Source organism: Cannabis sativa, chromosome 7 (assembly GCF_029168945.1).
Source record: "Cannabis sativa cultivar Pink pepper isolate KNU-18-1 chromosome 7, ASM2916894v1, whole genome shotgun sequence".
NCBI lineage: Eukaryota > Viridiplantae > Streptophyta > Magnoliopsida > Rosales > Cannabaceae > Cannabis > Cannabis sativa.
This window is the reverse complement of record NC_083607.1, coordinates 59,769,834-59,841,922: the sequence shown is the minus strand read 5'-3', so window position 1 is coordinate 59,841,922 and position 72,089 is coordinate 59,769,834. Positions and strand designations below refer to the sequence as shown.

At 34.0% G+C, this 72,089-nt stretch overlaps 5 protein-coding genes, 1 long non-coding RNA gene and 1 other non-coding gene across 10 annotated transcripts; 3 read left to right on the top strand and 4 right to left on the bottom strand.

Moving 5' to 3' along the window:
* Positions 1–1,846: 1,846 nt before the first annotated feature.
* On the top strand, positions 1,847–4,735 carry LOC133039788 (uncharacterized). The gene is made up of 7 exons (XM_061118741.1): positions 1,847–2,110; positions 2,357–2,400; positions 2,802–2,811; positions 2,934–3,092; positions 3,278–3,445; positions 3,788–4,105; positions 4,202–4,735. The coding sequence occupies exons 1-7, from the start codon at positions 1,847–1,849 to the stop codon at positions 4,685–4,687; spliced, it is 1,449 nt and encodes a 482-aa protein (XP_060974724.1). The 3' UTR covers positions 4,688–4,735.
* A 1,130-nt stretch (positions 4,736–5,865) lies between these two features.
* Positions 5,866–6,494, top strand: LOC133039924 (uncharacterized). Its single transcript, XR_009688878.1, has 2 exons — positions 5,866–5,915; positions 5,995–6,494. It is a non-coding gene; the product is annotated as an uncharacterized LOC133039924 (long non-coding RNA).
* A 219-nt stretch (positions 6,495–6,713) lies between these two features.
* Positions 6,714–7,427, bottom strand: LOC133039923 (uncharacterized). The gene is made up of 2 exons (XM_061119051.1): positions 7,274–7,427; positions 6,714–7,178 (listed from the first exon to the last, which is right to left on the bottom strand). The coding sequence occupies exons 1-2, from the start codon at positions 7,406–7,408 to the stop codon at positions 6,750–6,752; spliced, it is 564 nt and encodes a 187-aa protein (XP_060975034.1). The 5' UTR covers positions 7,409–7,427; the 3' UTR covers positions 6,714–6,749.
* Positions 7,428–39,073: 31,646 nt separating this feature from the next.
* Positions 39,074–41,977, top strand: LOC115698248 (nuclear intron maturase 1, mitochondrial). The gene has a single exon (XM_030625448.2). It carries the CDS (start codon positions 39,279–39,281, stop codon positions 41,367–41,369), a length of 2,091 nt encoding a protein of 696 aa, XP_030481308.2. The 5' UTR covers positions 39,074–39,278; the 3' UTR covers positions 41,370–41,977.
* A 605-nt stretch (positions 41,978–42,582) lies between these two features.
* LOC115697082 (alkaline ceramidase TOD1) lies at positions 42,583–46,970 on the bottom strand. Its single transcript, XM_030623992.2, has 4 exons — positions 46,642–46,970; positions 46,364–46,564; positions 45,533–46,087; positions 42,583–43,165 (listed from the first exon to the last, which is right to left on the bottom strand). Exons 1-4 carry the CDS (start codon positions 46,898–46,900, stop codon positions 42,774–42,776), a joined length of 1,407 nt encoding a protein of 468 aa, XP_030479852.2. The 5' UTR covers positions 46,901–46,970; the 3' UTR covers positions 42,583–42,773.
* Positions 46,971–56,088: 9,118 nt separating this feature from the next.
* Positions 56,089–62,346, bottom strand: LOC115697857 (uncharacterized). Of its 4 annotated transcripts, none has more exons than XM_061119049.1 (4): positions 61,792–62,346; positions 60,867–61,013; positions 60,171–60,224; positions 56,089–56,508 (listed from the first exon to the last, which is right to left on the bottom strand). In XM_061119049.1, exons 1-4 carry the CDS (start codon positions 62,140–62,142, stop codon positions 56,296–56,298), a joined length of 765 nt encoding a protein of 254 aa, XP_060975032.1. In that variant the 5' UTR covers positions 62,143–62,346; the 3' UTR covers positions 56,089–56,295. The 4 variants fall into 4 exon arrangements, with proteins under 4 accessions (XP_060975032.1, XP_030480876.2, XP_030480872.2 ...); XM_030625016.2 differs by having other exon boundaries at positions 60,171–60,208; positions 61,792–62,341; XM_030625012.2 differs by having other exon boundaries at positions 60,171–60,251; positions 61,792–62,337.
* Positions 62,347–68,057: 5,711 nt separating this feature from the next.
* Positions 68,058–68,164, bottom strand: LOC133029388 (small nucleolar RNA R71). Its single transcript, XR_009683512.1, has one exon. It is a non-coding gene; the product is annotated as a small nucleolar RNA R71 (small nucleolar RNA).
* Between the last annotated feature and the right edge of the window lie 3,925 nt (positions 68,165–72,089).

Sequence of the window (72,089 nt, the reverse complement as noted above, 5' to 3'; positions counted from 1 at the left end):
GACTTTATAAATATATGAGTTGTTTAAATATGAAAAATATATATATTGTAAAAATAAGTATATTTTTGTAATATATAATACGGTGTAATTTAAAACACGATTATTAAATTTAAAATTGCAAATCATGATGCACTGTGCAGTTTGGCAAAAATATAAACTACAACTGCACCGTAAAGAATTTTAATCTGTAATTTTTATATGGTGTGATGTGATGCTGACAATTTATGTGGTGTGGCCTGTGGGCAAATTGATCATGAACACGTACGAGAATGCAATAATAATATATAAAAGAAATTACATTGTATACTCACTTTATCTTATATGTTTTAATTTTTACTTTTATTTCAATATTTTTTAAGATATACCCACTTTTATAAAAGATGTCTCCATTATACTCTTTAAGTTAATGTAAATTATGTGCTAGACTTAAGTACATGGTGATAATATATTGGACAACTCACTCACAAAAGTAATTATATTTTAATAAAATATAATATAAAAATATTTTTAATTAATAAATAAAAAAAAATTCTTCAACTTGTTCCTAATAGATGTGCACCAAATTTTATATATATCTATTCTATATAATTATTAGATGTTGCCACGTAAAGGGTCAGCAGTACTTAAACCTAAATATAATTATTCCACCTAAAGTGTTGCAATTAATAATAAATTTGTTCATATTGTTTATTTTTTTATTAAAAATTATTTTCAAATTTTGATATTTAGAATTAGTTAAATTTTAAATATTATTTTAAATTAAATTTGAATGTTTTGATAGTTTAACCAAATGAGCATTTTCATTAATTTCGAAGATAAATTTAGGACGAATAATAATTTTTTTTAATTACTATTACAAAGTATAATAGTAATTTTTGTTTTTATTTAAATTACTATTATGCTTTCAAATTTCAATGATTATCACTACATTGAATATTATTAATTTTAAAATTATGATATTAAAAAAAAATAAAAATTAAAATAAAATTAACATGACTTGTCACGTAACATCTATCTAGTATATATAAATTAATGCGATAACGATGATCTGTCTTATACTATATACTATTGTAGGAATATTTAGGATTTAATGTAATAATAATAGGTGCATCTAAATATTATATATTGTGGCATAATGATATTATTTTAGACACAATGATGATTTTTAATAAAGATAATTAATTATGATTGGTTAGAAAAAAAAAAAAAACTCACATTGTAATTTGTATAATGAGTGCATGTACGATTACTCTATTGCTACTATATATTATTATCTAATTTAGTAATTAATAATAAATGTACTGTTATAATTATTAAAAACTTTTTTATTTTTATATTTTAAAATAGTATTTTTTATATTTTTACACAAATTTACTTAATAACTTACATAACAATTAACGAAATAATCTAAATCACAATCAAAATTCACTTAACAATCTACATAAAAATTAGAAATTTTTACATGAAAAATCCTTTTTACTCACTTTATTACATAATTACCCTCACACGCCTATTACTACATTTATACTTACAAACTTATTTTTATTACACATTTACCACTTACTCATCATACCATGCATACACGTGTTCTATCCCCATGCATCATCAATCAAATCATACTCTCTTCCCTCTCTTTTTTCATTTTGTTTTCATTTCATTTTCTATTCTTCATTTCTGTTCTCTAAGTTCATTTTGAATTCAAGTAACCTCCATTAACCACCCATAATTTATCATGTTTTTCCCTCTTATTTTTGGTTCATCCACGAATTTTCAACTTCCTCTTAGCCCACGATTTAGCAACTGTTTTTCCCTCTCTGTTTCATTTTTTTTCAATCTTATTTATACCATGGCAATCACTCGGTCATCTTCATCCCCTTCTCCAGTTCTCAAAAAGAAATCAAAAATGGGCAAGAAATCTTTGGCCAACAAATCCAAGGGTAAACGCCCAATCATTGATGATTTTGATTCTGATTTTGAAGCTCCCATGCCGAAGCGTGTGAAACCCACTTCTTCGAAGAAATCGAAGCTGAACTTGGAGGAGTCCTCGCTTCCAGAAATTTCTGGGAAAAAATTTCAAAAATCTATTACACATTCTGAAGATCGGACTGAGGTTGGTTTTTAGTTTTATTTTCGTTTCCCCCTTTTCTTCCATTTCTGCTTTACCCAGATTTTTGGCGTTTTCATGTTCATTTTGCTTTGTGTGATTTTAGGGTTTCATTTGCGCATTTTGTTTCATGTTTTTAAATTTTTTAGTTATTTATTGTTGCTTTTGATCTTTTCATTTGATTCTGGTCTGGGTGTTGTTCTTTAATTTTGTTTTGTTTTCTTTATTTTTAGTGTTTTTTTGTGCTTACAGGTTATGTGTTTTGTTTTCGTTTTTGGTGTTTTCAATCATTCTTCGTTAGTTTCTTTTCAGTTTTTTAATAGTTTGTTACTGGTATGTTTTGATGTGTTTTCGATTTTCATTAGGTTTAGTTGTTTGCTGTTATATTTTAGATTTCAAAACGATTTTCAAATCTTTGCTCTATATTTTTCTATAGTTGTATATGTTTTTTAGTTTGTTTGTTGTTTTAATATAGTTTTGTTGTTCTTTTTATACTGCATTTTTCGATTTCTTTTAGGGTTAGTTGTTTACTGTTTTTTTTATGTTTCCAAACGATTTAAGGTCTTTGCTGTTATTTTCTGTGTAGTTGTTTGCCATTGATAGTTTGTTTTTAGTTTGTTTGTAGTTGTATTACAGTTTTCATACTGTTTAACTCAGGATTTATAATTTATATTGGCCCTTTTTTGTTATGTTGCAGGTTTGGGACTGTAAATTTAGTCCTTCTGATTTTTACAGATCTAAGTGTGTGTGCACCAGTGTGTATTCTGTGATAAATAATATTAAAAACACTTTATCTGTTAATTTGCTTTCTTTGTTTCGTCAAACTCAGTTTGGGCATTTTCTGGATATGCCTGAGTTTGTTTTTCACCCACAAGTCGTTCATAGTTTACTACTAAGGGAAGTTTTACAGCCTAATCCTAAGGAGTTTTGGGCTAAGGTTGCTGGCCGTTGCATACGGTTTAGTGCCGAAGAATTTTACCTTATTTCGGTTTAGATTGTTTCGGTGATTGCAACAAGTTGTTGTTTTCACAGAAACAAATCAATTGGTAGAAACATGTTTCCGTGGTGTAAAAACTATTGACAACAAACCCATCGAGGATGCTTTTTTGGGTAGCTCGGTGGGGTTTGGATGAGTCTATTGGTTTGAAAATGGCTGTTTTGTATTTCATTCAGTGTTTTCTTCTTAGCAATACTCCTGACAAAGAAGTGTCTAGGTTTGTTCTAGATGTAGTTGATAGCGGTCGGTGGGATGAGTATTGTTGGGGTAGGGAATCATTTGAATTGACAATTGACTCATTCAAAGGTCGGATTGAGCATGGGATCATTATGAAAAATAGAAAGGCAGAGAAGGGAGGCCAATATGATGGCTGGTATAGGGCATTGGGATGTCCTTGGGTTTTTACTGTTTGGTTTTATGAATGCTGTCCTGCAATGGTGAACTCTTTACGTAAGAGAGTTTCATCTTCTATTCCCGGGATTCCGAACCGGAGCAACACCATCGTCACCAAAAATCCAACCCTTTGAGACTTGATGGGCAAGATTTTTGATTTACCTTTGGAGAAGGTACTTTACAGTTTCTTTACCGTTTTTTTCCTGTTTCTTTTAAGTTTAATATATGTTGTTGTTTTTTGGTTTTTCCAATTGTTTTAATTTTTTCATATTATGTTTAATTATGCTGTTCAGTTGAAGATAAAAAACATGCGTCCTACTGATGAAGAGAGGCAGCTTCAACTTGACGGTCTATTTCTCGATGAATCTATTGATGAACGTGGTGTAGCGAAGCAATCCTTCGAGGGTGGCTCATCTTCAAAGAAGTCTGATTCAGCAGATATTGATTGGATGAAATCTAAGCTGGAGATGCTCAGTTCGAATCAATCATCATTGGCCGAGGACTTCATTTCGTTGAGGTGTTTTGTTGATTTTAATTTCAAATCCGTAATGACTGTAATTAAGGATATCCAAGAGAAGGTTAATGCCATTCATCGTCGTCCTTCTGACGAGGTATTTATTCTTATTTTATTGTTTAGGTTTTTTTATTTTTTTTTGTATAGTTTCTTTACTGTTTTATTTAAGTTTCATTTATGTTGGCTGATACAGGGAAAGTCATCGGATGAATTAGTAACTCAAGATTCTGATGATGATCCTGATGATGATGATGATGATGATGATGCCGAGGATGATGACAAGCAATTTCCTGATCCAGAAAATATTGATTCCGACTCCGACGATGGTGGTGAGTTGGTTAAAGTTGGTGGGGATGCTGATGATGCTGACAAGGCTGTTACTGCTGTCCCTTCTGCTGATGTGAATCCTTCTGAGGATGTTGGAGGGAGTGATAAAAATGTTAAGGATGTTGAGAAGCCGAAGGGCGATGAGTCTCGATTGAAGGGGGACGATTTCTTTGATGGATTGAGCCAGCTTGTAATAGATGATGATCAAGTTGTGTTGGCTGGCTTGGAGGCTGTTGCTAAAATCAATGTAAGTTTACTTTTAATTGTTTTCAAAAAAACTAGGTTTCTTTTTGGTTGCTCATTAGTTTCTAGTATGTTTTGCAACTGTTTTAATGCATTCTTTATTTTTTAGGTCCCCGCACCCAATCCAGATGTTGTTGGTGAAAAGTCAGATGCCCTTCATGCGATGAAGAACCGAGGATACCGTCTCTCGATACACCTCTGTTGGATAAGAGGAAGCGTGCTCCGGCCTTGAAATCTCCATTTGTTGATTTCGGGTCCTGGCGATGTCGGGAGCACTCCAATGGAGCTTATGTCCTCAGGTTCTCAGTCTGCTGGGGATGATAGGGATTTCAAAATGGTGACTTATGTGAAGGGCCTTTATGCTCTTAATGATGCTTTTGCTGATCCCGTATCTACCGAGATTGAGGCAAAATTTGACTCTTGGATTGGTGAAGGATTGCTTAAACATCCCAGGTGACTGTTTTTTATTAAATCTGTTTTTGTATTATTTTTTTTTCCAGTTTATTCTTTTGTTTTAATGCCGTTTTTTTTGTCGTTTTTTTTGTTGTTGTAGGCATTATAATTGTTATGAAGACGGCGCAAAGAAATTTACCCCGGGTTTTAGGCTAGGTGTTGATTATGTTGAGGATAAAACTTGGTTTTACCATTTGGCCACATGCGACATGTTTATGAACGACTCGGTAAAGTTTCCAATTTATATTGTACTTATGGTAGTTTATTTTTAGTTTCTTTATAAATGTTTTTTAGTTTTGATACTACATTTCAGTTTTTTTACAGTTGTTAAACCTTTTCATTTGTGTTTCTGTGTTGTTTTTTTTTCTCAGCATATGAACACCATATTCTATTACCTTCGGAAAAAAGGTAAGTATTCTTCCGCTGTGACGTTGAATTTCGCAACCACTGATTGTCTTTTTGATGATTCCATCCAAGCATTGTACCACAAATTTAACAAGGCCAAGTCAATGAAGACTAAGATGTCACACATTCACGCTGCCCACCCAATTGCGCATTACATCCGAGGTATGCGCATTCCCTGTTCCAAGCCTTGGTATGAAGCCGATCACGTGCTTTTCATCATCAATTTAAGAAGGGAAAGTCATTGGGTTTTTGGGCGTCTTGACGTGCACGAAAGGACGTTATTTCTGTACAATTCTTTGAGAACCGCGAAGATGAATGCCGCAGCTAGGAATGCGATGAAGGCTTATTCCGTGTTGTTGCCTTTGTTTTTCGATTTACTTGGGTTCTGGAAGAATAGAGCACAAGTTCTGCCTCGGTTTCGACCTACTGGCTCCATTCAGAATCGTGGAGCTTAGTGGTCTTGCGTCTCAGCAGAAGAAGTGAGTGTTTCTTTTAAGTTTCTTTTATGTTGTTTTTTAGTTTCTAATCTGTTTATTTTTTCTCTATGTTTTTTAACAGTGATTGTGGAGCATATGTTGCTGCCTTTGCTGAATTCTTTATACACGGAAAGGATGTCCCTGCAGACTTTGACATCGAAGTTTATCGAACCCGACTTGCTTCACTTTTCTACTCGTACGGACAAAGGAAAATTGACGAAAGTATTGACAGCGATGATGAGAAGCAATCCAAGTCTTCTAAGGCATCTAAATTGAAGAAATAGGAACTTTTAATTTGGTGGCTCTATTATGTTATTTGTTGAATCTATTTACTTGACAAGTTTTAGTGTTGTTGTGTGTTTAAAACTATGTAGCTGGTTTAAAACTTTTAGGATATTTGACATTCACTCCTTATAATATCTTTATTGTATAGGTTTGTATTTCCCAAAGTTGTGTGTTTTTTTAATTGTTCAAGTTCTTATATACGGTCGCACAACTATGGAGAAACTATTAACCAACTAAATACAAACTATGTTTTCATTTTTCCTAAATAGTGCTATGAATGTATATTTATTCTTCGTATTCCGTTAACTATTTTCCCTTATTCAAGTTATGTTTTATCAATTATTGACTGACTGCCTTTAAAACTGTAAAGAATAAGTCATTCCGGTACTTAATATTTTACAAAGGGTCGCAACTGTAACAAAACGATTTTGAAACTATTAAAAAACTGTTTCAAATTTCATAAAAATGAAATCCCATGTATTTAGAGCATCACAGATCAACTTCGTTTGAATTTGCACACAAAATTAAACAATTCAAATATTTCATATGTATCTATTTTATTGCTTGATTGTTGCATGTCTTTCGATTGTGTCCGTGTTGTCCACATTTGCCGCACCTGTTATGTTTTTTTGTATCCCATTCAGATAAAAACCTTCGTTTCCTTGGTCTTCCGGATCTTATTTTTTGGTTTGGTGGCAGAACAATGATATCTTTTATGTTTTGTGGCACATCCCAAGTTGTGTGATTATGTACCGGATATGTTGAGCCGCTGTATGTTTCAAGCCATGTTCGCGTGGTGTAATAACCCGAACAGTAGTTGTAAACATTCAAGTTCATCTCTTTTATAACAGCAAGCGCATGAGCACACGGTAACTCATCAAGTTGGAATCTGTTGCAACTGCATGTTTTCTCCTTGAGGTTGATGACCCATGATCTGGTTAGTTCAATGACTTCGAACATGGTCTCGTTTATTGGTTTTACCTGCGGATTAAGTGTAAAACTGTTAATATGTATGACAACGAAAAACAAACTATAAAGAAACTAAAATGCAACTAAAATATTTAACATGTCATTACATTTTCTGTCAATGATTCCACAAAGTTGTCGACTAATTTCTTTTCTGCTGTAGGTGTTAAAAATGTTGTTGTTTTCTGTGCTTTTTTCCTGTTTGTGTATGTCCATTGTTGAATCAATGCTCTCAATGACTCCATCAGTGTTGTGATTGGTAGCTCTCTAGGCGCCAAGTTTGCCGCATTTAGAGATTCGGCAATGTTTGAAGTCATAGTTGAATACTGTTGTTTTTGCGGTGGTATCTTGACCATTTGTGGTATCCAACTTGTTGTAAATATGGTCTTACACGGATGTCCAAGCCGTCCAACTCGCTCATATGGTATTCAAATTTCCTCTCTGTGTATGCTGCGGCTGCCGAAGAATGGTTTATCCAGCTTGCTTGCATTCTTCTTGAAGGTTGCTTTTAGGTTGCTTAACAGGTGGTATACACAATAGCAATGTGTGATTTCTGGAAATACTTGACAAGCTGCCTTACTTATGCTCTCATGTCTATCTGAGATCAAGCACTGTTCCTCTCTAATCCCATATGTTTCTCTCACTTTTGTGAAAAACCATTGCCATGAGTTGTTGTTTTCTGAATCCACAACAGAAAAAGCTAGTGGAAAAATGTGCCCATTTGCATCCTGTGTACAAGCAGAGAGCAGTGTACCTCCATATGTTGATTTAAGGAAAGTTCCGTCAACAACTATTATAGGTTTGCATTTCTTCCATCCTTTTATTGATGCATCCAGTGCGACAAACAAGTACTTGAAGCTGTTGTCATCCTCTGTTTCCATGTGCACTATTGTTCCGGGATTAGTTTTTGCAACATGTGCAAAAAACCGGCAGCAACTTTGTATGATTCGTTGGCTTTTCCTCGTAATTCTTCTTGCGCGTGCTCTGTGCTTCTCCATGCTTTCATGTAGTTCATTCGACCCCATACTTGTGTTTCATTTCTCCTCGGATGTCTTGTGGCGTTTGAGTTGTTTTTATGTTGGTGAACCGTGGCTTGATGTAGTTTCCAATCAATTTCGTTGTAGCTTGTCTCTTGTCGGCAAATCTGATGTTTAGATCACAAGTGTGTATCACCTTTCTGTCGTACTTTCGAATGATGAATGACTTTGTTGGCCCGTTTCTGGATGCTGTTAGTGCCCACTTGCATTTTGGATCCAAACAACAAATCTTGTATGTTCTTGCACATGATTTTTTAACTCTGAATTGGAAGTTGTTCCTAATTGCATAGAAACCAAGCACGCTCTGCAGTGTTTCTTTGTCTTTGTATATTTGTGCTTCTTCTATTTACGGATGATGCGGATCCGTGATTAGTAGTTCGTCATAATCTGTGATTTCTGGTTCCTTTTTTCTGTTGTTTTCCAGTTGCTCAACCATTTCCTCTGCCACAAGTTTTGCAGAGTCCATGAAGTCAAAACTTTCTTCCCCAAATTCCGTACTCTTGCTTCAATTATATGTTGTTGATTTGTTGAGTCTTCTGTTGTTGCTGCATTGTATTCGATTGGTTGGAAGGCGCTTCTATGTGTAATTAATGAATTGTCATTTCCAAAGAATGTTGCATCGATGGTTGTTGTTGGGTTGTTGATGACATTCACACACATTGGGTATGTTGTGAAGTCGGGGTCTTTCAGTTTGAGTTGTATGTAGAAATGCAGGCTTTGATCATCCTTTATCCTCAATGGTTGGTATCCTTCCTTCACTTGATATTTCAGTTGCAAAACAGTGTTTTCTTGGTTGCATTCCAGGGCATCTTTGAGTTTCTGTTGCAAATCTTCATAGTTACAATTGGCAGAAATGTAGTGTCCACTGGCTTCATAATTTTCATAATTCATTCGATCATCAAATTTTCCATTGTAGAAGACTAGGAATGGAATGTCTTTCCTTTCCTGTGTTTTTGCAATGGTTATTAGTCCGAGGCAACGAATTTTAAAACTGGTTTTATTATGTTATGAAATAGAGTACAAACTTACTACTATCTCTGTTCCTTTGTTCAAGCATTGTATTTCCTGTCCAGATTCCTGATTTTGCCATTTTTTTGGTAGTTAATAAACTACAAAGAAACGAGAATAAAACTATTAAGAAACTTCATTTAAATTTTGGGAAACTAACCATTTCTCAAACTGTTCTGTACTCTATCTTTTCCACAATAAATTCCTGCAAAAAACGTAATGAAACTATTATTAAATGATTATGCAACTGTAAACCAACTGAAAAACCACAATTATATCCCCAAAATTACATAGTTATTACGCATTGTCATTTTTCATCATGTTTATTCGAATCAGATCGATTTACAACTATTATAAAACTAATTTGCTACCATTAACATATATCTTACCTTGTATATATGCTAGCTCTTGGTACTTGTCATATAACACTTCTTCATGATTTCGAAACCATTTTCAAACGATAATGCAACTGTAAGCCAACGCAAAAAAAAAAAAAAAAGTTATTAGTATCCCTTGTTTCCTTAATCATAATCAGTTCTTGTTTATTGGTTTTTACCATATGTATTGCCTGTTGCACACCATTGAATCAACCAGAATGCAACTAAAAATGATGTGTATCATTGTTGAAAAAAAAATTCAGTTCATACCTTTTTTTTGGATTTGAGGGGGAGCTCCAGATCTGTTCAATACATATTTACATTGCTTCAATCTGAATTTTCGACGATCGTTTGAGTGATATTGCACTATAAAAACCGAAATCAAATGTTGAAATTCAGTTTCTCCACGGTTGTCCTGCTCTTTTTTTTAAAAAAATTTCTGTTTAGATCGTTGGATTTGTTCGTTTCCTATTGAAATTCGACGGGATTTACAGTTGTTTTACGTTCGATCTGGTTTCATTCTGGTTGCGTGGCCGACTGCATCGATGGAGCTTCATTCATCCTCTCCGTTTGTGACGTGCGGCTGAAGGTAAGGGCAAGTGGTATTTTTGTAATATTTTCATTTTGGGCTGTACAAATGTTCATTGGGCCGGCCCACAGTATTGTTGTAATATTTTTCCATTTTTAGAATATTCCTGTTTTTTTCCCTAAAAATTACTAGACCAACTTAAATCGTAAATTAAAAAAATTTTAAACATAATATATAAAATAATATCCCTAATTATTATAATTACTTATTACTTCTTACGGTTGATGTTGGTGACCTACTCAAATTAAAGAGCTATAGCTACTCACCAATATTTATAAACATCTATATATTGGGTCATTGATTTTCCCTTATCCTTAAAATTAAAAACAAAAAATATTGGTCTAAATATTATCATTATAATAAAAGATTTTAATAGATATTTTTTAATTATATTAATATTGTTATTATTATAATTGTAATCCAAATATACCATAGCTTGAATTTAGCAGTATTTAAATATTATGCTAAATATTATAATATATATATATTTTTTTTGAAATGGATATTATAATATATTAATTATGCAAAATTTAGCATTTTTTTAAGATAATTTGTTGGAAATGGTCTAATCTATATATTAGTTTTAACCATATATTCATTATAGTTACTAATTGTACTATAAATCTACAAAACGATCAATGTTAACCTGAAAATAGTTACAACTTAATTAATGTTAAATTTCTAATTTCATATAATTAAGAAGAGGACTAAATTTCCAATTAAGTGCTAAAATAGTAGTGTATTGTATTTTAGTCATTTTTAAAAATTAGCTCTTATAGAGCTTGTTTGGAACGTCGTATTAGGTCGTATTGTATTGTATTGTATTATATTGCATTGGATTATATATCATATTTTTATATAATACTATGTTAAACTTTAATTTATACTAAAATATTATATATTTATGTGTCCATAAAAGTTAATGTCACATATAGTTTTACATAAAAATATTATATAAAATACAATTTAATATAATACAATACAATACAATACGACCTAATACAGCGTTCCAAACGAGCCAATAGTGTACTAAATCTTGTGCTAAAATGCCAAAAAAAAATATTCTAAATTTAATACAAAATATAACATTATGTAAAATTTAGCACATAGTAGATACAACTTTTTTTATTGCACCTTTGTGATTTATAATTAATAATAAGCACTAATATATATTTTTAATTATAATATTGACATTAATTAACTAATTTTTAAATATTTAATTTATTAATGATTATTAAAAAGATTTTATTTTATTTTTTGTCATAATTTGTATTTTAAAATGTTATTGTACATGAGCACGATAAATAAGAGCTACTAGGTTATTATTAGTAAATAGGTGATACGAGTACTAAGAAAATAAATATTATTGTAAATATAGTATTTGTTTACTTTTATTGTTAAATTTAGCATAACATTTAAATTTTATATTAGAGATGGTCTAATAGTTGTAACTCAAATAAGTTATATAATATATAATTATACAAATAATAATATGTATTTATTAAAAATGATGTGACTCATGCATATGTAAATTTCGAGAGTATTATTGTTAAGTATCAATGGTGTTTCTACTTTTTACAGGTGGTATTTTGTAAATAGTTAGCAATATTTTATAATAATTATTAAATTAAATTATATGAGACTAAGTATTTTTCAAACTCAAAATCACTAAAATAAAATATACATGTATAAAGGATATATGTGTAATTTATGATCTTATTAAGACATTAAATTCTCATAAAAAAGAAATAAAAATAAAGAATATTGTTATGTGGTATTAAAGTATCTAATATTACTATGAAGCGACATTTTATATATAATTGATTAGCAGTTCTCTTTAATTTTTATTAAAATAAAATATATAAAACTCGATATTAAATTATATTAATAATCTGATATTATACATGGTAAAAGTCCTACCCTTTAGTACAATTTCTCTAAAATAAATAATTACTAATTTTTGAACATTGGGGTTGAAGTTTTAATAAATGTGGAAATAATATATTGGTACATTACATGTGCAAGTGTTATTGAGAGAGAGATGTTATTGAATTAATATTTATTAATTATTTCCTTAAAACTAAGTCTCACGTGACCTGGTTTGACATTTAAAAGAAATTCTCATATATCTATTTCTATATAAAGTGTGCCTATATAACTGAAATTCTTGGTTTATGAGAAATTTATGGGTAACTTTTTATTTTTATTTGATAAAATAATAAAATATTATTTATATATAATAAAATAATAATAAAACAATCCTATTAATATTTGAATTGACATTTAGCATATTTTAACTCTATATATAATCACAACTATAACTCTAGAAATTAAAAATATATATATATATATAAAATAATCGTCCATTTTATTTATATTATTTAAAATACTTCATTGTGGTTCAAGATCACAATGAACAGAAAAAGTAGCAAAAACACAAATGTAGTTCAAAATCATAGTAAACTAAGAAATAATGAGAAGAGATTATTAATCATTAAATATTCTCAGTAAACACACTCAAAGAATCGCATTGAGAGAGGAAAAAAAAAATACCAATTGTGATATATATAAATAAATAAAAGCGAAGAATATTATATAATTATTTATATTCTATATAAAGTGTGCCTATATAATAGGAGAAATTCATGGGTGACTTTTTATTTATATTAAAAATAAAATGATTTATTAATAAAAATAAAATAGTTTATTAATTTTGAAAATACAATTTTAAAAATTAAAAAGTAAAAACCAAACCAAACAGATTTTTTAAAATTACCAACCAATCAAAAAATTTCGTGTGGACTCATCTTTTAATAGCTCTACAGGTAGAAAAATATTTTTAGATTGACTCCATTCTATTTATTAATGAATTATTTTCAAGATGACACATTAACTTAAAAATGACACAATAATGACCTACTACAAAGTATACACTTATATTCATTCTATTTATTGAGAATCAAAACTTCAATCTTCTTCACTAGATTAGCCAGAGACACATAATATTTAGACATAAACACATGACACAATATTATAACTCAAACTCAGAAACACTTAGTCGAAACTTGAATGAATAATGCCACTCTTTTAAGTTTTAAGACTGTATATGACTAGGCAATTATGGTTATTGTATTATTATTCCTGCTACATAGTTGATCATTTTTAAATTTTTGATGTGAAATTTCGTATTGTGAGCTTTTTAGAGTTTCTTATAGACTTCAATGAGTAATAGATTTATATAATTATACCTGGAATAAATTTTCATAATGTTGTTTGGTGGATTCCTATTTTGTTATTAGGTAACATAATATTATTATTCGTTAGGTCTGTCACAATTATTATTAAGTGAGAATGAATCAATTTAAAAATCTTTTACTATATTGAAATGTGAGATTGATTTTAATATGAGCTTAGTTATATTTAATTTTATTTTGTATATCTATTGTTTTATTTGAAAACAGGTGAATAAATGACTACACTATATACAACAATTAAGGACATCACTCCAACTACAGAAAGTTGGAAGAATAAAATGAGAGTGTTAAAAAAATTTGAAAAGCGGACAAATAAGAGTTCACCACTCAAATATCAAAAGCTTAATGTTAGCAGACAAAAAAGTATACAATCAGTTAATTTACTGTTGAAATTGTCAATACTCTATTAATAAATGCTATATTTTTTGAATTTTGCCTGTACTCGCGTTGCAACAAATTATTATTTCATAAATATGTTTTTTTCTTAAAAATGAACACAGGGTAATGATGTTGAACCTAATAACTAATAATATTTTTTTTAATTTTTAATTGTATCACTTTTTAATAACGTAGAAAAAAACTAGCATAAAATTTAGTATACGTGCCTCGCACGTAACTTTTTACAAGTATATATATATATATAATATCACATAAACATAATTTAGTAGTAATTCTTGAAAAAATTGTTTTAACTTCGAAAACTGCTCCACCAATGTAAATAAATAAATAATATATAATGCATTTAACTTTTCAACTATATTATTATTGATTTAATAATAGAGTAATTTGAGACGTATATATTTAAATTTAACTACAGATAAATATAAGTTTAATATTTGACCGTAATAATGTATAAGTTATATTTCTAATATTTCTGTAGGTACTTGACCGTGTCAAATCATCATTATTCACGTGATATTTTCTTATTGATATATTTAAATAAATTTTTAAATAAAAAATAAAAATTTAGTGACTAGACTAATAAGGGAATGTCACGTGAGTACGTGACCATTTATTTAACACTTAATGACTAGTATATATATATATATAACTGATTTAGACACACATGCATCTACTATACTAATAAAGAAGAATTACACCTCGAATTAATTGCTTTATTTTAAACTAATTAATAATAATAATAAAGTTACCTAAGTAGGACCCACAAATGGCTGACTAAAGAGAACTTTATTGTCTCGATTTAACATAAGATAAATACTAAAAGACACTAATAGTACCTAGTATCCTCTTATGTATTAATATCGCTATTTGTACAATTAAATATTAAGTCTCATATAGTTTAATATAATAACTTTTAGAGAGTATCGTTAATCAATTGACATGTCTAGAAGGTACTAGATACCACTAGTATCAAGTACTACTAGTGCCTCATAACAATACTCTTAACAAAAACATAGCATGTGAAAATATGATGGTTGGTGTGTAGTAGATAGTCTAGGGAGAGGTGCTAATTTAATTAAGGTAATTTGTGGTCAAATTCTTGAACATTTAAGTTTAGCACTATTAAATCAACTTTTAAGTTGGAAAAATTATGACTAAAGTTTTTAACTTATACAATTATTTTGTCAGTATTTCTTCCGTTAATTTTAGCTATTAAATACTAAATAAATCTATCACTTTGTACCTGTAGCATGATTTTATTAGTCCACATAATATTAATATTAAAAAAATATTTAAAAATTTTCAAAATAAAATAATAAAAAATTAAAAAATATTTTTTTTTTATCATTTTTCTTCCTCTTTTGTTTCTTTCTTTCCTTTTTATTTTCTTTTTTTTTTCTTTATGCTTATTCTTCTTCTTGCTGCCCATTCGAGGTCTCGTCGGGATTTAGGTTTGTACATGATGGGCATTCTCATTAAAAAATGTTATGGTCTGGTCTTCCATTCGACTTTTCTTTGAGGCATGCTACTTTGGTCAAAAGGAGTCTTATCTGAATTCTTGAGCTCATTAATGTATCTCTTTTGAGCGTCATTGCTAGTCCCTGCAAAGTATGGTCCTCCTGATATGATCAACACGTCCTCTCCCTCCATAAGCAAAGGAAGGTCCAGGTTATGTCCTGATTGTCCCCATTGTGGTTGTTCTGGAGGGTTAGGAGCATTGTTTCCTAGTGCTATGTGTGGTTACACATTGCATGTGGGACTACAGGTTGTTGTGCATTGCCCCCTTGTGGGTTGTATTGCTTATTCTTTGCATAGTGGGCAAGAGGTCCATTACATATGAGAGTCTCTATTTCATCTCTTAGATTCCTACACTCATTAGTGGTATGCACAATGTCCTTATGGCATTGGCAATACTTCGTTGGATCCCTCTTCGCACGACTTTCCTTCAAAGGTTCAAGCATCTGAAAGGCCACCCAATGTTTGTTTGTCACATATATGGTTTCTTGTGTCTCCACCAATTCAGAATATATTGTGAACATGGGCTAGTAACCTTTGCTCTTTTTGGTAATGTTTTGATCTTCCCCATTGTCGCTCTTTCTCTTGTTATTGTGCCTAAATTTATTGGCGGTCGTAAGGTTGTTAGTTGTTTGCCTTTAGATTTGTGAAAGTCGTTGTGGTAGTGACTAGAACAAGTTGTGTTGGGGGAAGATGTAGGTAATTGGCTATTTTGGCCTCCTCAATGTTTACATACTTTTGGGCCCTCTTCATGAATTCGTCGATGGTGAGGGAACCTCTTCCTTGGAGGTTATCCCATAATAAAGACCCATGAGTTATGCTGCTCCCAATGCCGTGAGTCTCCCACTATCATCAACGTTCTTGACCTTCGTCAATTCGATATGGAACCTATTAATATAGGCCTTTAGAATCTCACTGGGATGCTGTTTTACATTAGCAAAGGAAAAGCATTTGGATTTTCGAGACTTGGCGACACAAAATTCTTTTTTGAAATCACTTGACAGTTTGTCCCAAGAGGTGATTGAATACTTCTTGAATTTATTGAATCATGTTTTTTTGCTCCTGTCAAGGTCACCGGGAATGACATGCACTTTAGACCCCCACTTACTTGGCTTGTCATCATTAATGTGTTGAAATTACTAATGTGGACTCCCAAACTCAGTACTTCTGTCTTATTTTGTCATGGTTGGCATCTTGAACCCTTGAGGGTATGGCATGCCAAGATGTGTGGAGCAAAAGGCTCAGGTTCCTCATTAGATTTGTATCCCCTAAACTTCCTGTGTGTTCAACAACTGCTGAATTTGTTGTTCTGGCATTGTGATTCATGGGTCGTTTATCACGGGAGCAGGAATGTTGGGACCGGCTGGTGGAGGAGCGTTTGTATTATAACAGGGTACATATACTCCTTGTTGTGGAGGAATGTCATATTGCACCTGATAAGGAGGCTCCCTTTGTGCATGCCCCTTGTTTAAGTGGTCTCTCAAATCAGGTTATTGCCTTTGGTTCAGATGGTCCTGGAGATCCGGTTCCTTGCGTCACGTGGGGGTGTCGAAGATGTTCCTCATAGTATGGAGGAGGAGCATTAATTGTCTTGAACACTCACAGTCTGACTCCTTAAGTCAGAGCGGTAACTATCCCCCATGAAACTAATCGTCCTTTATTATTGAGGCCTCCGAGGTGTAAGCTCTTGCTAGGCGTACAATTATGTTGTGGTAGTTTGAGATCTTGACAAGTAACTATTGTCTCGTTGTGGATGAGGTTGTGCATGTTGTGGTCTAGTCTCCCTGGGTGCCTGTCCCGGACAGGCATAGTTATCACGAGAGACGGTGCACCGTCTTTCCCATCCATGTCCCCTAGGTTGAGGTCCTTGTTGAGCATGGTTGTCTCGGGGGTCCACTCGCCTATCTCGAGGGATTCGAGGCAAGTCTTGACTTGGAAGGCGATTGGGAGGTGTCTTCTTTTGTCGTGACCTCCCTTTCTGGGCTGGTTAATGTGGTGGTGTTGCATTAGTACGAGGAGGCTCAGGATGCCTTATTAGTGATGGGGGGAACCTAATTGGCGAAGGTGGGTTCTGGACATGATTTCTTCGCCCCCCCCCCCCCCTTCATCAACACCAATATCCCTAGGAGCAAGAGATGGTTAAGATGATTAGACTGCATTATTGTGTGTTGTGCCCCTCTCCTCATGGGAGCCTCTCCGTGGGGGATGTGTAGTATTGTCTTGAGGGGCAGTATGTCCTTGTGCGTCCCTCTTAGTTTGTTGTTATGTAGGAGGTGTTGGATATTATTTTACCAGGATCTTAGATCTACTCACAAGTATGTTGATTAACACCCTAAATATAAACCTTCTAAAACGATGAAATAAACACATATAAAGTTTAGGAAACCTTACATTGGGTGCAGCGGAATTAAATGACTCCTTCCGTTCAGATCTCTAACCCTTGTATCCTTTCTGTCGCAGAGTATTATCAAGATCTGAACCAGGATCTCTTTCTCTGAATCTTTGATGCTGAAACTCCTTTGCTGATGATCTTTCTTCACGATCTTCCTCACTATGATTGAGGTATTGCTTGTTGTGTGTGGGCACTACTCTAATCACTAAGGGGTTTCGAAATTATCAAGGAAGAAGAGAGAGAGAGGGTGGCGGCCAAGGTAGAGAGAGAAAGGCTCAGGTTTTCTGAATCAGAAGTGTAATTTTCCTAAAGCCTTCACTTCCTATTTATAGCATTCCACTAGGGTTAGGTTTGAATTATTTGGCATTAAAATAATGAAAATATCAGTTTAAATTACATACAAAAGTGGTCGGCCATGGCTTATTGGGTTTGGGCCTTGGTTTTTGCAATTTTGCAGTTTTAACACTTTTGTATCTAATTTTCTCAAAAATGCCAATTTTCTAATTCAACCATTTAAATGTCAATTCTAATTATTTAATAACTATAAATAATTATTAAATAATATTGTCATTTATCATATTTATTAATTGAACCATACAAAGTATCATAATTAACAAATATGCCCCTAACAACTCTTTCTTTACAATTTCGCCCTCACTTAGTGAAAATTTCACAAACAGACATAGTCTAATCTGAGAATTATAATTGATTAATCAAAACCAATTACATGAGTCTTACAAACAATATTATCTCAACTAGTGCGGGGACCATGGGTCTATATAACTGAGCTTCCAATAAGTAGATCAAGAATTTAGCACTAAAATTCACTAACTTATTAATTCTTCGTTGAATCCACGCATAGAACATAGAATTGCACTCTCAGTATATAGAATGCTCTATATGTTCCACCATATAGACGCATCATTAGTTATCCATTGTTATAATCCTAATGTGATCAATGATCCTCTATATGAATGATCTACACTGTAAAGGGATTAGATTACCGTAACACCCTACTATGTATTTTATCCTTAAAACACTTGACCCCATATAAATGATATTTCAGCTTATGTAAAATGATTACTCCACCATTTATGTTCGTTTGGTCAAGCTCGAAGGAGATCATTCTTTGCTTACTATTCGCCAGATAGAAGCTATAGATTCCATGTTTATGTTAGCGCTCTCACTCAATTGCACTACCGTGTTCCCAAAATGTACGTATCACCCTGACCTAAAAGTAGGCTTAACTAATAAATCAAAGAACACGAATAGCCTTTCAAGATTGAGCCTAATCATAACAGGATTAAGAACATTTGATCTAGGATCAACTTGGCGATATTAACTTGAATAGATTTTACGGTAAGTTTAATTAAATCTAAGTCAAAGTTCAATATCGGTCCCTTCCGATGCATACTCCATGCATCCAACCTGAGCTTTACTTTAACCAATGTTCTGGAAAGAACATAGCATTTCTCCAAATGCAAGTAAACTCTTGTTGTAGATTATCATATCAGTAAAACCCTGTGTCTGATAAATCTAGGAAACTTTATTCACATAGTCATGTTTACTTTCTAATGTGACGACAACACAATAAACAGGATCAAGTATGTGAAAAAGGTTTAAGATGAATTTATAAATCAAATAGACAAGCAATTGATAAAGTGAACCAAAACATACACAAATGAATGAAAAATACTTCTGTTTCTTTATTGATGTTGAATAAAATAGATTACATTGAAATGGAGTTTTATTTAGGGCATAAAACCCGACAGGAGGGGGTGTATTGTTCCTCCTATCCTCACAACCCAGGGTTGTTACCCGTTGTCGTTGTTGTAATGGAGGACACTCACTCCTCTTGCCATGGGTGTCGTTCTCATAAGAAGGTCATTGTGATATGGAATTACGATTAGTATCTCGGCGCCGGGTTGTTTGTGACCTAGACATCTCTTGGCCTTCGATAGGGTAGGACGTAGAATGACTCCCACAGGGTCGCCCCTTCTTATCGTATTAGAACGTTCGTGGGTTCCTCGTCATTGTGGCCTTGTGGCCTCTTGAGCACCATACCTCTCTTGCCACTCTCTATTGAGTCTAAGAGTTCCATCTAGGCATTAGAGTAATACCTCATCTTCCATGAACACCTCATAGACATTGGTAGTTTGTCGTACACCATGGGATGGTGATGACGAACTTCTAGTATCTCGGACTTGACTTTCGTCATCAGGCATGGGTTGTTTTCTTGGGCGTTGAGAGGTCCCTTTACTAGTGGGTTTAGTGGGTTGATACTCTTCATAGTTTTCCGTTGTATTTTTTTCTTTCATGGGGTCACCATGGTCTTCTTCCTCATAGTTTGTCCGTCTCGTACTCACCATGATGGTAAGTTGTAATCAGCACTTGTGTTCACTGCTCTTAATGAAAGTACCAAACTATTGATGAGATTTTTCGTCAATAGATCTAAGAAGATTGTAAATGAGCAAGATGAATGTAAGCAATAGTTAATCAAAGTAACCCAATTTGTAAAAGTAAATTCGATAAAGATGAACACGAGAATTTTATAGTGGTGCACCCCCTTTCGGCGGTAATAGACTAATCCACTTGGAGTGTTATTTATCTCAATACTTGAGGAGAGTTCTCGAGAGTTATGTTCTCCAAGAGTTCAATTATTAAGTGAGTTTTTAGAATGAGAGCTCGTGAGTATCAAATTCAAGGTCCCTGTACAAGTGACTTCACTCTCTTTATATAGGTTTTCATCTAGGATTTAAAATCTCTTAACCATAAGAGCACCTTCCTGTAACTATAATCAGGTTAAATTTAAAATACAAAATTACATTTCAAAATAAATATCTAAAAAATGATAAAAGATGGATATGTCTTCCAAGTCATGTTGATGAGTTGTGAGAGGCACGTATACCGCTAAGGTAAGACCCCTCTCTTGGACCGAGGTGATGGGAGCGTGAGGCTCCTCTATTGGGCCGAGGTGATGGGAGCATGAGGACCCCCTCCTTATAGTCCAATGTGAGGAGGTACTAAGAACACATGAGGTGGTACTAAGATGTCTCCTTGAGATGCCATGAGGAGGTGAGACCCCATTGAGAGGACTCCATTAGGATGCCCCGGTGAGATACTATAGTCTTTTTCATATTAAAAAAATTTAATACTATTAATTTTTTTTTTAGGAATATTAATAATTTCACAAATGTATTAGGTTAGTGATATGATATTTCTTCAAATGTTAACATTCTGGTATTTTTGAAAGCTATTTATTGTTTCAATATGATATAATGGGAGCACCATATATAGAGAAATGCTAAAGGGCACTAGTGGTGCCTGACACCCTCTTATGTGTCAATATCGCTATTGGTCCAACTTAGTATCGAGTCTCATATAATTTAATATAATAGCTTTTAAGGAGTATCGCTAACTAATCGCAACGCGACATGTTGCAAAGGTACTAGGCACCATTGGTGCCTAATAGCAATACTCCCGTATATAATATGCCATTAATTGGGCTATTCACTGCATAATTAATGTGACCATAAATTATTTCAACATATTTTCCTCACAAGAAAAAAGAAATTATATATACAAGGTATATAAATAAAAATAATTTAGTGTGATATACAATAAGCATTTATTTTTCTCATCCTCTCCATCTTAACTCATCTATTTCCACTTAAAAAAACCCCTCATCTACTTTCTATCTTTTAATATTTTTTAAAAATTTATTATAAATTTAAAGTGAAATCATGTAAATTTTACATTTAATTACCATAAATTATTTTGTCTTCTAGCTAGCTAGAGTCCGTACATTGTTTCTTATATGAAGTTTCTACTAAAATATATTGTTATTAGACTTAGCAGTGATAGATCTAAAATTCAAAGTGAGGAGAATAAACTTATTAAAAAAGAAAAAAAAAAGTATTATTGGTAGATTTAAACATTGACCTCTATTATATATACAATCAAGCTTACACAAAAACTGATATTATGTCTATAAATATTACTTACACAAAAATTAATATTAAGTATCTATAAATATTATCTTCTATTACAAATTACTATATATTGTACTAACTAAAATGCATGTATAACATATATACGGCCTCTTACTTAACATCATACTAATGTAACACATTGTTGATAATTAATATTTTCTTATATTATTTATCAATATATATATTAAAATTCAAAATTAAATTATACCTATAACGACATATATATACCACGTTTGGTGATGTTTGGCACCTTAAAATATCTCATAATATTTCTCCTACTAATAAAAAGATCTCATAATTTATATTAGGCTAATTAATAATTTTTTCCCTGAACTTTGACATGTATTAAATTGTGCCCCTGAACTTTTTTGGCTGTTAAAAATTCCCCCGAACTATTGAGATTGTTAAATTTAAAGACTTTAGTCTAATTTTAGTAAAAAAATTCTAACAATGATGAAAGTTCAAGGGGTATGATTTAATACATATCAAAGTTTGAGGGGCATGATTTGGTAGATATTAAAGTCTGGGAAGCATGATTTAGTACATAAACAATCAATGAAACAGTAAAATTGAATGAAATTGGATAAAAATCCTTAAATTTAACAATCTCAATAGTTCGGGAGAATTTCTAATGACCAAAAAAATTCAAAAGGCACGATTTAGTACATGTCAAAGTTCGGAGGTAAAAACTATAATTAGCCTTTACATTAATGAATATAACATATATTTCATTTCCTTTCCTATAAAAAAAAGGGTCACAAATAAATGCCCACAATAAATGTTGGTCCAAAATAATATATCCTATAGTTTAAATTTTAAATGTCATCTCATCAATATTATTTATTATTTTATAATCATATATATACAGTGAACACAAGGATCATCAATATTACATGAAAATTTAAACTTTTCCTATCAATATCACCAACCCAATACACATAACTCCTTAATTATTTATTCATTTATTTATTAATAAGTACCTTCATTAATTATTTATCTAATATAACAACGTACAAACATCCATACATAATAATATTATTATAATATACATATATATATATATAAATACTTGTAAGTAAGTTTCACTCTCTCTCTCTCTCTCAAAATTTTCAACAAAGCCAGATCTTCTTTCTTTCTTCTTCTTCTTCTTCTTCTTATTATTATTCTTTCTTGAAAATAATAACAAGAAATAATTGTGATGATCAAAGTTTACAAATGCAGCTATAAACCCTAGCTACTCCTTTGATCATCATCATCATGAATATCTTCTTATTAATAATATTAATCCTTTTTTTTGTTGTCGTTTCTTCCTCATCAACGACAACAAAACCATTAAAGAATATCACCAAGAACACTCTTTCATCTTCTTCTTCTTCTTTATCTTCTTCACCATCAACAACAAAACACGGCGAAGTAGTGATCAAACCCCGAGCACCCCCCACCGTAGCAGGGGATGATAATTACCGTCGAGTGTTCTACATCAAGAACACGACGCCGTTTAATAACAGCAAGATGATGATGAGTAGTACTCCTTCAACGACAACGATGATCAATAATAGAAAGACGAAAAAGAAGAAGAATAAGAAGAAAACGACAATGATGATGAAGAGAAAAAAGAAGAATAATAAAGATTTGGAAACGACAAGTCGTTCATTCTCTGTTATGTTGCCAAAGGGTTTCGTCCCTCCCTCTGGTTCGTCCCCTTGTCATAATGAAAACCCTAACTCGGTTGTTTTTTTCTGTGAACTCGTTACATCTTCCAAACCCTAATACTAATATTAATCATAAATATTAATGATAATTTTTTTGTTTTTTGGTTTTTTTTTTTACATAATATCTCATCTATTGTAATACATAGCTACTTGTAGTTTTTAGTTATATTATTGTAATAATAAATATATAGTTATTACACATATATAATAGTAGGTATATATACCAAAAGCATTAGTTAAAGAAATAAAATTGAATTTGATTATATGGTGATCTTTTTTTTTTTTTCTTTTTTCTTTTTGTGTATATATGAAATTATATATATATAAAGCTCTTATATTATTTAATTTATTAATTAGTTTCAATCCATGTTGCATTTACTTTTTCAACAAATTATTCAGTTTCACATAAATGACATATATAACACTTTTAAAATTATTTCTCTTCAACAATTGATATAGGGCTTTTTTATAATAATAAAAATATTTAAGTGTAATTAATAATGAGAATTAAGAAAAGTTAATTAATATGAGTACCAAAAATAAAAGAAAAAGAAAGAGAAAGAGAGTACCGACACCAATTCCTTTATATTAATTGTAAAATACTTCATCACTGCATATATAATAATTGTTATTACTGTTTCTTTTATTAATAACCAAATTATTGCACAAGTCACATATATCTGTGTGTGAATATTAATTAATTACTGCATTTATTTTCGAATTTTCAGCTTGGCAGATGAATTCTTTCCCATATATTAATTTTGATAAAATAATAATTAAGAAAAATTAAAAAAAAAAATGGCGTCTGTATATATATGAGATCAATTAATTAATAATTAATTAAGAAACTATATATACTAGTTCTGTTGTTATGCAAATAATAATGCATGTGCGATGACCCTATATAATATATAAATAATTGGCCGTAAAATTTTAATTTTTATATACTCAATTTTATTATTATTTTTTTTTGACCAATTTGAAGTTCCAGTTAAATATCTCCACTAATTACTAATTGAAAATTACTGTACACACTCATGTATATGTATATAAGTGAAAGTAAAACTTGGATACTAATATAGTTATAATCCTATCCCATTAGTATTTAATAATAATATTATCAGTCACCTTAAATTAATAAAAAATATAAATATATACAAAAAATTTTGCCAAAAAAAATAAATAATAAAATTTTGCCGCAAATAACTCTCTATATATAAATAAATAAATATACATATTGTATGTGTCTCAAAATTATTCGACTTTTTATCAAGGTATAATGGTTTATATATATAATAATAAATATAGCTAGAGGCATATAAAAATTGGGTCAGAAATAGTAAGATGTATGTTTGTTGGGTTTGACATGTTTGTATAAATATATATATATATATGAAATTTTAAAATAATAAAGTATGTGTTTTGAAAGCAAAAAAGTCAAAGATATATATATGTTTGTGAAAATTGAAATAATAATATGTAAGCATGAAAAGATTAAAGAAAGCCATGTGAGTGTGCATCGTTTGAGAGGTTTCATTTCGTAGCGTATACTCCATGCATGCAAACAATCTAAACCTCTCTTTCTCTTTCCCTCATATATATAAATATAATTATATATATTCCTATATTCTTGCCCTAAAAAAAGTACTCCCTTTGACAATTGCCAAATTAATTTTTTAATTAACTAAATGATTTTGTTCATATATATCTATAGTATGGTTAGGGTCGGTTCTAAAATTTAGTAGAGCATAAGTAAAAAAATTATTTTTGAGTTCTTATTTAGAAAAAAAATATGATATTTTTTAAAATTAATAAAAAAATATGTGTAATTTTAAAAGGAAAAAGTATTTTTGGGGCCTTGGGATAGGTGGGCTCTAAGCATGGGCCTAGCCTGCCTATGCACAGGCACTACAAAAGTTTTTACTTTTAGTCACAACAAAACTTGTGATTAAAAGTGAAAAATTTGTGACTATTATAAATTATTATTCTTACGTTGTGACTAAAAAGTCCGTGATTAAAAGTATTAGTCGCAAAAATTACAATTTGTTGTGACTAAAATTAAATTAGTGACAATTTGTGTCTAAAAAATATATTTAGTCACAAGTAATTTTTTTGTTGTGATTAAAAGTCACATTAAATTACAAATTTTTTTTGTTGTGATTAAAAAGTTGTCACTAAAAGTGACATTTTTTTGTGTAGTGAGGGCCAACCTGAGTATGGTGTATCAACTCTAGGTGTTTCATCTTCAATTTATAAAATAATTATTATTAAAACAATAAATTACCATTCTTATAATATCTTTTGAATAGAGTTCATTAGTCAGTAAGCTTGCAAAATTATCGAGCAATAATTTTTACAAATTTACCGACTAAATATAACCCTACATAACTCGACGAGAAGTTGTTTTAATCAGAATTAAAAATAATAAAATAAAAATAACTAGTACTACAACTACTCTCAAATTTTGTCAAAGGTTTACAAAAATAATAATGATAAATTTGACCTTAATTAATTGCCTCGATGGCTCAAAATAACAACTTTAGATGCACCGACCATCTTACCTACCATGTAATATTCAGTACTTCTTGCACTAATATATAATTAATATATATAAATAAATATCATCATTTCAATTAAATATAAAATTATTTAAACTTGTTATGAATGTTAGGTCCGAGTATAATGAATATAGAATTATTACGAACTTCCTACTTGCTGAGCTAATATATATAATAATAATAAGGACAAAATGCTTTTTTGCCCCCTTAACTATTACGGGTGTAGACTCATACCCCCCGAATTTTTTTGTTTGGCAAAAATCCCCCCCGATCTATGATAAACAATGAGAAGTCCTCCTTCTGTTTGGTTCTGTCTAAAATATTAACGATTTCAATACTAGTTTCTATGTAGGTGAGAAAACTGATGGTTGTTGAAATTATTAATACCCTTGACATATAAGTGGTGCCTTTTTCATCATCTTCTTCATTCTTCATGCTCCAAACCCTAATTTCTTTCTATTATTCTGCAACTTATTTATTTCTAAAATAAAAATTGCTTTCTTTGTGTTGTTCATTTGTCCCTAAATTTTAGTGAGCATCATGTCTTCATTTTCTTCTTCAAGCAAATCAGTATCAAATAGAAAATATGAAGATCAACTTTGGAATAAACAAACTAGAAAAATACTGTTTGTTTCATTCAGTACCCTCAAGACTAACAAAATTATACCCCACAAACACATATTCCAATTTTCACTATTTTTCCATGTGATACACGGTCAAACAAAATGACAAAACAAATGCCTAAAAAGCATTCACATAACCCCAAATATTCTCAGTACAAAACAATTAAAGCCTTTAAAATGGAGCTCTTGGTACAAGTGTATTTACACATATAAACAAAATCATCATCCACAGAGAAAAATTTATCCATGGTGTTAGAAATACATAAATAGTATAAGAATAATTGATGATAAAAGTCATACCATAAGATGGAATTATTTCACTCATGGTGTCCCCAAATCCAAAATAAGAACCCACTTTGTGAGGTTTGAAACTTTCAAGTGAAGCTTCTCCAATGACTACTTTCCTTCCACGTTGCTTTGAAAATGTCGAAGCTTTGTTATGCTCTGGAATTTCAAAGGGTATGGTTGGTTATACTCTAAAAATTTTGGAACTTAGGGCTTGTTATTCACTCTGAGTTTCTCTCTGCAAATTATAACACTACAAGAAATCCAGCTTTTACCGGCGCATTGTTGCGCCGGCAAAAGTACACTGACTGCGCCGGTAAAGCTTTGCCGGCGCAGTTGTGCGCCGGCAAAGCTTATCTGGGAAGCTTGGTCGGTAAAGGACTTTTTACCGGCGCGTACATTAATCGCGCCGTAAAACGTCCTTTTACCGGCGAGGAATAACGCCGGCAAAAAATAAGCGCCGGTGTTAAAAAATGCCCTTATCCGCCTTGAACCTGCTATGATTAGGTTTTGCCGGCGCAATAGTGCGCCGGCAAAACTATTGGCGCCAACGGTCAGATTGGCGCCAATAGTTTTGCCGGCGCATGTAAGGCGCCGGCAAAACTATTGGCGCCAATCTGACCGTTGGCGCCAATTGTTTTTGCCACTTTTTACCGGCGCACTATTGCGCCGGCAAAAGTATTAAATTTTATTTTTAAAAAAATTTAATTAATTATATTTAATTAATTTTAATATTAATTAATTAAATATAATTAATTATATTTTTTTAAATAATTATAATATTATATTAACAAAATAAACCAACATAATTTACATTACAAGATAAACCAACATTAATTACTACTAAAATCAGTATATAAACAAAATGTTAAATGTTCGAACTGGATAATAAAAAAAGTACAGTTCTATAGGCGGGTAATGTCGTCATCGTTGTTTCTCTGAGTCTCGGGAGGCTGCGATGACGATCCAAGACCAGCCAGCGGCTCGATGATCCGGCACTGTGAGTGGGCAATGGTGGAAGATCCATGGGAGGCAAGTTGAAACCCGGCACAGCTCGAGAAAGATACTCAAACTGATCTTGGAATCGTCTGAGGTAGAGTTGTTGTGTCTCATACTGCTGCCTCGTATGTTGAGTTGTCTGCTCCGCTTCCTCCACTTTTTTCTGTAAAGCCTCGTACTGTTCCATTGTAACAGTCGGTTGGGCTGAAGGATGCGTGGCAGGTGCTCTTTTGGCCCCAACTCCCTTCAGTCTGGGGAGATGACCAAAGCCTCTAAGATGCCGAGATCGTTCCCCGAGTACTTGCGTCATAACAGGTAAGTCTCGGGGTACTGTGTAGGATCGACAGCAGGCTCTTCGGGCTCATCTGCAGTGGGCGCTGGTTGAGTTGCCGCTATTTCAACCATTTGCTCCTAAAACAATTAAACAAGTAAGTTAAATGGTTAATTTTAACACAAAATAAATTGAAAGAAATAAATAAAAATTGAATTAAAACGTAAACTTACGTAAGCTTGTTGCGCGAACTCGTTGCGCCAATCGTTGCCTTTATGGTGAAACTTTTGAAAAGTTTCCACCGCAGTTGGCAGTTCTCCTGTGTCGGGGTTAGCCTATTTTCAAGAGAAAATATATTAGTACTGTTATTTTAATAGAAAAAGTTAAATGAATGATAGTTAAATATAAACTTACCCCTTCGACAACATGTGAAACAATGGGCTTGGAGCCCCAGCCTCCTAAAAATTTCATCTTACCCCGACTTTCTTTATTTTTCGCTGCTCTCGTCGTATTTGCAAGTCTTGCAAATCCATTCTCGCCTTGTCGGTATCCTTTGACTTCCCGTCGATACTTAGAAGAGTACCTACTAAGCTATCACACACATTTTTCTCAATGTGCATTACATCAAGATTATGTCGTAAGGACTTTGACTTCCAGTACTCAAGCTCAAAAAAAATACTTTTTTTAGACCAATTGAGCTCTTCACTAGAACGCTTCCGTTTCACACCCCCGAACTGTTTGTGTTTTCCAGGCAAAGTCAATGGAATTCGGTCTAATTGAGATAAAATATCATCCCCCGTCAATACAGGAGGTGGTGCTCTCTTCTCAGGCTTACCATTGTACTTTTTGCTTCTCCTTCTCGGATCACTCATTTCGAGAAAGCGTCTGTGGCCAACATATCCAATCTTACTATTTAGGCCAATGGAAGGAGTATGTTCATTGCAAGTGGGACACGCCATATACCCTTTTGTGCTCCAACCAGACATTAGAGCATAAGCAGGAAAGTCATTTATTGTCCACAACACTGCCGCACGCATTGAAAACACAGTTCCGTTGTAGGCATCTCGGGTTTCAACACCCGTCTCCCACAACTGTTTCAGTTCATCAATTAACGGTCTCATGAATACATCTATGTCTTTCCCAGGAGATGATGGACCTGGAATTAATAAGGTCAACAACAACGATTCAGAACTCATACACTTTCCCGGTTGCAAATTATATGGGACACAAATAATCGGCCACGAGTACGTAAGAGTTGCTCATGTTGCCAAATGGATTAAAACCGTCAGTCGCCAATCCCAGTCTGACATTTCTAGGTTCAACAGCAAAAGACGGATGAAGGCGGTCAAACTGCTTCCATTCTTCAGCATTCGCAGGATGCCTAAGCACACCGTCTTCTTTTGGTCTCTGCGAGTAATGCCACCGCATATCCTCCGCAGTGTGTCTTGAGCAATATAATCGTTTCAGCCTAGGTGTGAGTGGGAAGTAACGCATAACTTTGTGAGGAACTTTTTTCCCCTTACCCTTTCTTTTCACCCATCGTGATTCGCCACATACAGGGCAAAACTCCTTTTTCTCATTTTCCTTCCAGAAAATAGCACAATTATACTTGCACACATCTATTGAGTCGTAACCCAAACCTAGATTGCGCAATCGCATCTTCGACTCATAATGCGACTTCGGTAATTTTGTCCCCTCTGGAAATAGATCAATCAAGATGGACAACAACATATCGAAAGAGTGGTTGCTCCACCTATTCAAAACCTTGCAGTGCATAAGCTTTACCAGTGCATTAAGGGCTGACTTTTTGCAACCTGGATATAACTCAGCCTCCATCTCCTTAAACAAGTCATCGAACTTGTTGTTGTCGTTGATAGGGGGTTCATTGAAAGAATCAGTAGTGTTAGCAGATTCGTCAAACCCAGGGTCCCCTCTTAACATGTCGGCCAACACATCTGCCATTTCCTCTTCGTCATTTTTCAGGAAGTTCAACTGCGAGCTGAGAGAAAGTCTCCCCGTGGAAATACCAGGGGTTGTACGAAGGTTGGATCCCGCTGAGAAATAAATGAACCCTTATAGTTGCAGGTGTGTGAAAATTCACATTCAAACACCGCATGCATGGGCATCGAGCTAATCCGTCAGCGTTCACGTGGTTTGTTGCTACCGCAACAAACTCGTCAACGCCACTTCGAAACTCTGCAGAGCGCCGGTGCGCCTTTATCCAACTTCGGTTGGCAGGCATCTTCCACTACGAAGTATTTAACAAAAACAATTTAAAAACAAACAAAAAAATGTGCAAGTGTCCTAATCCACCTTCTCACTCCATTACTAAAAGGGTAAAGAACCTATCCCATTCAGGTTTGTAATATACATATAGTGCAATCTACGCTCTTAAGATTATTTCATTTTTGTAAAAATTTCGGCAGCACCTCCCCACAGTTCTTATAAGTTAGCAAACTTGTAGTAATTAAGTTTGCCGACTTACAAGAACGTGTAAGAAGACGTTGTACCAAAATATCTACTAATGAAATAATCAAATAAGCAATAGATCATACTATAAGTATAAAACAAGCCCAAACTATCCATGCGGACAAACGATCTGGATAATTTGGAGAAGCGTATTTAAGAGTCCTTACTGACTCAGCCTCTCCAAACGGGTCTAAGGTATTTCGTGCATGTGTAAAATTGAAAAAAAATTAAATTATCACTATGTGATAATACAAATACAATTGTTCTATCCTATCTTTGGTGTATAACCAAAGAGATGAAGAAAAGATAAAAACAATTTAATTTTATGCTATTTTAATATCTTATGCTCATTTATAGTTACTTTATAGTTACACTTACTTTATGATAACTTGATTAAATTCTAAATATAATTACTTTAAAATTTTATTTTATTTTATTTTTAGATTATAAGTATAAAAGTTTTAAAATTTTAAAAATATCACTTTATTAAATTTTAATTTTTATTATAAAAGTTATTTCATAATTTTCTATTCTTTTTTTAACTTAAAAATTACAACCTTTTTAAAGTTAATAATATCACTTACTTACTTTTTAAAATTAAACAATAAGTAGTAATTTATAATTTTCACATTTATTCATTTAAATTTAAGATTAAATTTTTTTTAAAATAATAAATAATTGATTACCTATTATAGATTATAATATATACTAATTTATATATTACATTTTTTAATTTATATTTTTTTTTCACTGTCATTTATTATTTAAATTAAAGTTACTAACTTTTTAAAAATTTTAATATATAGTAAATTATATATTACATTATTTTTTACTTTTATTAATATTTTTTTATCATTTATTATTTACATTAAAATTACTAACTTTTTAAAAACATTTAATACCACTTTATTACATTTTAACTTATACATTACATTTTTTTTTAAATATTTTTCTAATTATTTATTATTTAAATTAAAAATATTTTTTTTTTAAATAAAATTACTTCACTAAATTTTTAAATTACATGTTCCAATTTCAATTTTATGTTTTACTTTATTTATTTTATTTTATCAACAATTACTTTAGCTAGTTATTCTTAATTTTTTTTTAAACAATTAATTAATTTTACATTTTACCTACTAAAATTTCGGCAGCATAACGGCTTAAAAATTGTAAACCCAAAATTTTCAAAACCTATAAACAACACAAACAAATATTGCAAGACAATATATAAACAAAAAAATAATCCACCCATCCAACAGCAGTCAATTTTATCACAGAACCTACTTCACTAACATGCATATACATATAAACTAATATCAAAAACTACTACGTACTAAGCAAAAGCAAAAAAATATACCTGAATCGAGTGCAAAAATAACAACTTGTGGCAGCTTGCGGTAATCCCGAGCGGTTGAACACGGACCTAATTCCATAAAAAAGTAAAATCAAATTAAAAATTTAATATCTAAATACATATCAACACATACAACCACAACCACATACACTCACATACACTCACATACACTTATACACTCACATACACACATATATACATATATATTTACATACATATATACATACATACACACATATATACATACATACACACATTCATATATACATACATATACACATATACACATATATACACATATACACATATATACACATACACACATATACACATATATACACATACATTTTACATACATATATTCATACATATATACATACATACATACATACATATATACATACATACACATACACACATATATACCTACATACACATACACAAATATACGTATATACACTCACATACACATATATACATACATACACATCCATATACATACATATATACCATACACATACACATATATATAAATTTAAATTTTTAAACAATACATTAAAATTAAAAAATACCTTTCAGCCGGCGTTTGGGGGGTGCGGTGGTGCGGACGGCGGCGGTGCGGTGGTGCAGCCGGCGGTGGTGAAGACAAATGGTGATCGGACTATTTTTTTTGGGGAAAAATAGATGAACAAAGAGAGATTGAGTGGGAAAGAGAGATTTTGAGAAAAATTTAGAGAGATTGAGAGAGTTTGATAGAGATTGAGAGTGAAACGAGAGAGAACGAGAGAGAGAGAACCAGAGAGAAAGAGAGAGGGGCGGCTGTTTGTGGAAAAGGAAAATGGGGAAGAAAGGGGGCTTCGTGCCCCCTGATACATATTATAACTTTTACCGGCGCATCCAATTGCGCCGGTAAAAGTGCTTTAAAAAATTTACTCTGACCTACCGCAAACGCGCGTTTTACTAACACTTTTGCCGGCGCATAAGTGCGCCGGTAAAAGTGTCCTCACCTACCAAATAAAACACACGCGGGAATTTTCCCTCCAACTTTTTTTAGCCTTTTGCCGGCGCATATATGCGCCGGTAAAAGAACAAATGCGCCCCAAAAATGAAATCAAAGGCGGCAAATTCTCGCGCCTAATGGTGTTACGTTTTACCGGCGCATTTTACTTCACTACGCCGGCATTGCAATGTTTTACCGGCGCATTTGTGCGCCGGTAAAAGTAAACCCAAAATAAATTTGGGATTCCACAATTTTGGTAGTCTCGACAACTTTTACCGGCGCATGTCACTAAATGCGCCGGCAAAAACACCTTTTCTTGTAGTGTAAGTTTGTTTCTATTTTATTTTTCTTTAATTCTAATTTTAATTATTTCTAGAAAAGAATAAAAAAATAAAAAATTCTCATTGTTTTGGTGTTCCATTTTTATCCCTCATTAACTTTTTCACATGTACATAACGTTAATATTTTAGACAGAACCAGACGGAAGGAGGACTTTTCATTGTTTATCATAGATCAGGGGGGATTTTTGCTAATCAAAAAAGTTCGGGGGGTATGAATCTACACACGTAATAGTTGAGGGGGCAAAAAAGCATTTTGTCCTAATAATAATATAGTACATTCATTCATGTCTCACAATAATAAATGAGTTTCTTTCTTTTATTAATTGCACAAATCCACCTAAAAGTTTTTGTGGCCTATCCATCTCATATGGCTATACTTATACACTTATATATATATATATATATATATATGAGAAATGCTAAAGGGCACTAATGGTGTTTAGCACCCTCTTATGTGTCAATATCGTTATTGGTCTAATTCAGTATCGGGTCCCATATAATTTAATATAATAGCTTTTAGAGAGTATCGCTAGCCAATCGCAACGCGACATGTCGAGGTGGTGCTAAGCACCACTGGTACCTAATAGCAATGCTCTATATATATACACTTGCAAATAGATATTTACACACCTAAATTTAAATTGTACACATTTTATAATCAGGAATAATTAACATAAAATGCTAATTATTTTTGTAAATTTTGTACATTTTTACATTTATTTTTTTTTTTATATTTTTACGATATTTTATAAAAACAATATAAAATAAAAAAAATTATATAAAAATAAAAGAAACAGGATAATATAACATCTAAATAACAACAGTATACTAATAACAAAAAATCAATAATAAATTAACAAGAGTACAATATAAAAGCATTAAAAAACCATATTTTTTAAATAAAATTGTAAAAATATTTAAAATTTCATATAACCGTATTTTTGTATTTTTTTTTATTGTTTTTATGTATCTTTTAATTATACACAATATAATGTATAATTATTTTAATTTTTTTTAGTAATGTGGTGATATAATATGTTATCATTATCAAGTTTTACTGCCATGTAAGAATGATTTGTACCTAGTTACTGCTATATCTGAAGAAACAGAATAGATCAGGATATAACCACTAAAGAAAGAAGAAGAGATGGTAACTGGTTACCCCTGTCAAAATAACAACTAAATGGTAATTACTTACTAAGACAGTCAGACAAATTTAGAAATAAAAAGTTAGTTATCAAAAATATATATAGATATATATATATACATATATATTTGAGAAGTATTAGAAGGTAGTTAGTCAAGCTGCCACTATAAAAGTAACAACTAGTTGATAATGGTTACTAATAAAATTGATTAGCAGAAGAAGAATCTGGTAACTGGTTACCGCTATCAAAATAACAATTGAATATGGTAACTCAGCACTTAGACAATTTTTTTTTTTTTTTAAAAAAAAAAATTGATATGAAAAAAAAAACAAATCTGAAAAGGCAGAAATTACACATATATGAAACAAGTAAGTATTAGAAAATAAATCATATCTTGTGACATAAGTTTTATGTTCATAAAATATATATAAAAAAATATGGCAGACACGTGGGCCAATATAAATGTACTATATGTACACGAGTGTATTACACGTGGACAATTCAACTGAACTTACCGTATAACAGATAAAAGAATATTGTTAGGGAAATTTACAAAAATATTAGAATTTGGGGTAACTTTTACAAAAATACTGTCACACGAAAAAGTTTACAAAAATACTGTATTTTTATAAAACACCAGTAGAACACAAAATAGAACAATTTAAAACACCATTAGAACAACTAAAAAACACCAGTGAAAACTTAACACAGTATACTGCAGTATGAAACTTATAAAAAAATACAGTAAAAAAGTAAAAAATACCGCCTGACAGTATTTTTGTAAAAAAATAGCAAAAGTTAGTATACCATGTAAATTTTCCTATTGTTATTGAACATCAGTGGTGTCTAGCACTTCTAGACATGTCCCCTTAGAGCATCTCCAATGGTAATATTTTGGAGAATGCTTGATGAGGTGGAAAACTTATGTGGCAAAATATAGAGATGCTATACCATTGGAGATAAAAGAATGCTATTCTTAAAATTTGCATTGATGCCACACAATGGCATTGATGCTATGTCTTTTTTATACATTAAAAAATTAAAAGTGCAATATATATAAGAGTAATTTGCGGCATAATTACCTAAGTTTTATGCAAAGTAGCAGATAAATACCTAAGTCGTATTTTTGGCAGTAAAAATACCTTCCGTCACTAGTATGGAACTTCCGTAGGTACCTGGACGTTATGTGTCAGGTTAGTGGCCACTTGTCATTCTTTGATTAGTCCACGTCATTTAATTTAAAATTTTTATTTGTAAATTAATTTAAAAATTAAAAATAAAACAAAAATAATTTTAAATTAAAATAAAATAATAAATATTTAATATTCATATTTTAATTAAATTAAAATAAAATAAATTAAAACTCAAAACCTAAAACTAAAAAATAAACACAAAAGAAAATTTCACAAACACCAGTAATCTTGCCCTTTTCTTCTTCGTCCCCTTCATCGTCCTCTTCTTCTTCACTGCCATTTTCTTCTTGCTGAAAACCAGTAATCTTCGTCCCCTTCATCTGGGTACGCCCTTCTGTTCCCAAAAACCATTTGGGTCAATCTATGTCACTACAGAAGCCTCCATCGGAAAGCAGACCTCGAAAAAGTGGGTCCTTTACCTTCCCTCCTCAAATCCTGCTCCGTGGTCCAGTTCCGAGGACCAGACACCGTCAAGTTCCTCCAGGGACTGTTGACCAACGATGTACGACGATTAGATGAACCCGCGAGTGAGAAGGATTCATCGACTCTGGTCACGCCCAATTTGGCTACGGTCTCCGCTCCACCCATGTACGCTGCACTGCTCAGTCCTCAGGGGAGATTCTTGTACGACCTGGTTCTGTATAGACCGGCGGTGGCGAGAGCTGATGATAAGCTTAATGAGGCTAGATCAGGACCCGGGTCTTACCCAGATGAGGCTCTTGAGCTCTTTGCTAATGTTGATGCTTTTGTCTTGGATGAGCTCTTGAACACCTTAAAAAGGTAAGGTTTTTTCTTTGTGCCTCTTCATCGACAAAGTCATTGTTGTCAATTTAATTTTGCTAGATAGATGTTGGTGAGTGATGAAGTTTTCGACCGCATTTGATGTTGCTACAGGTAGATCTGAGTAAAAAAAAATTGGGGAAGAACAATGGATGAATTTGAATTGGGGTTAGAAATTTTTTGGATTCGGGAGCAATGGATGAATTTGAATGTATATTAAATGTGTTTAATTTTATTTTAAGTATGTAATTTAGTTTTTTAATACATTATGTTTAATTGTAATATAATTTTTATATTTTTTAATGATTTTTTTAATATTAAAATACTTTTTAAATGTTTAAATTAATTTTTTAAATAAAATATATAAATTAAATGACGTGGACTAATCAAAGAATGACACGTGGCCACTAACCTGGCACATAACGGTCAGGTACCTACGAAAGTTCCACACTAGTGACGGAAAGTATTTTTACCGCCAAAAATACGACTTAGGTATTTATCTGCTACTCGACATAAAACTTAGGTATTTATGCCGCAAATTACTCTATATATAATAGTTTAATAAAGAAAAAAACTTATATATATAATAATATGTGATATCATAATTATAGCATTTTTAAAAGGTATTATACTATTGGAGTATTTTTAAAAGTAAAAGTACCAAAAATGATGTGAAAGAAAAATAAAATAAAATATTAAATTTTGGATGATGTGGAGATATAGAGCATCTTCAAAGAATGCTACCATTGGAGATGCTCTTACGAATGACTAGCGATATTTCTTAAAAGTTATTACATTAAGCTATATAAGATCCGATACTTAGTTGAACCAATAGCGATATTGATACATAAGAGGGTGCTAGACACTATTAGTGCTTTTTAGCATTTCTCCAATAAAATTAATAGCCACCTCATGTTTGCAAACTGGAGTGTAGCTTGGACATAGGAGGTAGTTGTTATAGACTTATAGTGTAAAGAATATAGGGTTTAGCCCAAAGTCACAAAAAATGAGGCTTTGGGTTTGGGCAAGGACCCAACTGCCAAATGTTTGGCCCCACACAACTACTTTTCTCCTTCAACTATTGTCATTTTAAAGTTTTGCTTCTCAATTTTTTTTTGCATGGCAAAAATCCCTTCAAACAATAATAACTATTTTTGCCCTTATGCAAATCCTATTTAGAGGAGTTAATGGAAGCAACAAATTTTATTATAGTTTCTTTATTATAAAGAGTGAGTTCTTAAGTACTAAAATTAATAACATTAAATCAAAATAATTAAAGGTGAAGTATTGTTGAAGTTAGCAATGAAAAAAAATAAAATAAATGAACACAAGTAATTTATAGTAGTTCATCCCCTAATAATAATAAGCTAATCTACTTGAGCTTTTGTCCTACTAAGCAAGATTTGGAAATTACAAAGGGTATTAGAGTTTGAGAGCTTTTAAGTTTGATAACAAACTATGAGATAAATTAAATTATAAAAATAAATGAATAAACAAAGCTAATTATTTATAGATTTGATACTCAAGTTAATTACGAACGTGGCTCTCTTAACCATGGTTAAGTCTAATTTAAATGTAAAATAATAATAAAATTAAATATTATAATATATATTATTTGAAGATACTTTTGAGTGCTAGTCTTCAATCTAAGCTGTTGATCTTATATTTGAATGATGAGGTTTGCGATCTTGAGATACAATGCTGACCACTGATCTTGAGATTTAACGAGAAACATTGATTTGGTATCAAAACCTCCTATATCACAAATAGTTGAAATTTGACTAAGTAGAGAAGTGTTTATCATTTTGATGCCTAAATTTTTATACTTATAACTTGAATTTAGGCTATAAGGACTTCGAATTTGGATTTCCTAGTGAAACATGATTTTGTAAAAGCTTTGAATAAGCTTTCTAACGACACCAAAATTGTGCCAATCAGAGTTGTGAGTAGCGAGGTACGTTAAAAATAATAAAAATTACTCTATTGGAATAAACCGGAACTAAATAAAATCAAGGGAAATATAGTGGAGCTTTATTTGCAGCAAGTCAAGCATTTGGTGTTGGTTGCCTTGCTCGTGATGATGAGGGCCACATGATTGAGGCTTTTACTTTGTTTAAAAATAGTTGTGTTCAAAGTTTAAACCAATTTGGCCGAAGCCATTGGTGTTAAGGAAGCCCTAAGTAGGGTTAAAAAGAAATGATGGAAGGATACAATTGAAGCGATTGAAAGTACTATTATTATGCCTTCTGTTTTTGGTTCTTTATAGTTTCAGATAAAGTTTTAATTGATTCTTTTGTTAATTTTTAAGTTTGTATTGTCAAATAATTTACTAATAATGTCACTCATTATCTTATTCGTGGTGCTTGTTATTAATCAAATTGTACTTTTATTAGTAGCAATGTTGCTTCTGTTATCGATAATGTTGTAATGATAGATTTGACTATTCGATCCAGGTTTTCTCTTCTCATTAAAAAAAAAAAAAACTTTAAGGATTTGTTTGCAGGAATAAAATTACCAGGGATTGAATTGCAAAAACAGTAAATAATTTTACGTATTTACAAAATTATCCAGCATTATAAACATTTTTGCATTTTTGGTTCAATTCCATTTCATACAAAAACAAATTTAAACACACTTTCATGGCGAAGAAGAAGACTAACCCCAATAGCCATAACCAAAGCTTGGATTGGATTGCTGCTGTAACTGTACACAAACCTTCCATGGCGAAGCTCACAGGAGGAAGGTAATGAAGAACATGTTCATTCATTCATTTATTCATTCCAAAGCTCTGAATCAAACAAAAACAGTCTAAAATGTATATGAGAACATTGATCAAACACTTGGAGTGCAAAACCTCAAGCTTGTTATTCAAAACCCAAACTCGCTCACTCTCTCATTCCTTCTTCTCCACTCCACCACCAGCTCAGTCTCAGCATCATGACCCATACTCACTCCTCAAAGAAGACCCCATTGATATATGTTCAGCCATGTGGGTCAAAGCCTTCTCTTCTCCACCTGTAATCACCATTCCCAACCTCACTGGCTTCCTCTCCAAATTCGATCTCTGGGTCTTGGCCTACCAGCGCACGTGCGCTCACGTGACCGGAACATTCCCTCCTCGGAATGCCATCCATACCCAAATCCTCCATTCCCTTCTTTCGCTACGAAACGCCGTCGTTCATGGTCAATTCTCGTGGAATAGGAAGATTGATCAGTACGTACGGAACCCTAACGAGAAACCCACTGCGAAAATCATGTCAAAACGGAAACTTGGAGCTTTGCTCGAATCGGACGAGCCTTGTTTTCAAGATAGGGTTGTTCAGGAGGTTTTGTTGATGGTTTTGGAGCCTGTTTTCGAAGCACGATTCTCGAAGAAATCTCATGGGTTTCGACCTGGTAGGAATGCTCATACTGTAATCCGTACAATCAGGAGTAATTTTGCTGGGTATCTCTGGTTTTTGAGAGGAGATTTGAGTGAGATTTTGTATGGTTTAGAGAGAGATGTTGTTATGGGTTGTTTACAGAAAGTTGTTAAGGATAAGAAAATCTTGGGTTTGATGAAATCAGCTTTGAAAACTCATAATCCAAATTCAGTAAGAAGAGATTTTAATGCAGATATTGCTTGGAAGAAGAAGAAGACTAAGAAAGGTTCTACTAAGAAGAAGATTCTTAATGAGAATGAACCTAAACCAGACCCTTATTGGCTTAGATCATTCTTTGATTTTGCTCCTGAAGAAGCTTCTAAGGTACCTTCTTATGGTTATTGTGGAATTCTTAGTCCTTTACTTGCTAATATATGTCTTAGTGAATTAGATTATATGATTGAAGATAAGATAGTTGAGTTCTTTAAGCCATCTAGTGTTGATTCAATTTGGAAAGATTCAATCTTTGATGGTTGTCATAACCCATCTTGGCCTGAATTTGTTCCTTCAAGTGGAAAGGAAAAGACTAGAAAAATGGATTATTTAAGATATGGGGGTCATTTCTTGATTGGGATTAGAGGTCCTAGAGAAGATGCAGTTGATATTCGTAAGAAGATAATTGAGTTTTGTCAATGGAGATTTGGGTTGAGATTAGATAATTCAACTTTGGAGATTGAACACATTAGTAGAGGAATTCAGTTCTTGGATCATATCATATGCAGGAGGGTGATTCACCCGACGCTTCGGTACACCTCTAGTGGTGGTAACATTGTGAGCCAGAAAGGTGTTGGGACATTGCTCTCTGTTACTGCTAGCTTACAACAATGTATACGCCATTTTAGGAGGCTTCGGTTTGTTAAGGGTGATAAGGATCCCGAGCCGTTGCCTTGTACTCCTATGCTTTACTCGGGTCAAGCTCATACCAATGCTCAGATGAATAAGTTTCTTGAGACAATGGCTGATTGGTATAGATATGCTGATAATCGTAAGAAAGTTGTTGGCTTTTGTGCTTATGTGATTCGTAGCTCGTTGGCTAAATTGTATGCTGCGAGGTACAGATTGAAATCTCGAGCTAAAGTTTATGGAATAGCTTCTCGTGATTTGAGTCGTCCGTTGAGGGAGAGCAGCAACAATGCTGCACCAGAGTACTCTGATCTTTTGAGGATGGGACTTGTCGACGCCATTGAAGGTGTTCAATTCTCGCATATGTCTTTGATTCCTTCGTGTGATTACACTCCATTTCCGAGGAATTGGGTGCCTGATCATGAGAGGGTTTTACATGAATATATTAAGCTTGAAAACCCCAAATTCTTTTGTGAGCTGCATAGATCAATTAAGAAACATGGTTTGAGTTTGCCTCAAGATGAGATAGCTGACACAGTATGGCATTTTAAAACCCTTGGGGTTAAGAAGCATCAACGTCGTGTTGAAAACAACGAAACAAGAAATGATAATTCTCATGAAATGTCTACTGCACCGTGAACTCGGGATCGAATTGGCAGTGTCATGGAGGCCTGCTAAAGTTGTCAACATTCATGTCAAGAGTTCTTGCCTTTGATATGGGAGATCCTCCATAATTGTCCTACTGAATTCAGAAAGTGATTCTACATTGGGACGTGAGGCGTTCGAATGGAAGAATGTTAGGTTGGAGAGCATGGAGAATCAAACTGATTTCGGGTTAGAAATGATTCTTGAGAAATCAGAAGAGTACAATGACATGGGACCAGAAGTGGAGTTTCATGATCAGCCAAGATATTTCAAAATCCTCTGGAAAATGCCGAAAATCCCAATGGTTCTCATGAAAATTCACTATGCAAAATTTTGAGGAAAAATGGCCATTGTTAGGCCTTGCATCATCAATAGATTGATACAGATAAAAGATTTCTATACCAAAAAGGTTCATAATTTTCTTCAAGGGTCTGCTTTTTATTGCAGCCATTATTATATTATTTCAAAAGTTAGTGTTTTTTGGACCTGAAACTATTTTGTGTACTAAGGTTCAAAACTCATCTTTGTAAAATAACTAAAATAACCATCTTTCTTAATGTGCCCCAACATTATTTGAGTTGCAACTCATTTGAAAATTGAAACTTGGTTCAATTTAGAATATCAAATAATTGAATTCAGTAACTCATAAAATGTCACTTAAAATGCATCATCCTTTAGCTAATAGTTTTATGTGTAATGTTAAATTATACACTTTGATATCCCATTCCACTTAAGAGTATTAAGTAATTGACAATATTGTATTAAGCCTCTTCTTACTTCTTAGCTATGTGGTTTCAACTTAGACCATTTATTTATTTATTTTGTTGAAGTTTGATCTCCAAATAATACATGACCTTTCTTTCTCTCTTTACAATAATAATAATTAAATAAATAAATAAATATAGTTGGGAACTACCAAAAAGCAAAAACTAGTCTCTAATATACAAAAAAAGAAGGAAGCTATAATCAATTTTATACTTTTAATTTAACTTCAATGTAGGTAAATTTTATAGTAGAGACATCACTTTTGGTTCTAAGAACCTTTTAAAATTGAAGAAATTTTATCATAATTTTTTTGTATGACGGTATACATTTTAATTATAGCAAGTATATTATGATTTTTTGTTTTAATAAAACAAATAATTTATAGTATTGAAAAACATAGTTCAAAACTTCAAATATTGAGTTGCATGTGCGCAATCAATTATTTTGAATTATGTTTCTAGTATTATAAATTCTTTAAAATTTTTTAAAATCTAATGAAATACTTATTATAAGTACAATGTACACTGATATTTTAAAAAATAAGTTATAATTTTTCTAAATATTAAAAGTGAAACGCCCTACCAATAAATACAAAAGTAATACTCTATATGAGAAAAAAAATCGATCATGAGATTAACGAGATTCATCCCACATCTTGGAAAGATACTTTTGACACTTGTTGCTTCCATAGTTGATCAAATCAAGAGAATGATTAATTATTTTTGAGTTTTTGGTATGAGAATGATGAGATTGAGACCCTCCAAGAATGGTGCTATTATTATCATGATCATGATGATGGCTTGTATGGTACTTTATGATGTTATGCCTATATTCAACTGCAATTTGCTCAAACACTTCCACTTCAAACATGTTCATTTCCAATTTTGGTCTCATTTGGTCTCTCACAAATGCAAAAGCCAATTGGTCTCTAGGGTTAAAACCTTCCAACTCATTGAACATTAGGCAAGAGAATAGGTTGCTCTTCAATCCATGCTTTCTTATTATAAGAGCACTATCCGGTACATCTACCAAAATAAATCACCAATAAAAACAAATATATCAATAATGAGTATATTCCTATAAATATAGAGGTATCATATAACTTTATTACAAAATATTAATGTCATGTATTTTAATTTAATAATTAGGACAATAAAATATTAGTATAAATTCACCACAAAACAAAATGACTTATGAGAACTGCTGATTCCTAATAACAATGGTTGTAAATTTAAGGACTAAGTGTTACTTTTATCTCTATAAATAGAAACATCTATGTTTACGATATTTGGAGAAATTAAAACGGTCTACAATATTATAGTTATTATAGACATTTTTTTTCATTTTAGAAAATTTGAATAATTTATAATATTGAAAATTAAATATAAAACATCAATTGGACACATATAAAAAGTCAAGCACCTTAAATTATTTAGAATTGCTTTCCAAAAAAAAAAAATTATTTAGAATTTTCCAAAAAAATGAGATAACACTACACAATACAGAAAAATTGATTCATAATTTCTCCCAATTACCAAAAAAAAAAAAAGAATAAGGGATATTTGCGGCGAAACTCTTTTAATATTTGCAATTGTTACACATATGACCCTAATAAAAAAATTGACGGCAAAAGTATCTTATCTTATAGTTTATTGCTGTCGTACTCTTTTTGGCTGTTAAGTGTCAACTAAGCCCGTTAAATATCAACTTAGAAACACATGACTATTAAATTATTATTATTTAGGGGCTTAATTAGCACTTAACAACAAAAATGATACCGTTATAGCAAAATTGTAAAATAAAGTATTTTTATTGTTATTTTTTTTCTTTATTAAAGTCATAAATGTAATAATTACAAATATTTTAAAAGTGTTTCGCTGCAAATATCCCAATAAACATCCTTATGAAAGAGATAAAAGGGATCCTCCTACATTAAAATCTTCCTACCACTCTAACACAAGACTAATCAATACCATGGACCCTACATTTAAAAACTTCACTTCCAATGTACTAAACAAAGAATTCTACATTGTTCTTTAATTAGTACTATATAAGCCATCAACATGTTTTTTTTTTTCCTTTCTTTTTAAAAAAATAAAGTAATAAAGGTTTTTACCCCTTCATTTTCATTAATTATTTGTCACAACTTCAATATTTGATTAAGTAAACTTGCTTAGAATTACTTTAGACTAGTTGAGTGAAAAACAACTTATTGCTCCCCATCATGCTTTTAAGTGCAATATCCATAAATAAAAATATATAGGACCGACCATAAATTTTAGTAGATCATACTAATAAAAAAATTTGACCCTTATTTAGAAATTTAAAATTAGTAAAAAATATATATTATATACTTTTAAAAGAGAATTTTTTTTTTTGAGCACCTAGACTAATGGGTCCAAACACAAACTTAGACCGGCCTCTGTATATATAATACCAAATAAAAGTGTTTGAAAAAATTCTCAATGAAGCCAAGAAAAGTATTCTCACAACAACCAGGGCTTTAAGAAGGCGGTTAGGAAGAATGAAAATATAGGAATAGGAATGAGAATAGGAATAGGAATGAGAATAAGAATAGGAATAGGAATGGAATAAAATTTAAAATGCATAAAAAAAAAATTGATAAAAAAATAATTAAATTTTTTTTCTTGTTACATTATAGTCATTCCTTTCTTTTTAAAATGGAATAGTCATTCCACCAAAATAGTGGAAAGAGCATTCCATTGGAATGCTATTCCAATTCTTTAAAATGCAACCAAACAAAGGAATAGAATGAAAATTGTTTCCTTTCCATTCCATTCCATTTCATTACCTCCAACGAAACGCCACCTAAGTTCTTAAAGTTATTTATGCTAACTGTCTAAATAAAGATATACATATATATAATCATTAACTAAAGCAATGATAATCTCTTGTTCCTTAAGTAACTTTCCAATATTGAAATTTTACATTACTATGCTAATTACATTCATCACAACTAGTCTTAATTAGAAAATCTATTATTTCATCTTTACTTGTACAACAAAATATAAGACATGTATGATTATGATTCAAAATGGTCTAACAACTCTTGAAATGTTAGTATATACCTAACCAAATTATATATGGTATATATAATTAATTCATTTTCAGATATAACATCATGCATTACACTATGCACGATCTACTTCTTAAGCTTATCAAACATGCATTTATTTAAAAAATAAAAAATTAAAATGAAAATTTACAGCATAACTATTTAATATTTGTAATCGGTAAAGATCTATTGATTTTTTCAGCGTATTAATAGGCATAAATCAATAAATCTTTACAGGTTATTAGCTTAAAATATTAAGTAGTTATGCCGCAAACAACTCAAAATAAAAATACTAAATAAAAAATTGCATTATCACCTGAGGGGTAGGGAAGCTTATTAGGGCTCCATGGTTGCAAACCAAACTCACAATATGTTTCAATTTGTGTCCTCAAACCAATAACATCCCACCATTTCTTCCACCTTAAAGTAGCCATAGCTTCTTCCATGGTGTGAATATAAAAGGGGTGTTTAGAAATAGCCATATCTACATTCTTTGACACAACAAGTCCATGAATCAAAAGCAAAGGATCAACCATCAATTGCAACTTGGCATCAACCCAAATACTAAATTTCACATTTGGGAAAAGCCTATGAATTAAATACTTAGCTATGACTCCATTCATAGCTGGATTCTCATACAAATCTTTGCTCAAAACTTTGACAATTCTCCATGCTCCTATTCTATTGTTGTTTTCTGAAACTAATTTGTGGTACTTTAGTCCTTTGTGTGTTACATCATCAATAAACATGTAAAAACATACATTGTCAAGTGTTTTTGATCCAAGTCCCTTTGGTTGTCTAATTTTGTCATGGTCATTAAAAATTGCTGAGACCACTACAACTCCTCTACAATTTTCCATTTCATTTCGATCTGTCACACATTTAAAAAAAAAATAAAGATTATCAAATTGTTTCGTGACAATGAATAAATTTATTGGAAATAAAAATAATAACGTTAAACAACTTAAAAGATATTAAATCCCCGAGAAAAGAAGGGATCTTATCTAACTACGCAAGTTCTTTATTCATATGAACTGCATACCGAACTAATCCATGAACTTAAGATCATTGCAGAAAGAAGATTGCTTAGAAAAAGTTTTAACAAGCGCTAAATATCGAAATAATTGTTACAAAGAAAGAAACTAACCATAATCACTAATTGGAAAATCCTTAAAGAATCCACAAGGAATTTTTGTGACATTGCTTTGATCAAAATATGAAAACCTCTCTTGTGCACTAAATTTTCCACCAAAAGTCTCAGCCTTTCTTTGCATATATTTCAAAGATGAGATAGGTGAATAATCTTGTGTAGACAAATCTTGAATCTCCTTCAATACATGTAAATAATCTGAACAAAACCCATTAATCAAAATCCATAATTAAGATGACCCAAATAAAGAATTTTTGGATATAGAAATTATATACCTGAAAAAAACACAGGTGATGAACAAGTGGAACGAAGGGTTGAGATTGCATACTTGTGTTGTCCATAGGAAGAAGGGTAGGTAAAAAGTGGTATGTGAAGAGGTTCAAAAGGTGAAGATCTAAAGAGACATTTGGTATTGGAGAGAGAAGTGTAGAGAGCTAAGAAGAGAGATGTTAAAAGATAGAGCAGAGAAAAACAGAGCAATTTTGATTCGAAAAACAAACCTCTTCTACATGTTGTTGATTTTCCCATTATCATCAATCAACCTCATTTTTTGTTTGTTTGTTTGTTTTCATCATATATCATTCTCAACAACAACAACAACAACAACAATATAAATAAATAAATATTTGTTATTGTAAAGTTAGGATCTTTTCCAACAAACTACAAAAACAGTTACTAAGTTTTATTAAAACATTTTTATTTTAAAAAGAGAAATTATTTCATATTTTATTTTTTACTTTTTTTTTAAAAAAATTTACCGATTGCTCTGATAGTTTCTATATGACTTTCTATATGGATTTCTTAAAAATAATAATAAAAAAAAATTATTTTAAGTTGTAAAAATAAAAAAAATCTCCAAATATATATTAGATAAGAAATAACATAGGAAAATTCTACAATACAACTCCTAAAATAGATATATTGATGCACCCTTATGTGTTTTAGCATCCGAAATAATTTTTTAGTCAAATTTTTTTTCATGGTCATGTATGTTATAGTTATTTAAGACATCCGGCAAAATTTTAAGAAATTTGGAAAAGTTTAACACGTCGAAAACTATGTTCAAACAGTGTATTGCACGCGTGACTATTTTATTTTATACGCGTGTAAAATAGGCTGTTTGAACATTATTTTCTATATGGTAAATTATTCCGAATTTTTCAAAATTTTGTAGGATATCTTAAATACCTATAACGTACATGAATATGAAAAAAAGTTAGACTAAAAAATTCTTCTAGATGACAAAACAAGTTAAGGGTGCATCAGTACATCTCTTTTAAGGGGGTGCATTGTAGAATCACCCAATAACATATTTTGATAACTTTCAAAATAATACCTTTTTTTTAATAGATTTCATCATCACACTAATGTAATATTTATTTAATTATGAAAAATCTATAATTGGATTATGACTTAGTTTCAAAATAATATGTTGATCATGTATAAAAAGAAAAACTTGCACTCGTCTAATATTTTTTGAATTATATTTTCAACACAGAATTTTTAAAAAATGAGTATGATGTTTAATATATAACTCTGGAATGTAATATTTCACACTTAAAAAAATTAAATCCCATTTTTTTTAATAATAATGACGTCAAATCTAAATTTTCACGTTTATATAACAATATTCAAAATAAGGTAAAGATTTTTATTTATTTATTTTTGATTGAAATAAGGTAAAGTTTTATTAAATATATATGGGTACGGTTTTGTCCCGTGATGTACTTTCACGGAATGTATTCCGTGATGTGCGACAATCGTTAGATGAGATAGTTATTTAATATGAGAGCTGGAGTTGATCTAGGGGTAATTAGGGTTATAAAATAGTAACGTATCCTGAGACTACCCTGAGAACCATCTATTGTACCCTAAGACCCATTTAATGTACCCTAAGACCCATCTAATGTACCTAAGACCCATTTAATATACCACAAAATACATTCGGTAAAAATACATTACGAGACAAAATCGTGTGTCTTAAATATATATGGCCGGCTTTAGTTTTATTTGTCTTAATGAAATAAATACATATATTGGTTTTGGTGGGTGATAATATGTTAGCCGGTGGTGTTGTGTAGCTAAATCCGTGAATATAGTTAACAAATCAAACTCCCCAACTAAGTACTAACCTTTTCTTTTTATTGATACTATTTATTAAGGTCACAAATCTAAAAGATAATAAAAAAGAATAATAATAATAATAATAATGTTGGGAAGAAGAAGAAATATTTATTTATCAATTATCAAATCAAATAACATGATAGTAAATATTTAAATTTTTATAATTATAGTTTTTGTTGTGTGTAATTATTATTGAAAAATTATAAAAAATACATATAATTTAGTAATTAGTTCATTAATTATAATAAAAATATAAAAAACGAATTCAAATTCATATAAAAAAAGAAATTAGTTTGCATCAAGAGTAAAACACAGTTCTAAAATACCAGCCTACCTTATAAATTTATAGGCACGATACAATACTACTCGTATTTTCATAAACTTTTTAAAATATGGGCTAAGTCGGCACGTGATGCACATATTTACTTACAATTTTTATTTGGTTGGTAGATTTTGTTGGGAAAGCTTATTGGAATTAATTATAATATTTTTTCTCTTTGTATGTCAAAAAAGAGATACTTATCCCATACTAAAAATAAGTAATATCAAATATCAACTAAAATATCAACTAAAGCATTGGAATTAGAGTCTCCCGTTTGTTTCGGTCCTCTGAAACAACCTGGGAAGAACAGTCCCTTCATGGGAAGGGTTAATTTTGCGATTTCTTGCGTCGTTTTTCTGGTGTGTGTTCTGATTCTCAGTGATAGGATTATGGATATGGAATTAGTGAATCGGCTAGCTGAAGTTTTGATTCTTGATGAAGGGGATGGGCCGGTTCTTCCTCTCAATAAGGCTGGGGTTGAAGAAGGTAAAAAGAGGCTTGATTTGTGTTTGATTGGGAAAGTTATTGGCCCTAGACCTGCTAATAAAGAAGGAATTGTGAGAGCAATGAAAGGGGTTTGGAAAATTAACCGTAGATTCCAGGTTGAAGAGTTGAGTTCTAAGAATATTTTTTGATTTTTCTTTGGCTGTCGTGAGGATAGGCAGAGAGTCTTTGGTGGTGGTCCTTGGACTATTGATAAACAACTGATTTGCTTTGTGAAACCCATGGGTCTGGGTGAAGTTTCTAAGATGAATTTTGATTTTTCTTCCTTTTGGATTTCTATCAATAATGTGCCATTAGCGTGCATGACGAAACTCTTTGCTAGAGAGTGGGGGGAGCGGATTGGTAAGCTGGAAGATATAAAGCTTGTGAATGGCACCATGAAAGTGAGGGTAAGATTGAATATTACTGAACCTCTTAAAAGGGGATTGAGGGTGGCTATTGATGATCAAGGTAATGAAGTTTCTCTCCTTTTTCAATATGAGCATTTACCTGATTTTTTCTATGATTGTGGCATCATTGGCCACAAGGCTTTGGATTGTCCTCTTAGAGATTTTGCTGGAGATAATCCACGGTTTGATGGTGGGAGGTTCGGTTCATGGTTATGTGCCCCAGCATCACCTCCTCGAGATAATTTCAGATTCAATAAGAAGCGTGCGGAGTCTCCAAACAACAGGCCGATCATGTCCATGGGGGAAGCTTTGAAAATCATCTCTGCGGTGGAGAGATCTCGGCCACGATTTTCAAGCCTAACTCAAGAACATTTGGCTCCTACCTCAATTTTGGGAAGACGGGAACGAGATGAAGAAGAGATGGATGGTGTTGTTGCTGAACATGGGGGCAATGGTGATACAGAGCTACGAGTTCGATCATCAAGTGGGAAGATGGATGGTCATTTATCTGAATGTGGTCATGGTGATAGTGGAAATTTGGTGAGGGTGCCCACTGTAGTGTGTGGAGATGAGGAGTCATCTGATATAGGAAAGTTGGAGCTTATGCCGAAGGTGATATGTGTTGATGGTGAGTCATGTGACAATGGAAAAGTGGATTTAATGCCTCCTGGGGTGTGTAAAGTTGATGAGTTAAATGCTGGAACCGAGGTGCTGCATGTCAAGGAGAGGCTTCCACGTGTCTCGGCTGGTGTGGGTACTTCTTCGGCTGGGGAGAGGGTGGATAGTGGTCATGAGATTGAAATGGAGGGCCCCAGTAATGATCGGATACAACAAATAAATAAAGGAAAAGGCATTTTGCATCATTCCTCTCAACAAGAGTTATCTTTTAGCCATGCATTTCAAAATACTTTTGAACCTCTTATCAAAGCACAAAAAACCAAGACTTGGAAGCGTGTCAAAGCGTTTGTGAGCCGGAGTTCAAAAGGTATGCCTAAATCTAGTTCTTTTCCTATTAGCCCGAAGTTGTCCCATGTTATTGTGGCTAATGCCCTAAATAAGCTTAGTCCGCGTTCGGGTGGAGGAGGTAAAAGGAAGATGGATATTAAGTATAATAATGATTGTGTCAAGAAGGGAAGAAAAGATGGAATTTCGGAAATGAATTCCGAGGTTATGAATTCAGTATTGGTGATGTCTGCAGAGCAGGCTGGCCAGGAGCCATGAGTCTTTTATGTTGGAACGCCCGGGGCTTGGGGAACCCTGGTGCGTTGACTGCCTTGCGAGCAGTGGTTCGTAAGTTCTCCCCAAGTTTAGCTTTTTTGTCGGAAACTAAACTTTATGGTGGTTGGGCGGAAGGTATTAGGCGACAAATTAATTTTTCAAATAGTTTTCATGTTGATTGTGTTGGGAAGAGTGGTGGCCTGTTATTGTTATGGAATGATGATTGGGAGGTGAGTGTTAAGTCATTCACTTTTGGTCATATTGATGCTCTGGTTAAGTGCCCTGGTAGGGATTTATGGCGATTCACGGGGTTTTATGGTAACCCGAAGGCGAGGTGTCGGTCTGAATCATGGAGATTATTATGTAGACTTAAGGATTTATTTGATCTTCCATGGGTCTGTGGTGGTGATTTTAATGAGATTCTTTCGATAAATGAGAAAAAGGGTGGTTCTGATCGGAGTATGGTGGCTATGACTGAGTTCCAAAATGCATTGGATGGGTGCTCTTTGGTGGATTTGGGGTTTGAGGGTCAATGTTTTAAATAGATGAATAAAAGGAATGGGGGTGCGCATGTCCAAGAACGTCTTGATCGTTATGTTTGCAACCAAAGGTGGCATGATTTGTTTCCTTTTGTTAAGGTTCTTAATGGTGACTTTCTTCATTCAGATCATAGACCTATTGTGGCAATTTTGGAGAATGTTGCTAGGCGGCAAAAGTATGATAAAAAGAGGGGTTTTCGGTTTGAAACTCATTGGTTGAAGGATCCTGACTGTCAAGAAATTATTAATAGGACCTGGTTGTCAACGGATTATCCTTTAGCTAGTCAAGATAGTCTTATTGATATTTTTGGCTTGTGTGCGGATAAGTTGGTGGAGTGGAATAAGAGTAAGTATGGGTCTATTCCTAGACAGGTTCGAGAAACTCAGAAAGAATTGGATGATCTTCTTAATGTGTCTGCGCCTTTGGTCCGTATGGAGGAGGTGAAGCGTCTTGAGTATAAATTGAATGACCTTTTAACTCGTGAGGAATGTTACTGGAAATTGAGATTGCGTGCTAATTGGCTTGCTCTTGGGGATAGAAATACTAAGTATTTCCACAATAAGGCTAGGGGGAGGAAAAAGAAGAACGCAATTGTGGAGATTACGACGGAGGATGGCCGCAGGTTGAGTACGGAAGAAGATATTATTAGTGAGATTGAGCGTTATTTTGGTACAATTTTCTCCTCTACTTCTCCTTCTGTGCAACAGGTGGAAGAGGGTATTGGTAATATTGGGGCCAGAGTTTCTCAGGCTGAGCGGGATTTGCTTGAGGCTCGGTTTACTGCTGATGAGGTGGTTGCTGCGGTTCGAGCTATTGGTGCTACGAAGGCGCCTGGGCCGGATGGGTTCCATGCAATCTTTTTCCATAGGTACTGGGATATTGTTGGTCCTCATGTTACTGCTGTGTGCCTTGCCATTCTTAATGGGGAGCAATCAGTCAGGAAGTTCAATAAGTCACATGTGGTATTGATTCCGAAAGTTAGTAAGCCTGGGTTTGTGAAGGAGTATCGGCCTATTAGTCTTTGTAGTGTGATGTATAAGATTGTGACTAAGGCGGTGGCTTTACGATTGAAAGGTACTTTGTCTCCGTTGATTTCATCGTTTCAGAGTGCGTTTGTTCTGGGTAGGGCGATTCATGATAGTGTCATGGTGGGGTTTGAGCTGCTACATTCTTTGTTTAAGAAGAATAATGGTGTTCGTGGGTTTATGGCGTTGAAATTGGATATGAGTAAGGCATATGATCGGGTTGAGTGGTGTTTCTTGCGTGCTATCATGTCCAGGTTTGGGTTTCCGAGTCGATGGGTGGACTTGATTATGGATTTTGTGTCTTCGGCTGAGTATGCTTTTTTGGTTAATGGGAGGCCTCGGGGAAGTGTGGTCCCTTCGCGAGGATTGAGACAGGGGTGTCCTCTTTCTCCTTATTTGTTTCTTTTCTGTGCTGAGGCACTTTCAATGCTCATTCAGCAGGCTGAGATGAGTGGTGATTTGATGGGGTTTAGGTGTTCTCGCTTTGGTCCGCGGGTGTCTCACCTATTTTTTGCGGATGATAGTTTGATTTTTGGGAGAGCTAATGGTAGGGAAGCAGAGTCTATTCGTCGGATTCTTCAGTGTTATGAGAGGGCTTCTGGGCAACAAGTCAATTTTGATAAATCTGCAATCACATTCAGTCCGAATGTTCAGCATGCAGATCGTACTAGTGTATTGGGTATTTTAGGCTTGGGTTCAGTGGCCACTCACGACAAGTATTTGGGGTTGCCGACTGTTATTGGCAAGAATAAGAAGCGCACGTTTGCTAGTATTTGTGACAAGGTCCAGAAACAGGTGCGGGGTTGGAAGCGGAGTTTCTTCTCAGCGGGGGGGCGTGAGATTCTAATTAAGGCGGTTCTGCAGGCGGTTCCAAATTACCTTATGAGTATGTTTCGATTACAGGTTACGACGTGTGATAAGCTCCGTTCGATCATTCTTCAGTTTTGGTGGGGTACAAAGGGTGATAAGAAGAAGATTGCGTGGGTGAAATGGGATGATGTTTGCCAGCCGAAAGTGAAAGGGGGTTTAGGCTTTAAGGACTTAGTCCTGTTTAATCAAGCTATGTTCGTGAAGCAAGTGTGGCGGTTGTTTCAGTCGCCGGATTCGTTGCCAGGTCGGGTTTTGAAGCATAAATATTTCCCAGGAACGTCAATTTTGGAGGCTAAGGATCGCCAAGGTTCGTCTCATCTGTGGTCCAGTTTGGTTTGGGGATTAGAGTTGTTGCAGATTGGGATGCGGAAGGTGGTTGGAGATGGTTATTCTATTGATGCGTTTCGTGACCCTTAGATCCCTCGGCCGAGGACTTTTCGCCCTATTACACCTGTTCCTTCAGCTAATGTGAGGGTTCATGACTTGATTGATGTAGGTGGGGGTCGGAATCTGCAGGCTTTGTCTCAACACTTCTTGCAGATGGATATCGATGCTATTCTTGGTATTCCGGTGGGGTGTGGTGTTGGTGCTGATCGGTGGTGTTGGCACTTTAGTTCTTCTGGTGCTTATACTGTGAAAAGTGGGTATGTGGTGGCTCTTGATGTCTTGGGGGCCGGAAAGGGTAGGCTCTTCTTCTTGTAATCAAAGGTTCCTCAGAAAGTGAAGATCTTCCTTTGGCGGATGTATCATCAGGCTCTTCCTACTAATTCTCAACTTATTCGGCGCAAGGTTCTTGTACAACCGATGTGTAGTCGGTGTGGGGAGGAATTGGAATCTCCGGAGCATGCTTTAGTGTTTTGTTCATCTTTATTTCCTCTTTGGACTAACATGCGGGTTTGGCATCATTTATACCGGGGTCGGATGGGTTCTTTGGCGGAGTTGCTGGTTTATTTGTTTGATGTGCTTAGTAAGGAGGAGTTTGAGTTTATTTCCATGGTGTGGTGGTGGGTGTGGTATGATAGGAATTCTATCTTGTTCGGCCATAAACAATCGCGGTTGTGTGGGATTGTCGAGCTTGCGCATGCGGCATTAGTTGAATTTCATGGGGCGGGTGTGGGGGTTGAGGGGGCGGCTATGAGGAGTGGGGTTGATGGTGGGTCGGTGGTCTCTCGTCGATGGTGTCCTCCAATGCGTGGTGAGTTTGTGTTGTCTGTTGATGCGGCGGTTACGCCGGGTAGGGGGTTTGCTGGGTTTGGGGGGGTTGTTCGGGGGGGGGGGGGATGGTGAGGTGTGGGCGGCTTGGGCGGTGGGTGGGGTTGGGGAGTTTCAGGTTGTGGTTGCTGAGCTTTTGGCTATGCGTGTTGGGCTGCGGTGGGCATCTATGCTGGGTTACTGGTTGGTGAGAGTGCAGACGGATTCTTCTGTTGTTAATTCTTGGATTACTTTTCCGAATTCTAATTTTTCAGTATAAACCTATTGTTGAGGAGATTATTTCTCTCTTAGCTGCTGTTGGTGGTGGTTCTTGTTGTGCCATTTCGCGTGTTGCGAATGGTGTGGCCCACGCACTAGCAAAGTCTGTTACTAGTTCTGTAGGAGTTGATTTGTGGACAGATGCTTGTCCTAGGTTTCTTAGTACTCCTGTAACAGCTGATTTGATTTAATGAATTACATCTTTCTTTCAAAAAAAAAAAAATATCAACTAAAGCACTGCAAGTAATATAAAATACACAAATCAAGCATAAAAGTGAGACACTAAATTTTTTACGTAACAACCCAATGCGGGAAAAACTGGGAGACCGTAGTCCGTTCAAATCATTCACTATCACCAAAATTCAATAGTGAGATTACAAAGTTCTTCTCTAGTAAAACTAGGGGCTCACAACCAGGGCCGACCCAAGCATATGACAACTTGGGTCATTGCACAAAGCCCCCTATATTAAAAGGCCTCATTTTATTATTATCATCCCTTATATATAATATAATAAATATTATTTTATAATGTATAATATACATAATAAAAGTTCATAACAGTAAATATGCATTTTTTTTTTAAAAAAAACTATTAGAATATTGTGGTCCCAATACATATGATTCTAATTTTTTTTTTATGTATTTTAGAATTTATGAAGTATTTTTTTTAAACTGAATTTATGTTGTATTAATTAATATTTTTTTAATAAAAGGTCCAAATTTAATTTTTTGTCCAAGGCCCCCAAACTGCTTGGGCCGACCCTGCTCACAATAACATCAAGATTAAACAATCTTGGATCACCAATACAATCATCATCTCAAAAGATGGATACACAAAGAAATTTTTTTGGGTCTCACCAAGTTGGTACTGTAGAAGAGCATCTTAGAGAGGACCATCACCAAATAAGAACTAGTAGGTTGGTAGAACACTTTGCAAGGATTCACTACCTAAAACTTGAGCTAAAATTTGAGAATCAGTACCACTTATCTTTAATGTAAAAGAGCAAAACTCATTTCTCTCTCTAGCTTTCTTTCTCTCCCGTGCTTGTTCTCCACGACATCACAAATGGGTTGATGCCCTGATTTTGGTCCAAGCCCGCTAATGTGGTGGACCCAATAAATCTCTTTCTCTGTCTGTCTCAGTTAGTGGGCTCAACTAAGCCCGTTTTTCGCTTACAAGCTTTAAGCTTTTTTTAAGACAGTTTTTCTCAACATATTAAAACCATTCTCACTGGTATGCACGTTTTTTAAGTACAATTCTTTTATCTCAAGCACATCGCGAATCTAATAATAAATATCAAATGCGTTTGTAAAACATTGATAAATGAAGAATAAAAAAAAATAAAAAAGCTAAAATAAGGGGATAATAAAAAGGTAGTATATACATTCATTCATGGCAAATTTAGATTTGATTTTAAAATAATTTGTACACAACAAATGATTCATGTTTCCAAACATATTTAAAGTTTAATCAATTGGTATCTTCTTCATTTCATTTGACTTATAAATATCATTCTTGAGCCTCTTGACAATCTTCTCAAACTCATTGAAACTAACTATAGCAAGTTTGTTTCCTTCATCATGATCAATGGGTTGTTTTCTTAATTCGTTGAAGTTTTCCCAACATTGCTTTGCTAATTCTTTATATCGACCTCGCCCTAAGGCAACTAAGATTAAAGCCTGCATTAACAAATTAACACTATAGATTAACCGAAACCCTAAGGAACACTTTAAGTGTCAAGCATCACAAAAGAAACTATTTGTTAGGGAAATTTACACACATTACTAATTTTTCCCAATTTATTACTTTTTCTACTGTGACACGTTTATTGTTACATTTATACTGTTTTTTTTTTCTACTGTGTCAATTATTTTTCCCAAAAATTTTTATAATAATAAATAAATAAAATAATGAGTAGTTAGTGTTCCCCACATCAAATTTTTTTTTTTGTTTTATTAGAGAGATTGATTGGACGTGAGATGTGACAAAAGTGACATCTTCTTTTCTTTTCTTTTTTTTTTTTAATTTAATTCTTTATTATTTTTTTTAATTTAATAATTATTATATAAATCTCACTTTTCAATATATTACTACTCATCTTCTTATATAAATCATCTTCTCTTCATTTATAAACAAACAAGTGTGAAGAGTTAGCTTTCTTGAGAAACCAACGACACCTCACCATGTAATACTAATTACTTCTTTTCTCTTCTTCTTCTTCTTCATGGGTCTCTTTCTTTTGTTTTTGTTTTTTTCAAAATCCATACACTTATTATCTTTTTTCTCACTATCTTCCTCCTTAAGTTCTCTTACTCTCTCCATTAACATATAAAGTTTTTATTTTATTTCTTGTTCAGTTATTCTTCTTCATCTTCTCCTCATTTTTTTAGTTTTTCTAATTTTTAGTCACTCTTTTGGGGGGAAATAAAAGAGTGACTTTTTTATTTTAATTTTCTAAAATCTGTTCTTCCAAATATAGGTTCTGGTACTTCAAAGAACACTAAATCAAAATACCCTCAATCTGTGTTGGAGAACTCCGACTCTAATTTTGAGTTTGAGCCAAAGTTCTCAAGTCTCCCAAATCTGATAAGGTTTTTTTCTATTGATCTTGTGTTGTTTTAGGGGTTTTTTCAAGTTGATTATATTTCCTATTTCTTTTTTTTTTCTTGCATGTTTTTTTTAGTCCTATTTTATAGTTTTCTGTTTGTTTGACTCTGTGTCTTGTTGTTGTTTTAGTTTTATTTTGTTAACTCTTAGGGAAAGGGTAAATACCAAGTGAAGATTGTTCAATTAACTGATCTGTTTGAAAACATAATTAGGAAAAGGGTTATCGAGGTGTGTCATTTCATTATTTTAGTTTTAATGTTTTTTTATGCTTGTTTTTTATGTTCTTTATTATTATTTTTTTTTTTGTGTTATTTTAGTTTTGTTTTAGTAGTGTTTTCTTATGTTTTTTTATAGGATGGGAATCCAAGTACACCCGATCGGGATACTACCATTCCAGAGTTTTTTTATGCTTGTTTTTTATGTTCTTTATTTTTTTTTTGTTGTTTTAGTAGTGTTTTTTTTTATAGGATTGTCACATTCTCTTTAAATAATTATGTTCTTTTTCCCATTGTCCATTGCTCTTTATGAGAACTGGTATAGATTCCATGTCCCGTCATTTTTTACAATATTTTATTTATGTGGCATTTTTTTCATATTAAAACAACAGTAAAATAACACTACAAAACAGTAATTTGTTGTTGATTTAGTATTTTTTTCTCTTTGCCAGATTTTATGGTTTTTTCCTGGTGTTTCTATGATTCTAGTGTTGATTTATCCGTCCCCAACCACAAAGGAGAGGTGCTGTTTTGTGTTTGTTACTGTTTACAGTATAAAAGTAAATATATTGGGATGGACAGTATAAAAGAAATAAAAATGGGCTTGGACAGTAAAAATGTAAAATTTGCCGTGTCACAGTATTTTTGAAAACATTTGGCAAAAAAACAGTATTTTTGTAAGTTTCCCATTTGTTATTAGTGTAATTTATTTTAGATTCCACATATTTGAATTGAATATAAAGATAATTTTATAAATACATAAAAATAGCAAAAAAAATCACAAAAATACAGCTATATAGAATTTTAAATATTTTTACTGTTTTTAAGATTTTATTTATAGAAAATACAATCTTCTGATATATTTTTATGTTGTACTCTTGTTATTTTATTGTTCATTTTTTTTATTTGTATATTAATGTTGTTTTCCTGTTACTTTCATGTACTTTTTTTTTTATATTTTTATAGAATACTGAAAAATATTAAAAAAAAATAAAAGTGTAAATATTTGACCAAAAATAATATTTTACATAATTTTTATTTAAATAAATAATATAAAAAACTGCTAACTGCTTATAATATACCACATTTGATATGGTATCAGACATGCATATATATATATATATATGTTATATTATATTATATATATGTTATAGGGAAATTTGATTTTATATACTTAACAAATTAAAATTTTTTATTATTAAACCAAAAACCTAAACCCTAAAAAAATTATGTCTTTTTTTTCAAAACCCCAAAAATACCCCCTCACAATTCTCTCTCTCTGCATCATCTCTCTCTCTCTCTCACATCCCAACCGCCCACCCTCACCACCACCTCCGACCTCCATCCTCAGGCCTCAGGCCACTCACGCCACCTCCAGGCCACCCGCACAACACCCAGGCCCGGCCACTCTCTCGGACCGCCCAAAAGTCGCACCCTGAAAGCCCACTCTCTCTTCCTCTCTCTGAAATCGCTGAAAAAAAAATTTGCAATGGTCGGACCATGGGGTCCGATGGGGTCCGACCAATCGGACCCATGGTCCGACCATCGGACTTGGGAGCAATTTTTTTTTTTTTTTTTTGCGTTTTCGGAGAGAGAAATTCCTCCCAGGTCCGATGGTCGGACCATGGGTCCGATTGGTCGGACCGCATCGGTACCCGGGAGCAAATTTGTTTTTGTTTTTGCTTTTGTTTTTTTTTTTTTTTTTTTCTGCAATTTCAGAGAGAGGAAGAGAGAGTGGGCTTTCGGGGTGCGACTTTTGGGCGGTCCGAGAGAGTGGGGCTGGGTCGGGGTGTTGGTGCGGGTGGTCGGAGGTGGCGGTGAGGGTCGGAGGTCGGAGGATGGAGGTCGGAGGTGGTGGTGAGGGTGGGCGGTTGGGATGTGAGATAGAGAGAGAGAGAGATGATACAGAGAGAGAATTGTGAGGGGGGTATTTTTGGGGTTTTGAAAAAAAAGTATAGTTTTTTTAGGGTTTAAGTTTTTGGTTTAATAATAAAATTTTTTAATTTTGTAAGTATATAAAATCAAAATTCCCTATGTTATATTATATATCGATAGAGGTTTTTTTTGGTTGCTTAGTAATTCATCTATGGAGTTGGTTGCTATGCTAATATTTGGTAACATAGAGCTAGAAACATTGGTATCATACTATATATTTAGGAGGAATTTTTATTTTTATGACTTTTATGGTACAAATTTACAAAAATTAATTTTTTTTTCTTTCAAAAAAGTTATTTTATAAGAAAAATTTAAAAATAAAATTAAAAATATGAAAAAAAAAAAAGAATAAAGTAACTGATTACCCCTTTTAGTTACCCAAAAAAAGAAGTAGCTGGTTTCTCCTTTTGACTACCCTAAAAGGTCACTGGTTATCTCTTTTGTGTTACCCAAAGAGGTAACTGGTTACCCTAAGTTTTTTTTTTTTTTTTTTTCTATATTTTTTAATTTTTATATAAAATAATTTTTTTTAAAGAAATAAAAGCCCATAAAATATATATGTATATATATTTACATATACATACCTTAAAGAAGGGTCGACGTGAGTCCAATGAATGTTTTTCTGTGAAGCATTCAAGCTGGAAATAAGCTTTCTCAAAGTCACCCTGCTCAAATTCATATATACTAATATTTGACTATTTCATTTATTAATATCACCTTTATTTTTTTCAAAAAGAAATAAATTCATAGTGATGAAATTCGTTGCCACAAAGAAACATATTTAGCAATAATAAATTGTAATTTTTTATTACATATTTTTAAGTGTGTCAAATGAAAATAATAATATTTTTAATCACAATATAATTTTATTTAAAATGAAATACAATTTTTGTTCTCGTGTTTATATAAGTGTTATTAATAATTAAACAATATTTCTATTTTATTAAATAACAATTGAGATTTTATATTTTACAAAATATAATAATAATAATAATAATAATAATAATAATAATAATAATAATAATAATATTTTAAGTCGAATTTTAATCAAACTTGTTTTTTAACCCTAAACTTAAAAATTCCTATTCTCTAACCCTAATAATTGTGGTCGAATTTATAATCTAATCCTAGCTTTTAAAACGTTTTGACAAAAATCAAAATTATGGCTATCATTCTATTCTTTTTCACAAATACATATTTTTAAATTATCAATTAAAATAAAAGAACCGATCGATCAATAACTTTTATAAAAAACAGTATCCAAAATAGTATTAACGTACCTTATAAATGTACATTTCGACGATTAACATCTCGATCTCATAAGCTTTATAGAAATTTTTGGTATGACGAGCCTTTAATCTATGTTTATGAAGTATTTGCACTGCTTTAGCTTCATTTCCACTCATTTCAAACTTTGCAATTACTCTCTTTAATTTTCATACATATATAACACAAAACAAATTAATGAGACTAGATATAAATTTTATAAGTCTTAGTTATATTTTCTAGAGTGAAAGTTTCACAATTTGCAAAAATATCATTTTATGTACAAATATGATAATAAATGCCCTAATGTTTATTGATCATGTGCAACTCTAAATCTATATAGTTTGTATTGTTTAAAGGTAAATTTTCACTTTTATGGTAAAAGTTTGCAAAAAGAATAGTTTGTTTGTTTTTTTTTTTTTTAAAGAAAAGTAGAAAATAAAACATATAGAAAAAAAAAACAGTATAAATTAATTGGTTACCTTAAAGAGGTTATTGGTTACTAGTTGGCCTAAATAATTTTTCTCATATATTTTTTTAAACTTTTTCTTGATTTTACTATAAAATAATTTTTTTGAAGAATTATATATAAACTCATACAATGTGTAATTTCTGCTTATTTAGAAGATAAATATATCCTTTTGAAAAATTAAGAAACCTAGTAACTTAATATAAATAAAATAATTATGATATAAAAAAAATAAAAATTAACTATTCATTAATTACATATCAATATTCTTCTTTTTGCTACATGTTTTCTTACCTTCAATTACACACAATGAAGCTAGTGATGATAATAAAATCTGATCAATTTCAAAAAATTCATAATAAGAAAAGAAAAATTATAAAAACTCAATGATTTTAATTCATAAGAGTGGATTTATTTGAGACTAATTAAACTAATCATAAAAACATTAGAGAGATGTAAGAATAGTTAACCTTGATCATTGGAAGATCAACATACTCTCTTTCAAGCAACACATCCAACAAGCACTCAATCGCTGCAAATGTGCGAGTGGTGTTGGATCGAGCTTGTTCAAAGTCAACTAATCTCTGCAAGGCGAATTCTCCGCCTTGCAAGATTGCTAGGGCAACTGACCTTTCTCGTATTCTAGCTTTTTTCCTTCGCCACAACCAATCACCACTGTTGAAGTAAGTAAATGCTAAATACGCGCCACCCCCAAGTATAGCCAAGGGCACCGCTGTTGCCACTGCTAATACACCGTATCGTGATTTATAGACGAAAAGATTATTTTTTGTACTTGAAGTACTTGAGATGGAATAATTCATGGATATATAGATTTCTTATATTTCTAGTAGAATTATTCTACATGAGATGATCAATTGAAATATGATACATAACAATATATTGGGATTTCTATTTGGAGGGGTTTTTGTTCTTTATTTTAACTTCTTTTGATGAATAATGTATAATACTTATCTTGGGAAGAAGGAAATGAATTCATGTTTGAAGTGATGAGGAAGAGAAGAACATGATGAAGATGCTATGAAATAAGTATATAAATGTATTATTAGGCTTACCTAATTGAAGATGATATTCAAGGTATAGCTTTGTAAGATTCGAAATATTATTATAGTCTAATTAGTTATATTATTATTATTTTCATATACGCTTTTAATTAATATAATGTTTTCATGGGAATGGTAACTTTTCATTGGGGTTTTTAATTTTTCAAGTCTAATTAAGAAAATTATTCACTTAGTAATAAGATAATTCCACTGAAGGATGTTGCTCCAGAATTCGCCCAAAATACGTGGACCAGTCGAGAGGGGACACGTGGGTCAGATAACTTGTAAACATTTAATAAGTCTTTGTGCGCCACAAGGAAGCGCTGTTAGCATGGGTCCCGGAGGAGGCACCCGGAGTACAAGGTACTCCAGGAAGCTAGTATAGTGTGAAGGCTCTCCGGGATATGTCAGGTCTCTCCCGAGCAATCAAGTCGCATTTAATGCTGCATGGGAGGAAGCGTGTTGGGACTGTAACACGCAATAAAGTCTGACGGCACAACCCCCAAACAACAGCGCTACAGTAATGATCATTTAAGTCTAGCGACGGCTACTCTGCGAAGAGTCATGTCAATCACAAGGCAAAAAGGACATTCTTCATAAAAGCCCTACAGCACCTAGGGATTTGACCATGCATCACCCATGGTATATTCATCGGAAATGCCCAACTTTATGGATACTTACAGATACATGTGTAAGAACAATTCTAGGGATTACCCCACCAAAACACTATAAATACCCCCTCAAAGCTCATTTAATGGGGTCGAGAATCTTGGTTTGCAAAAGAGCAAGAAGAGAAAATACTCACCAAGAACATTCTCTGTATTTGAGAGAAAGACATTCTCTCAAGTGTAGAATCTGTATTAAATACATCCATTAATAACAGAGGCTCGTGGACTAAGGCTCATTAACGCCCCAACCACGTAAAAAATCTTCATCTCACTTTCTTACAGCTCTTTATTATAATCATATTTTAATAGTTGCCGAAAACCTCGGTCAACATTTTGGTGCTTTCATTGAGAGCTGAGGAAAGCTGCTACATAACAAGCATTTGACTTCACAACAATGGTGGAGACAAGAGCTGCACGTCATCCTCGCCCTCTAGAGGACGCTCAAGATCCCAATGAGGAAGATGTAGCCTCAAGGGCAGCAGAGGAGTCCGAGGAAGAAGAAGAAGAGATAGTTCCCGACGAGAACTACGAGGAACACCTCGACGAGTATGCCTATGACGGAGGAAGCTACTCGGAGTTGGTGCTCCTTAGACAAAAAGCTATCGATCATGAAGCTGAGATCGAAGCTCAGAAAGCGCAAAATCAAAAAATGCAGGAAGTGATGCTAGCCATGCAGAAAGCCATGGAGGCGGGCGGTATTCACGTGCATCCCAAGGCGATGGCAACTGGGCTCGACGGGAGCCGGCCGACGTCCTCGCCTAACTCCCGGCGAAGAAAGACCTAGGGAACCTAGCCCTATAAGGCACCCCGCCGAGGAAAACCAAACAAAAACCCCTACTTCTACCCCTGGGCGAAAGAAAAAGGTGCAGGATCCGCGAAGGGTCCGCTCAGATTTCCCTAAAGGGAAAGGTCCGCAGAGGGGCAAGCCCCAAAGAGGGAGTCTTGGCCCTCAGGATCGAGGGGACCGGAAAAGCGTTTCCGTGCACCAGGAACTGTGGGTAGAGGAAGAAGAGGACAGAGATGTCCTCCCATTGATCTCGTAAATCAAATCAATGGGAATCAAGGTGACCTCCGGATCACCTTGACCAAAAAGATACAGCCCGTGGTCTCCTCGGGTGCGTAAACGAAGGGATTATGGCGGAACTTGCCATACTTCGAAAAGATATTGCTCGAGTCTCCCGAGGCGGCGAAGGGAGACGACTCCGACTCGGACAGTGAGGATCGGGAGCCTTGTGCCAAACATATCCTGGAGGCGGAGCTCCCTAAAAACTTCAAGATGCCCGAAATGGCGGCATATACTGGGAACTCCGACCCCAGTGATCACTTGTCGCGGTTCAACCGAGTCATGACAGTCATGCGGGTCAGCAATGACGCCAAATGCTTGTGCTTCCCCCTCACTCTGAGCGGATCAGCAGAGGAATGGTTCAAAAAACTGGAACCAGGATCGGTGGGTTGCTGGAACAAACTCCAAACCAACTTCCGGAGACAATTTGTCGCCGCCAGGAAGGTTAACTTGGAGGTTAGTGCCTTGACCAACATCAAGCAACTGCCCACCGAGACCTTGAAGAATTACATCAAGAGGTTCCGAGAGGAAGCCTCGAAGACCAAGAAGGTCGACGACGGACAACAGCTTGCGCTTCTCCAAGCAGGAATCCGCACTGGGACTCCCTTCTGGAACGAGTTGCAGCAAGAAGGCGCTGCTAGCCTTCAGGACTTCCAGAAGCGAGTCCAAAAATATATTAACCTCGAAGAAGCCCAGATCGTGGCTTACAAAGGCTACTATCCCACCGGGATAGCAGGATACATGCCAGGAGTGTCGCCCTCGGGTACTGTCCCGACCGCAACTCCACCAGTAAGTGGCATACAGTTCTCCGCTACTCCCGGATACGCCCAAGTCAAGCTTTGGCCCCGCATCTTCCCATTACGGCAACCCGTCCGGGTGAATGGACGAACTCCTTCACAGCCGCCCCGATCGCTAGCTTAACGAGGCCCTACCTGTGGGTCGAGGAGCAAAAGGTCCTCCAAGGGCAGCACCCGAACGGGAGAGAAGCGCCAAAAGAAGGGGTACACACCCCAATACACCCAGTACACAGAGCTCACGGACTCTCAGGAACGTGTATATTTTGCCACAAGGCAGAATACGCACTACCGGAGGCCCCAGCCGTTGTACAAAGACAGCTCCCGGAGAGATCCGAGTAAAAGATGCGAGTACCACAATGACATTGGTCATAGCACCAATGAGTGTAAAAATCTCAAAGACGAGATTGAAAATTTGATCCGTTTGGGCCACCTCTATGAGTGGATCAAGAATAGGTTGCCCCACCTTAATCCAGGGCAGGTGGCCGGGGGTATGCCTCCGGGAACGCCAGGGGGTACAGCAGGAGTATTGCCTCCAGCTGCTCCCGCAGGTGACACCCAGCATATCCCCGGACTACCGCCCCGGCCTAATGGACGGGTAGCCATGATCTCCGGAGGTCCCCATATCGGAGGAAACACTCGCAAGGAGCGAAAAAGATTTGCCGAGGCCGCAAGACACAGTGAGGTGTGGGAGGTTACTCAACTCCCGGCTCAAAGGCCCCGGCTAATGGACCAGCCCATAACGTTCATGGAAGAAGACGCCAAGACGGTGCGTTTTTCTCACCACGACCCACTGGTCATAGAGACCCCCATCGCAAATAAGGTGGTGGCTAGGGTCCTGATTGACAATGGGAGTTCCGTGAATTTGCTCTTCAAAGAAGCCTTCACTGCAATAGGGTTGACCGACCGGGACCTCTCGCCTAGTGGGTCACAGCTCACAGGGTGATAACTCTAAGATTTAGAGTTATTTTCATATCTTTAAGCTTGAATTTAATGTGAATTGTGGAGCAATTAATGTCTATATTGTGTAATTGTGTTTAGTTTGTTGTGTCTTTGTAATAAATGGAAGTGTGTGTGTTAGTAAGTGTTAGATGGACTTATGTTGTTGTTTTTATGTGTTTTAAGCAGAAAAAAATACAAGAATAGGTATTTGGAAATGTTTGGGACAAGGAGAAAAAGGAGCAGAAAAATGATTATTGCTGACTGGCATTGCTATAGCAATCATCGCGTAGCAATTTGTCAGCCCAGTAAGTTTATTTTGGCAGATAGTCCAAATTCGGCTTTAATGAAAAGAAAAACGAGCTGAGGTGGCGGAATTTGGCTATTGACTCAACAAACATGTGGAAAATGAAGGACAAGTGGGTGATGATTGGGATTTCCAATTAGGGTAAACTTTGGTACCCTAATTGGGTGGCAAAAAAGAAAGATAGGACATGATTAGAGGGGAGCTGGCTGCACTTTGAATGAAGGGTACGAAAAAAAAACCTTACAGCAGAAAAAAAAGTTTCTAAGTACAAAGAAGGAAGAGAGTACAAAGAAGAAGAAGATTGAGAAGAAGGAGAAGAAGGCAACATTCAAAGAAGGATTTGAGCTCAACACTCATCTCTCTTGCTCTCCACTTCGTTTTGTATCATTTTCTTCTCTTTAAGCTTCTCTTTAACTTCATGAACAATACATTTTCTGGTTTTGAGTTGTTAATTTCAGTTATGAACTAAACTTTTTGAGATTTGGGTGGTTAAAAACCCTTGTACGGACTAGTGTTTTGGCTTTGCAATGATGAAGTAATCTTGTCTTTGTTCAATTAGATGTGATGAAATGTTGAATGAATGTTAATTTTTGGCCATTTTTAACATTTAGCAAGCTAGATCTTACTTGGAAAAGTAAGACCTAGTTGAACCCTTCTAATTGATGCATGATTTTTACCTTTTCTTTTAGGTATTAATTAGTAGTGAAATAGAAATATTTTGCTACCATGTATAACTAAGGATTTGATGCTCTATTGGGCTATTTGTGATCTAAACTGATGTAGGAATGCATTGTGAGATTGTGAATGGTTTATTGCAAGTTTTGGAAAAAGCTTGCTGGTTTTTGTTGAAATTTGTTAACTCTGCCAGGATTGCTGAATCATTGCTGGGACATTGCTGTATCAACTGGGACATACAAGTGGAAATTAATCACCCAAGTCTATTTTCCTAATCTGAAATTACCACCATTTTGATCACTTTTAGTTTCTTATTTTTAGTTTATTTAGTTTAAAAAATTAGTTCTCAAGTTTAGATTCAAGGCTATAAATTTTTCTCGTGAATTAATGTGTGACTTTATTTTATTTTTATTTGAAATTCTTGGAATTACTTTTAGTTGATTTAACATTATTTAGTAAAAAGTCCCTGTGGAGACGAACTTTGATTACTTATCATTGTATTACTTGTTTGTGATTGTGTACACTTGCGCAATTATAAAGCAACAGAATTTTCACAACAAGTTTTTGGCGCCGTTGCCGGGGACTTTAAGTTCTAAATTTTGTTTTATCAACTAATTGACATTCTAAGAATTTTTGTGCTTTTAATCTTGCTGGTTTGTCTTTGAAATCTCAGGTATCTATAGTGTATGAACCAACAAGAGGACTTTGAACTTGCTCCTATTGACCCCGAGATTGAACGTACATTCCGAAGAAGAAGAAGGGTTCAAAAGGCTAAGGGCCGAGACATCATGGCTGAGAATTTTGATGATGATGGGGTTGCTCAACAAGTTGTTAATCCCATCATATTGGCAGATGATCGAGCAAGGGCTATAAGGGAGTATGCAGCCCCCATGTTTAATGAGCTCAATCCAGGCATTGTGAGGCCTGAAATACAAGCACCGCAGTTTGAGCTCAAGCCAGTGATGTTTCAAATGCTCCAAACCGTGGGGCAATTTAGCGGGATGCCAACTGAAGATCCTCACCTCCATCTCCGTTCATTCTTGGAGGTGAGTGATTCTTTCAAGATCCAAGGAGTAAGTGAAGAGGTGTTGAGGTTGAAGCTATTCCCATTCTCACTACGAGACCGAGCTAGATCATGGCTCAACACTTTGCCGCCTGATTCTGTGACCAATTGGAATGACCTTGCTGAGAAGTTTCTGAGGAAATACTTTCATCCTACTAGAAATGCAAAATTCAGAAATGAGATCATGTCTTTTCAGCAACTTGAAGATGAGTCCACAAGTGATGCGTGGGAGAGGTTTAAGGAACTTTTGCGAAAGTGTCCACATCATGGCATTCCACATTGTATTCAGATGGAGACTTTTTATAATGGTTTGAATGCAGCTTCTCGAATGGTGTTAGATGCATCGGCCAATGGTGCTATTTTGTCGAAGTCTTACAATGAAGCATTTGAGATTTTGGAGACCATTGCAAGTAACAACTACCAATGGTCCAACACTAGAGCTCCAACAAGTAGAAAAGTGGCGGGGGTCCTTGAGGTAGATGCAATAACAGCTTTGACAGCTCAAATGGCTTCCATGACGAATGTTTTGAAGAATTTGAGTATTGGGAACGCTAAAAATATTCAACCAGCTGCTGCCATTCAAAGTGATGATGTCTCATGTGTGTTTTGTGGAGAAGGGCATGTGTTTGAGAAGTGTCCATCTAATCCGGAGTCCGTTTGCTACATGGGAAATCAGAATTTTAACAGAAACAATGGGGCGTTCTCAAACTCTTACAATCAATCTTGGAAGAATCATCCTAATTTGTCTTGGGGAGGACAAGGAGCAAGCTCAAGTACCGCACCAGCCCAAGGAAGACAAGCATATCCACCGGGTTTTTCACAACAACCCCGGCATTCACAACATGCTCAAAATGCCCAACCAAGTTCTTTGGAAAGTCTAATGCGGGATTATATGGCCAAAAATGATGCGGTGATACAAAGTCAAGCTGCCTCTCTTCGAAACTTAGAGTTGCAACTTGGACATTTGGCCAATGAATTGAAAGCTAGGCCGCAAGGTTCTTTGCCTAGTGACACGGAGAATCCAAGGAGGGATGGGAAGGAGCAATGCAAATCCATTCACTTGAGGAGTGGCAAGCAACTGAAAAATTCCGAGGAGGAAATAAAGGGTAGTGGGGAGCCCACTTCAATCCAAAACGACGAAAAATTGAGTAAAAAAACTGCCCAGGAAATTGCTGATACTGCACCGGTTGATACGGCATCGGGTCGGCAATCCGACGATCGACAATCCGCACCAGTATGTACTAAACCACCCCTTCCATTTCCTCAAAGATTTCGGAAACAGCAGCAAGATGGGCAATTCAAGAAGTTTTTAGATTTGTTGAAGCAGCTCCATATCAATATTCCCTTGGTGGAAGCATTGGAGCAAATGCCGAACTATGTCAAGTTCTTAAAAGACATTTTGACAAAGAAAAGGAGGTTGGGGGAGTTTGAAACTGTAGCTCTTACCGAAGGATGCAGCGCCATGTTGAAAAGTAAGATTCCACCGAAGTTGAAGGATCCGGGTAGTTTTACAATCCCTTGTTCTATTGGGGGGAGGGATGTTGGAAGAGCTTTATGTGATTTGGGTGCAAGCATCAACCTCATGCCTATGTCGATTTTTAAGAAGTTGGGTATTGGTGAAGCACGTCCTACAACTGTTACATTGCAACTTGCTGACAGGTCCATGGCCCATCCAGAAGGAAAAATAGAAGATGTTCTAGTACAGGTTGACAAGTTCATTTTTCCAGCTGATTTCATCATCCTAGACTATGAAGCTGATAGAGATGTGCCTATTATCTTGGGTCGACCATTCCTTGCTACCGGGAGAACTCTGATTGATGTGCAAAATGGGGAGCTCACAATGAGGGTGAATGATCAAAAAGTCACCTTTAATGTGTTCAATGCTATGAGATTTCCGGATGAGATAGAAGAGTGCTCCCGCATAAGTGTAATTGACTCGATAGTGGCTGAAAAATTTCACAAGGAAGCTTGGAGGGATGAGAAATTTATAAGTTCTTTTGATGAGCTTGAAGACTTGAGTGAAGATGAAGACAACCAAGTTGCTTGGGTGGAGCCATTGCAACCTATTCCTAACTTCAAGAAGCCCTTTGAATCTTTGGAGTTGAAGGAAAGTAATTTTAAGCCTCCAAAACCCTCCATCCAAGAACCACCGAAGTTGGAGTTGAAACCCTTGCCAAGCCATCTGAAGTATGCCTATTTGGGGGAGAATGACACGCTACCCGTTATTATAGCATCAAACTTGGTAGTTGAAGATGAAGGTGCTTTGCTAGAGGTGTTGAAAAAGCATAAGAAAGCAATTGGGTGGACTATGGCGGACATAAGGGGTATTAGTCCAACGATTTGCACACACAAGATACTTTTAGAAGCTGGTTGTAGCAATTCTGTTGAGCATCAGCGAAGATTGAATCCTGTCATGAAAGAAGTGGTGCGAAAAGAAGTGATCAAGTGGCTAGATTATGGTATTGTGTACCCAATTTCGGATAGCTCATGGGTTAGTCCTGTTCAATGTGTGCCCAAGAAAGGAGGAGTCACGGTGGTGGCTAATGCAAACAATGAGTTGATTCCTACTCGAACCGTGACCGGTTGGAGGGTGTGTATGGATTACCGGAAGCTAAACAATGCTACTCGGAAGGATCATTTTCCGCTGCCATTTATTGACCAAATGTTGGATCGTTTGGCGGGAAAAGAGTTTTATTGCTTTCTTGACGGATATTTGGGTTACAATCAGATTTCTATAGCACCGGAAGATCAAGAGAAAACCACCTTCACTTGTCCATATGGTACCTTTGCCTTTAGGAGGATGCCATTTGGATTGTGCAATGCTCCCGCGACTTTCCAAAGGTGTATGATGGCTATTTTCTCGGATATGGCTGAAAGTATTTTGGAGATATTCATGGATGACTTCTCTATCTACGGGGATTCATTTGGGATGTGTTTGGAGAATTTGGAAAGAGTGTTAGCAAGATGTGAAGAAACCAACTTGGTGCTTAATTGGGAGAAATGCCACTTCATGGTTCAAGAGGGTATTGTGTTGGGTCACAAAGTGTCTAGCAAGGGGATAGAAGTTGACAAGGCAAAGCTAGAAGTGATTGAGAAGCTACCAGCCCCTACCACGGTGAAAGGCATAAGAAGCTTCCTTGGACACGCGGGTTTCTATAGGCGCTTCATTAAAGACTTTTCTAAGGTGTCCAAACCCTTGTGTAACTTGCTAGAACAAAATAGACCATTTGAGTTTACCGCTGAATGTAATGAAGCATTTTTGAAGTTGAAGACAGCTCTTGTTACGGCCCCCGTGATTGTAGCACCCGATTGGTCATTGCCCTTTGAACTCATGTGTGATGCAAGTGATTTTGCCGTTGGGGCTGTTCTTGGGCAGCGGAAGAATAAGATCTTTCATTCCATTTATTATGCAAGCAAAACTCTTGTTGATGCCCAAATTAACTACACCACTACTGAGAAAGAGTTGCTAGCGGTGGTTTTTGCCTTTGAGAAATTCAAATCGTATCTTGTGGGAACCAAGGTTGTTGCGTATACTGACCACTCGGCAATCAAGTATTTGATAACCAAGAAAGATTCTAAACCGAGGCTTATTCGTTGGGTTTTGTTGCTACAAGAGTTTGACTTGGAAATTCGAGACAGAAAAGGGACAGAAAACAAAGTGGCGGATCATCTCTCTAGGTTGGAAACTAACAATCACCACAACCACTTAGAGGGAGAATTACAAATTCAAGACTCATTCCCAGATGAGCAACTGCTAGTGGTAGAGCAAACACGGGTACCATGGTATGCAGACATTGTCAATTACTTAGTTGGAGGTGCCTATCCACCTGATTTTACCAAGCAGCAGCCTCAAAAGTTCCTTCATGATAGCAAGTTTTATTTTTGGGATGAGCCATACTTGTACAAGCAGTGCCCCGATCGTATTATGCGGAGATGTGTGCCAATGGGTGAAGTTAGAAGCATCTTGGAGCATTGTCATTCAGCTCCTTATGGTGGCCATTTTGGTGGACAACGCACGGCGGCCAAGGTTTTTCAATCCGGGTATTATTGGCCTTCTATTTTTAAAGATGCTCATGCTTTTGTTCAACAATGTGATCGCTGCCAGAGAGTTGGAAATATCTCCGCCAGGAATGAAATGCCTCTTAATTGTATCTTGGAGGTGGAGTTGTTTGACGTGTGGGGTATCGACTTCATGGGA

Coding starts and splice junctions, on each gene's coding strand:
- LOC133039788 (XM_061118741.1), top strand. CDS start 1,847: ATGGCAATCACTCGGTCATCTTCATCCCCTTCTCCAGTTCTCAAAAAG. Junction 3,093..3,277: donor AAGAATTTTACCTTATTTCG/GTTTAGATTGTT, acceptor TATTTCATTCAG/TGTTTTCTTCTTAGCAATAC. Junction 3,446..3,787: donor TCATTATGAAAAATAGAAAG/GCAGAGAAGGGA, acceptor TATGCTGTTCAG/TTGAAGATAAAAAACATGCG.
- LOC133039923 (XM_061119051.1), bottom strand. CDS start 7,408: ATGGAGTCATTGAGAGCATTGATTCAACAATGGACATACACAAACAGG. Junction 7,179..7,273: donor TGGAATCATTGACAGAAAAT/GTAATGACATGT, acceptor CTTAATCCGCAG/GTAAAACCAATAAACGAGAC.
- LOC115698248 (XM_030625448.2), top strand. CDS start 39,279: ATGTATATGAGAACATTGATCAAACACTTGGAGTGCAAAACCTCAAGC.
- LOC115697082 (XM_030623992.2), bottom strand. CDS start 46,900: ATGATAATGGGAAAATCAACAACATGTAGAAGAGGTTTGTTTTTCGAA. Junction 46,565..46,641: donor ATCACCTGTGTTTTTTTCAG/GTATATAATTTC, acceptor GGTTTTGTTCAG/ATTATTTACATGTATTGAAG. Junction 46,088..46,363: donor TTTTCCAATTAGTGATTATG/GTTAGTTTCTTT, acceptor AATGTGTGACAG/ATCGAAATGAAATGGAAAAT.
- LOC115697857 (XM_030625012.2), bottom strand. CDS start 62,142: ATGAATTATTCCATCTCAAGTACTTCAAGTACAAAAAATAATCTTTTC. Junction 61,014..61,791: donor TTGATCTTCCAATGATCAAG/GTTAACTATTCT, acceptor TGAAAATTAAAG/AGAGTAATTGCAAAGTTTGA. Junction 60,252..60,866: donor TCGAAATGTACATTTATAAG/GTACGTTAATAC, acceptor GAATTTGAGCAG/GGTGACTTTGAGAAAGCTTA.